The sequence below is a fragment of the Choristoneura fumiferana genome, chromosome Z, assembly GCF_025370935.1.
Source record: "Choristoneura fumiferana chromosome Z, NRCan_CFum_1, whole genome shotgun sequence".
NCBI classification, from domain to species: Eukaryota; Metazoa; Arthropoda; class Insecta; order Lepidoptera; family Tortricidae; genus Choristoneura; species Choristoneura fumiferana.
In genome coordinates this window covers 5,825,642-5,877,806 of record NC_133472.1, presented here as the reverse complement: position 1 = coordinate 5,877,806, position 52,165 = coordinate 5,825,642, and the positions used below count along the sequence as shown (strand labels likewise).

General features: G+C 39.7%; 2 protein-coding genes and 1 long non-coding RNA gene across 3 annotated transcripts; 2 read left to right on the top strand and 1 right to left on the bottom strand.

Annotated features, from left to right (window-relative positions):
• Positions 1-6,776: 6,776 nt before the first annotated feature.
• LOC141441173 (uncharacterized) lies at positions 6,777-14,197 on the top strand. Its single transcript, XR_012452781.1, has 3 exons — positions 6,777-6,948; positions 8,252-8,333; positions 14,007-14,197. It is a non-coding gene; the product is annotated as an uncharacterized lncRNA (long non-coding RNA).
• Positions 14,198-14,607: 410 nt separating this feature from the next.
• On the top strand, positions 14,608-51,022 carry LOC141441055 (uncharacterized). The gene is made up of 5 exons (XM_074105720.1): positions 14,608-14,682; positions 31,311-31,564; positions 34,822-34,903; positions 36,517-36,713; positions 50,953-51,022. The coding sequence occupies exons 2-5, from the start codon at positions 31,546-31,548 to the stop codon at positions 50,985-50,987; spliced, it is 333 nt and encodes a 110-aa protein (XP_073961821.1). The 5' UTR covers positions 14,608-14,682; positions 31,311-31,545; the 3' UTR covers positions 50,988-51,022.
• LOC141440976 (uncharacterized) lies at positions 44,424-45,820 on the bottom strand. The gene has a single exon (XM_074105607.1). The coding sequence runs from the start codon at positions 45,671-45,673 to the stop codon at positions 44,732-44,734; it is 942 nt and encodes a 313-aa protein (XP_073961708.1). The 5' UTR covers positions 45,674-45,820; the 3' UTR covers positions 44,424-44,731.
• Positions 51,023-52,165: the final 1,143 nt, after the last annotated feature.

The window sequence follows — 52,165 nt, the reverse complement described above, 5'->3', positions numbered from 1 at the left end:
TTTTACGCTGTATCCGGTATGTTGACATCGTTGATCTAGTGACTACTTTGTACGGCCCTTCCCAACTCGGTGATAATTTCGGGGACTTCCCTTTTTTTCGCATAGGGTTATGTAGCCACACCAACGATCCTTCCTCAAATCTCGTCTGGTTTAGACTTCCGGTCATATCTGGTCTTCATCTTTTCGCTGGCCTGCAGTCCGTGTCACGAACATGATTGTGAACACCATCAATCCGTTTCGCAGTTCACTTGCATATTCTGAAATCGTCTTTGGTGCATCTGGAGGTCGTTCTGTCAGTAGATCCGCAGGTAACGCAATTCTCTTCCAAAATTAGCACACGCAGGTGTCACGGCCGTGCTTTCGTGAACTGCGGTCCGATATGACATTAAAGAGTGGAATATGCCTGTCCCAATCTTTTTGATGGCTGTCAACTACTTTGGCCAAATGTCGTTCCAGAGTCTGATTGAATCTCTCGACCATCCCGTCTGACTGTGGATGATAGGACGTAGTCCGAGTTTTATGAATTCCCATGACTCGGCAAGTCTCCTGAAACACCAGAGATTCAAAATTTCTTCCCTGATCGCTGTGGATCTCAAGAGGTACTCCATACCGACAAAATACTTCCGCCACTACAGTTTCCGCTACGGTGACTGCCTCTTGATTTGGAATGGCAAACACTTCAGGCCATTTGGTGAAATAGTCCATGACCACAAGAATGTACTTGTTTCCGCGGTCAAGATCGGGAACGGGCCTGCGACGTCCAAAGCAATTCTTTCCCAAGGTGCCCCCACATTATAAACTTTAAGCGCACCTCTACTGCGTGTATGTGGCCCCTTGACCGACGAGCAGCTAGTACACTTCCTACACCAGTCTTCCACATCTTCCCGACAGTGTATCCAGTAAAAGCGTTGTCGAATCTTCATCAGAGTCCTTTTTACTCCTAGATGCCCGCCGGAAATGCCATCATGAAAGGATCTTAAAACATCGCTACTCTCTTTTGGTACGACCACTTGAAGGTGAGCATCCTTCCGTTCGCTGACTCCCATTTCCTACACAGTACGCCATTGTGCATAATCAGACTTTCCCATTGCGCCCAGTAGCTCTTGGTCACTGTACTCATCGGAGCTACTTCACACCACTTTTTGGGCATTCCACCGTTAATCCAGTCGTAAATGGTTTTATGTCACGATCTTCCTGTTGTGCTTCTTGCATGACAGCGTCACTCCACTCTTCGCAAAAGTGTCGGTCCTCAACATCTTCACGCAGTCCTTATCCTCTTGTCTTAAACAGTGTTTGCAGTCATCCGGACAAGGCCTTCGGGAGAGGGCATCTGCATTTCCATGTGACTTTCCACTTCGATGCTCGATGGAAAAGTCATATTCCTGCAGTTGTTCGATCCAGCGTGCCACCTGACCCTCGGGGTTCTTGAACTCTAACAACCACTTTAAAGCAGCATGGTCAGTCCTGATTCGGAACTTGCGTCCAAGCAAATATTTGCTGAAATGCTGCAAAGTTTTAACGACTGCCAGCAATTCTCTCCGAGTGACGCAGTAATTTCTCTCGGGTTTCGATAACGATTTACTGAAATAGGCTATCACAACTTCCTGATCTCCTTTGTTTTGTGACAAGACTCCTCCGATGCCAGTATTGCTTGCATCAGTGTCAACAACAAACTCGTTATCCGGGTCGGGATATTCCAAAATCGGTGTTTCACAAAGTCTCTGTTTGAGATCTGAGAAGGCTGCTGCACACTGATCATCCCAATTAAATGGTCGTTTCTCTTCCGTCAGCTGGTGCAAAGGCTTTGCTATATCCGAGAAGTTCTTCACAAATCGTCGATAGTACGAGCAAAGTCCTAAAAAGGCACGCACTGCTGTCTTGTCTTTCGGTGTTGGCCAGTCCTTAACTGCACTTATCTTCTCAGGGTCTGTCTGGATGCCTTCTGATGAAATTACATGTCCCAAGTAGTTAACCTTACGCTTGAAGAATGAGCATTTCTTCGGACTTAGTTTTAAGTTTGCGTCACGCAACTTGGACAAAACTTGCTCCAGTTTCTTAAGGTGGTCATCAAAATTTTACCTACAATTATGATGTCATCCAGATACACTAGGCAAGTATCACCAGGAGGCCGGCAAGTATTGCTCCATTAACCTCTCAAAAGTTGCCGGTGCATTGCACAACCCAAACGGCATAACATTAAACTGCCAAAGTCCTTTACCAGTTGAGAAGGCTGTTTTCTCTTTATCTTTGTCCTTGATTTCCACTTGCCAGTAGCCACTTTTCAAATCCAAGGTGGAAAACCATTTCATGCCGTTTAAAGTGTCCAAAGTGTCGTCTATCCTCGGCAATGGATAACTGTCCTTCTTAGTCACGTCGTTGAGTCTACGATAGTCAACGCAAAATCTCATAGTTCCATCCTTCTTTTTCACCAAGACTACTGGAGAACACCAAGGGCTGGTCGACGGTTCTATTACTTTGTCCCTCCTCATTTCCTTGATCATGTCTTCGACTTCTTTTTCTCGAGCTACTGGAACTCGCCGAGGTCGCTGTCGAATAGGCATGACATCTCCAGTGTCGATCTCGTGCTGCACTACTCCAGTCTCCCGATATCACTGTCATGTGCAGAGAAGACACTCCTATAGCGCTTTAGTAGATTACGCGCCTTTAGAAGTTCTTCCTCCGTGAGATCATTCGCAGTTTTCCAATAATTTTCCAATATCCACAACTTCTTCTTGCAACTTGTTCTCGCTTGGACCATGGCAACTCCGTATCCATGAGATTGCCTCGCATGTCCCCATAAGGGTTCCTTTACTTAGGTTAGAGTGAGTGTCACTTAAATTAAGAACCCTTATAAATCCTGCAATGACGTCATTACCACTGATATGAGCTGGTATTCACGGTACTTACAATGCATCGCTCAAGTTGTATTTTTCGTCGTTGGTAGAGATCTAATTTTTCCTCGCCCATATGGCTTCTTCGACGGAGACTTAAAGTGTTAACTTCGGTTTAAGATTTTTCTTTCTCGCAGTCATGTGAGAACTGCAGCCACTTCAAGGCACCACAGGTTTCATAATGCTGCCTGCAGATTTTAACAGACATTGAATTTTTCGTCGACTTTTATTTTTCTGTGAGCTAGTCATTCTTTCTTGACCAACATACCTCTGTAGTGTCCTTTTTATGGCAGTGTTTACAGACGACGACCTTCCTCTTCTGTTTAGCATAAAGTGCTTCGGACCTTGATGAGGTGTCATTCGGTTCTGTTTGCTTTCTGGCTTCGTTTTCTTCAACATTTTTATTTGTAATTCTTCTGGACCAGGCAGCACATCTCGTGACTCAATGGGATTTTTTAGTTTGCTCGTAGCTGTGAGCACATGATCTGAAAGCTCCGGGTCGATAGTAAGGTCCATGTCCTCCACCTTTCCGACGACATCCATAAAATTATTTAAATGGTCGCGGATATCCTCTTCAGAATTCATTTTCTTCAGCAGAGTTGTTTCAACAGTGTAGCTTTTCTCGCCGACCAGTGCTTTGATGTATGGATTTGAGTTTTTCCCATATCTCTTTTGATGTTTTACATCCTTTTATTTGTTTTAGTTCCGTCGGCGAGATGAGCAGAATAAGTTCCGATCTGGCTTGTATGTCCATTTTTTCGAACTTACATTTTTCTTCGGCGTTCGGTGTTGGCGATAATTTCTTTTCGCCGCTGACGTAATCCCATAGTTTGGTTTTAATTAGTACGGCCTGGGCTTGTAAAACACCAGGTGTCGTAATTATTTCTTTAACGTTTCTATAGAGCGGTATGTCGAAGACGCCATTTTTACGTTATTTTATTTCTTTTTGCATTTATGCAGGCAACCACGCTCTGCTACCAATTGTTGGGCGTGGATATAAATATATCATTTGCAATACAATGCCTTTTATTTAAAAAACATAAATTGTAATAACGTATTTCCTTTTATGTAAATTCGTGACAAGACAAGCTTGACAGAAGAACGTCATAGAGCTGTTACAACCATAGAGGTTGCGCCGCACAACACTATCCTTCAGTTGAGCTCTGTAGACGTGCTCCAGATGACTATCACCGAAGCGTGCTTCTAAAGCTTCAAGGAGACGGTCGTATGTCTTATTCTTTCCCAACGTTTCCAAGACACTGAGAGCTTCATCCCGTAGCGCCAAACTCAGTGCCGTTTTTGCATAATCCTTGCTCCAGCCATTCGTTTTCGGCAACTAACTCGAATTGGTGCTTGTATGCGGCCCTTGAAGAGGTACCATCAAATGGAGGTAATTTTAACTTTTCACCTACTGTGGCTGGTGCACCCGATAAACTAGTGGTGCCGTTGGCCACTTTAATCTCCAACTTCTGGAGGCGATTCTCGTGGCCTTCTACCTTTTCGTTGACACCGTTGAGGCGCTGTTCGTGATTTTCGACTTTATGTCAACTGCCACAATTTTATCCTGGACCTCAGCCATCTCCTTTTCCATTCTGCAGTTGCGTCGTGTACCTCACGGAGGAGTTCGAACTGGTTCTTTTGTTCCTCCTGTAGAATCCTAGCTTGTTCTTCCTGAGCTTCCTTCTGACCCCGTAGCTCTTGCTGCAGGATTCTAGCTTGTTCCTCCTGCTTTCTAGCATGTTCCTCCTGCCTTCTAGCTTGTTCCTCCTGCCTTCTAGTTTGTTCTTTCAGGAGGACCAGAATCGCACTGACGTCTATTTCCGACTTTGGGGAAACTGCCACCGCTGTATCTGACGCTGCGGCGGTGTCTGTAGGGTCCCCAGCTGCGGCGCGGCTTCGGGTCTGCATTCTCTCCTTCTCTTCTTCTCGCGGAGTAAGCGGCATTTTCAATCCCACTTCTGACACCAAATGTTACGTTCGTGGGGTGGGTTCGTGATTGAAAAGCACTTTTAACACCGATGAATAAGAGTAGGATTTATTTTCACACTGTTACTTAACTTTACAAAACACTTAAAAACAGTTCACAGTAATTTCGCACTCTAAAACTCACATACAAGTCGCTTTGATTCTCTTCAATGTTTATCGCTCGGTATCGCATTCGAAAAAACTGTCCTCCGCCGCAACCTCACCTGGCATATATACTCCCGGTGAATCGGTCCACAAAGTTCGAGAACAGTCCAGCTAGGACGTCATACCTACATCTCGAATGTTCCGGAAACGAGTAGAGTGTCAGTCTCTTTCATGTGCTATCTCTCTCACACAGTTACTAGAATATTCCGGAAACAGGATCATCACTCTGTTTCTCTCACACATATAGGCTATCCTTGTCACACACCTTCTCGAATGTTCTCAGTATAGCTGTCTCTTTCTAATCGTGCTATCTCTTTCACTCCTATTGAAAATTTCGCCATATACTGAAATGTACTTCAAAGGCCCATAAGGGGTCCTGAAAACGCCTGAAAACGGGTTTTCAGGTTATGGCGTCATCGGATAGAGGGTGGCCTGAAACGGACTGAAAACATGTTTCAGGCGCCTGAAAACGACGGTAACTTGGGTGAAATTTTGATAAACTAATATGTGATAGAGCGTCCTCTGAAACGGCCTGAAACAGTATTCCAGCCTGCTGAAAACGCCTCCAATGGGTCGAAAAACACGATCAAAGTTTAGCACCTAACCCACCGTCGTAACAGTATTTTCAATTTCTAGCGTTAAACCCATTTTCCCGTCAAACAACGTTTCATAAAATTCTAAAAAGCATTGTTTTGTAGTAAAATATATTTTTTCAAATATTTCACTATACAGACACCGACTTGTTACAAATTTATTATATGATAGATTTTGATATTTACCTACACAATACTCCATAGTCCATAGGAATGAAGTTAATGTCCCGCATCGCCCGTTTCCGTGGGATTTTCGATAAATCCCTTCAAACTACCTAGGACTAACCACTCCGCTGCTCGCGTCAAAAAAAAAACGGCCATGAGTGTATGTCTTGCAACCACAGTTGCCAGGAGCATTTTGCTAAAATATATTTGGCAACGGTAGTTGCTCAAAGCACGTGAGTGGCTAATTATAAACTGAAAAATCTGATCACCAAGTTTCACATCTATAATGCTCAAGGAATAAGATATTAAATCCTCCTTTACTATTTTCCTACATTGAGCGATCTTAGAGATTGCGTACGATGTCTTTGAAATCGCAACCCAGACTCGCGCTGGCTATAGAGCGCCATACTGAGTCTCTCACCGCGTTCTGCCTTCCTTTGCCAGAAACTTATCTCGGATATCTTCCATGTACAGACTTTCGACTCTCTTCAGCTTTATCTAACTATCTAATACCTTTAAACGAGCAATCCCGGCTGATAGAGACCTCAGGAGACCCCAGAGCTGGCGCTTACCTCTCCCAGCGAATTTCTCTGACTGTACAGAGAGGTAATGCCGCCAGTGTGTTGGGGTCTATGCCGCAGGAGGGCCTCTTAGATGGTGTTTTCTTTTTATAGTCAGGTATATTTATGTTGTTTTTATTAATTTTGTTTCCCAGCAATTCTTGTATATATGTATGTATTATGTATATATATAATATTTCCGGAATATCGGAAACGGCCCCAACGATTTCGATGAAATGTGGTACCTATATAGGGGTTTTCGAATCGATCTAGTTAGCTTGGTCTTATCTATGGGAAAACGCTTATTATCGAGTTTTAGCCCGAGCAAAGTTCGGTCGCCCAGGTACTTATATGTATAGAAAGATAGAAAATAGATAACTCATCCTGAAGACTGATAATATTATTAAATGATTTTCAGAGTAATCAATCGTGATAGTGAAACGAAAATAGAATGGTGGGGTACCGGCGACGACAAATGGTCCGAGTTACCAAATGGAACGTTATTTACCCCTTATGCAACAAAATATTTAACCAGCACTTTCTCGTGCGCCGGCACTAACTCTCATGGATCTGATGGATTTGGTATGGAAATGAAAATGGAGGTATTAGGTAAGTATTTTAAGATATTAAAATAAGAATGAAGTAATTCAAAGTTTGAAACACAGCAAAACTGTGCAAAATTTGGTCCCGCGTGACCTATGCATTTTTTCGGAATAAAAACTACCTATCCTGTGACCTACCAAGAATCCCTAGCTGCTTTCATACTAAATTTCATTTTAATCAGTTCAGCGGCTAAAACATAAAGAGGAAACAGACAGCCAGAGTTAGGTAAAGGATAAATATTCTTGGTTTGAGTCAAGTTGAGTTGCGTTATTTATTCATTTTTAGTGACAATGTAAGGTTTGGTTGCTACTATTTATGTATTTTTAACCGACTTCAAAAAAGGAGGAGGTTATCAATTCGGTTGTATTTTTATGTTTGTTACCTCAGGACTGCGTCATTTATGAACCTCTTGAAAAATACAGGAATAATTGGATCCTAAGAAAATCGAGGGAACTCTTCAAATATGTAGCGACACCTATGGTGATTTGAATTTATTTAGTAGTAACTCGTGCATTTGCTCTTGAAAATCATCATAATTTGGTCAGGCATATTTTAAGCTAATTAAATTGTAGCATAGTAAAAGCAGGGGGGTGTCACTAGGCCATTCCGCCGCTGAGCTACAAGTACATACCGGGCCTCCCCAACGTTGAGGCGATTCAGTGCGACTCAACGCGTGCGAGTGAACACGAGTTATGCGATAGACAGAGAAGCATAAAGCAGGCACGATTCTTATGCCTAAACGTCACTTTTGTACGGCAGTGAAACTTCTGTACTTGTACTATTACTTATTCTGTGGTAAAAGACAAACCAATAGATATTTGGTTTTAATTAGCTTGAATCCGACATACGATATTGAGAAAGATACGTGACAACTTGACAGTAGACATAAAAAGGCATCGACAATAATTTAGGCCAGCACTAGTAAGGAGGTTTATATATCAACGTGTTGCTTCCATGACCACTTGTGGTCCGTAACTATTACTTACCCACCTTCCCTACCTTAGAACTTTACTTTAACAGATGCACTTAAGTATAGTGAGTTTCATGTGTTCTTTTTCTATTTTGTCTATTAATTAAACTATTTAAATGTGATTTTATTCATTAATAATTTAAGATAAGTAATTGTTGTTTAGCCAGTTAGAAATGTAATATCATCATATTGTGCATTCCTATAGGCGTTTGGGATCACAACTGAGACATTCATTTCATCAGGATATAGCTACTGTGCACTGCATCTGCCACTGGGACAATAATTGTCCTATGAACCTTGTTTTTAATTTAAGTTAGAATAATTGTAACTCTTTTTCAGGTGCTCCTGGAAGCCCGGTATTAGATAAATCTACAAACCTTGTACTGGCAAAAAGAGGCCACCCATTTCCGTTAAGTTGCAAGTAAGTAACAAATACAACGACATTAAATTATAGTTTAAAATTCGCGAAATATTAGAATACTTACCTAATGATGCAGTCACCTGTGTGACTGATCCATCATCAAATCCTGGATACTATTCTTCATCAAAGTAGGTACAGCCTAAGTCTTTTCTAACAAGCTCAAACACGGCTAGGTTACGTTGTTCTACCTTCGATTCCCAGTGCTTACTTTACCTACTACCTACGAGCAGCGAGCTATGGGCTATACCACACAAAACTAACGATGCGAATTGCTGCGATACTATTTAGTGCAGCAAAGCGTCAGTGCTGGTCACCATACTTGATACATATGATATCGCAGAAATAAATTACTTTATGGCAAATGAAAATTCTAGAAAACGATACATTCGGGCATATGAAATTCGGGCAAAAAATAGAGAACCGAGTAGACCACTCGGTGATAGGGCTCCCACACAAAACTGCGAATTCGCATTGCATTGCAAAAATCTGCGAGCTCGCAGGACGCATCGCAAAAACTTCTATCGCATCGGTAAGGACGTGTGTTGGAGAGACAAATGAATAGACAGAACGTCATAGGTCAACTGCATTTATTATAAGTGAAACTTCTTATATACTAGGTTACACACATAAGTAAGTACGTACACTCAGACATCTATAGGTATATGTTATATATAATATTACACTACTACACCTCTCATTCAAAACGAAAAAAAAACTTTTACTTAGTTTTTTTTTTTACTGATTGTAGTATGATTGAAACAGTTTAGTTCGATTTTTATGAATTATATCTAACTTTCCATCTTTACTTATTTCTACATTAGGTGCTAAGTCTCTTATAACAGTATATGGTCCAGTATAAAGTAATTTTTCTTATAGGTTACAGGATTAACATTTTTGTCGTATTTGGACTTACGAATAATTTTACTTTTTATCAAATTATTTTTTGCTTCTTGTTGAGAAACTTGTAATCGGTATCGTAACTCACATGGGTAACTATCATAATTGTATAGAGGCTCGACTTTAGTTAATAAATTGCTTGGCAAAGTGCACTTTTTACCAAAGACTAATTCGTATGGAGTGTACCTTGTTTCGGAGTGGACTGAAGTGTTGTATGAAAATGACCAACAAGGTAGCCAGTCACTCCACGTTTCTGGATGGCAATCTGTCTGGATACGAAGAAAAGTTCCCAGATGTTTGTGGGAATTTTCCAAGGCACCAATATTCTCATGTCGGTAAGCTGTGGACTGTAATTTCTTGATTTTTAGTAAGTTACATACCTCTGTCAATGTGGTAGAGATGAACTCGCTGCCCCGATCAGTTGCTATCTCTTGTGGTATCCCATACCTAAGAAAAAACTTATTTACTAATTCCTTAGCTACTTCTGTTGCGGTTTTAGTTATCAATGGATACGCCTCAACATATTTTGTTAACTCGCATTGTATGGTTAGTATATAGGAATAACTATAATTATCCTTATCTAAGGGCCCTACTAAATCTAAATAGGTATATTTTTTCAAATGCCGAATTGGCAGTGGTCGTAATGACCATGGGTTCTTTAATATAAACGGAGTATTTTTGCTTTTGACAAATACTGCAACGTTCTACATAATTTTTTACATCGCTCTCTAATCCCGACCAAAAATATATTATTTATCATCCTCCTTATTATACCTGCGTGGCCACTTGTAGGTAATAAGTGGAAGTGGATTAAGGATCACTTTTTATCGTCTTTCTCATTTATTCTTATAACATCTTTTAATACATATAATTGTGGACCGGTCCATGTTTTAGTTTTATTTATCTCTTGCGCTAACTTTCCAATAAACACATAATTATTTTTATTTTTTACGAAATATATTTTTTCAATCCCACACATCTTACAAAAATCCTCCAACTCTCTCACAAATTCGGCTCGCGTGATTTGTGATGGAGTGCTTGAGGTTATATAAAGTGACATTTTATTAGGCGCGTAATATAGTGTTTTGCTTCTATTTTTAATGTCATTTTTACTTTTGAACTTATTTAACTCTTGAGTAGTAATAAATAATAATTCTACCGATTCTGATGGTATTTTGCTTAATTTCTACAACTCTTGGTTGATCAGACCTAGTTTTATTAGAATTAAGATTCGGCAAGTTAGATGAATGACTTTGCATTTTTTCTATATTTCGATCTAGTCATTACAATAATTACACTCGCATGCATCTCTTTTAGTTCCTCTGACGTCATCCGTATACGAGACAATGCGTCGGCCGCCGCGTTGTCTGTTCCTTTCACATACTCTACCGTGAAGTCGTACTCTTCTAATACTAATCGAAATTTTAATAATCTACTGGATGGATCTCTCATGCTAAATAAATAAATTAATGGTTTATGATCTGTTAAGATTTAAAATTTTCTCCCATACAGATACGGGCGAAAGTATTTAATGGCCCAAACTATTGCCAATAATTATTTTTCTATTGTAGGATAGTTGGTCTCTGCCTTATTGAGACCCCTACTCGTGTAAGCTACGGGTCTGCCGACACTATTCGATAATATCGCGCCTATAGCATATCCGCTTGCATCGGTTTGGACAGTAAACACATTTGACTCTGATAAGTTTGGATATTGGAGAACCGGTGGTGCGACTAATGATTGTTTAAGAATTTCGAAAGACTTTTGGCACTCTTTGTTCCATATGAATTCCACGTTTTTTCGGCATAGTTTATTTAATGGGTATGATTTTTCGGCAAAATTGTGTATAAACTTTCTATAATAATTGGCAAACGCCACGAACCGCTTAACTTCATCCGCGTTTTTAGGGATAGAGTATGTATTTAAAATTTTAATTTTATCTGGGTCCGGCAAAATACCGTCTTTAGATACCACTTGTCCGAGATAAAGAATTTCTTTTTTCAAAAATACACATTTTTCTGGATTTAGTTTTAGGTTAACTTTTCTTAGCCTCAAAAAAAACGTCCAAAAGATTTTTATTGTGATCCGTTAAATTTCTACCAAAGACTATGAGGTCGTCTAAGTAAACAAAACATTTCTTATAGTTTAACCCAGACATCGCGACAGTTATCATGCGGGAAAATGAACTGGGACTTATTTTTAAGCCCATTGGTAATCTGGTCATCTGGTATTGGCCAGAACAAAATGCTGTACAATTTCTACTTTGTTCATCTAACAAAACTTGATAATAGCCAGAGAATAAGTCAAGGTGAGAGAAGTAAATAGCGCCTGACAAGGAATCTAAGATTTCGGTGATATTGGGTAGTGGGAATTTATCATCTTGTATGCGATTATTAAGTTGCCTGTAATCTATAACTAATCGCCATTTTTTATGGTCTCCTCCCTTACTTTTTTTTGACACGAGTAGTACTGGGCTCGACCATTCACTCTGAGCTGGTTCAATAATACCATTTACTAATAATTTATTTATTTGTTTATTTAGTTCTTGTTTTTGTGAGTGAGGTATTCGGTATGGTTTAAAAAAACTGGTGTTGAATTTGGTTTTAGATGAATGTTTTGTTTACATAAAGAAAGAAGAAAGAAAGAAAGAAAATACATTTATTCACAACACAAGACAACAAAATTATTATGTACAAAAAAAACAACACAAAGGTATGTGTCATTGCGGTTGTGAATCGGACACTGGCTCAGCATAATGCTGAAGCGTTAAAAACACCCCAGCGCTGATTTTCAGCCAGCACCGTTGGCAACCCTCGGGCCGTTATAAAGACATACTACACACCATTAACTACATAAAACTACATAAATAAATAGATATTTTGTGAACTATAAAATTAATTTATTGTGTGACTTTAAAAACATAAAAATAAATGTATTAGGTACGTAGATATACATAATTAACTATTATTATTATGCACTCACTTGCCAAGTATACACCCTAACGCGGGCTAAAAAGAAAAATTAAATTAAAGAAAGAAATCGAAAAAACAAAAAAGCAGTTTTGTGAAATAGTGCTGGAAAGGAAAGGAATTAGGATTTTTGAAATGCCAACAAATAGCCTTTAAGCTTTCGCCCAAAGGTGTACCTGCTAGTCACTCCGAGGATGGGAGGGGGAATATCATTCCAGCACTTAGACGCTGCAAATCTGAAACTGCCCCGAAACGCCGCCGTCCTGTGCGGCGGCACAATAGCCTTAGATCTGCGCACACTTTTTGACCATGTGATTTTTTCAAAGAGGTACGAAGGCGTCTTGTGCCGCACTACACCAAACAAAAGGGTCGCAAGGTGCAAGCGCCTGCGAGCGTGCATTTTTAGCAGATCGGCAGCGTTCAAGTACGGGGTGACATGGGACCGAGGAGGGACTTTGAAACAAAAACGAGCACATGCGTTTTGAACTCGTTGAATCAATCTCCTAGAACTACCAAGTATGCAACTATCATAAACAACATCGCAATAGTTCAATCTAGACAATACTAGCGACTCACACAGTTGGACACGCAAATCCACACTGAGGTAGTCGCGAATATTGTAAAGAATCCGGAGGCGATAGAAGCAGCTGCTAACTAACTGAGCTATATGGCTCTCAAAACGCAACTCGCCATCCATAGTTAGCCCAAGATTTCTAGCTACATCTACCCTTTCTATTGGTTCTCCCATGATAGCAACATCCCTGGCAGCCAGATTTTTCAAAGTATTGCGAATCTGATGCTTAGATCCAAATATAAGATACTTAGATTTTTGGGGATTAAGAGCCAGACAGCTCCTCTGCGACCAAGAGAAAACGCGATCAAGGTCTGCATTAATGTTCTCCACGCCATTGGCCGCATCTGAAGGCATACTAGATGCATAAAGCTGCAAGTCATCGGCGTAAAGATGGTATTTACTGCTCCTTATACTAGAAACGATATCGGCGCTATAAAGTATAAAGAGCAGCGGACCCAAGACATACAGACATATGTTAGTTGTTGTTAGTTTTCGTTTTGTAGTTGGAAAATATCTGAAAATTTTGCACATAAACATTCAATTGAAACTTTTTCTTCCTTATTTAAATGATTTAACTGAACATATGAAAATAATTATTTTACCCGATCTGCGTTATTTTGAGTTTTATTAAATGTACACAAGTTATAATCCTTTAACCGCTAATTGTATTCTAAGGGGCTGTTTCACTTCCCATTGATTCGAACAAAACACAAAACAAACACAGACGTCATCACATTTATCCATCAAATAAATTTAATCAATGGATGGTGCAACATGGCGTAAATTTGAAGCTTCTATGCCTGCTAGAAGTACTAGAGTTTTGATGATCGGTCAGTCAGTTAGTGAGTGAGTGACAAATTTAAGAAACTTGGACTAGTTAAATTTCTTAATACTGGTTCAAGTCGAATGAAATTTGAAATATACCGTGTTTATGCAATGCCTGCTTGGTTGCTGAAAATTCAGGCTTCTAGTTTTATTCACAACGAAGTTATAGGGGGCCGAAAATGGCCTCAACTGCTTCACGAAAAGGATGATACGGCCAAACCGCTTTTTTGCTCGACTTGGCGGGGGCACTGCCGTGCCCCCAGATATTATGACAGGATCTGTGTAAGATGAACATTACATGTGCAGTGTAATAATTTATATGAATAAAGTTATTAAGTTTTCTTATTATTATTTATGTTTTTTAGTAGGGTTAAGTGTTTTTAAACAATTCTTTCGTGTGTTTTACAGTGTGATTAGAGGACAGTGGTACGGAACACAAATATTCTGGAAATACAGAATTAGTGATTCGGAATCTTACTCACTACTAAATGTGCAAGGAAATACTATAATGTTAAGACCCGAAACAAATGGGGACGGTTTATATATGTGCATCGCCAAAAACCGGGCAGGAACTGATGTAAATACTATAAGAGTGTATATGAAAGGTATTTTTTTTACAAGCTTTTATTTTACTTTCATGCGTCGAGATGTCTGTGTGTCATCAAATCTTGCAATTTGCTTGTAATATTTGATGGTACACAAATTTCAGTCATATAGCACCTAGTACATCCAATGTTGGACGTAGGCCTTCCTCATTCAATATAATACCTCCAGTTGCTTCGGTTGCCTATGTTGTATGTACCGGTGGGAGTAGTAACAAGTTTTATTTCAATTAGGTGTCAGATATTTTTTTATGATGTCATGCAGTATCAAATGTTTTTGCACGGCTGATCATAGTATTTATGCTGGTGACTGTACAGTGGCACATTCACTCTGGCACTAGGACAGTCAATCGTGCCCTCCATGAGTCGTTTTTATAATTTTAATACCTTTTATTTATTTCAGGTGATCAAAGTCCGATACTAAATAAAACTGTGAGAACCATACTAGCATCAAAGTACCAAGCAGCTACGCTAAATTGCAAGTACGTATTAATGTATAATTTTGTATAGCTTTTCTAAGCTTCCTGTGAATCCTAAAAATGGTCGAATTTCTGTGATTGTTGAGAAAGTTTTACAATGGTCAACTGCAGCTGTTCGCTTTGGATCAGTTTTTTCTTGTGTTTCCGATGATTTTTCTGAATGATGGAATTTTTGTTTCGGTTAAAATAGGTACAAACATTTTTCTTGGTAAATTTTTTTTTTATCTTATCAGATGAAATTTGTACTTGTTTTAACATCTAAATCAAGTATGAGCTTTTAAAAAAACCTTCGGATTTTAGAAGCAGGTTTCGGGAATAGACGATGACACGCGATTGTGATATGTGGTTCTGTTCTGTTATCAACTTCTTGAACCTTATTAAAATATTTAGGACCAACACTTTTCTTGAAACTTTTAGATTCTTTAGAAAATATTTATACTGGGTGTGGCCTGTAGTACGAGCAAAAAATTAAAACATAGATTCTCCTCGTCAAACTGAACAACATCAAGGAATTTGACGTCGACTCAATCGGGAGATTTTTCTCCATCTTCTTTAGTTTCTGAGATACTGTAAGCATTAAGGCCGTTAAATGCAAAATTTTTAGGATTTTCAGAAGCAAAAAAGCAGTTTAGAAACTATACTTAAATATAAAAACGTTAAAGCATTTTAAAGGCGACTGACGAATTTAAATCTGAAAATATTTTTGTTTTTATACTACACAAGAACGCGGCTAAATCATTTTGCTTACTATTACGGCGGCAAAAGTCTTTTAACTATTTTTATGCGTATTATTTTATCATTGTTAATTTGGTTTGTGCTACAAAAAAAGGCCGTGACGGCCTTTTATCTTAGGTATCCAATAAAATATTTACTTAAAAATCAAGCTTACATGCGGTTACTTCGCTATACTTCTTAAAAAGGCCGCTAAAGTGTATCTCGATCGTCAGTGTAAATCAATCGGGAGTTCGCGACGCGCGGCGGGGAGTTGCGGGGAACACGCTCGTACGATATTTCAACGGCTCGCAGCAGACAGAGCGCCGAAAGTTCATTTTGTGCCATCCCTTAGATGGTCAATTTAGATTTTATATTTAGATACATTAATTATGATCTTAATTTAATAACGTTTTGATCTCAATCTTCAAGTTTTTATTATTTTATACTTGAGTTGTAAGTATGTGGTGTTTGTATTAACTATCTGTGAATTTATGTAAGGACAATTTAAATCAATCAATCAATCAATATATTTATTTGAATAAACAAGTGTCTAAATATAGGGTATGAATATCCTCGCAGGACCTCGCAGGTTGGTGCTCAGCAGGGTGATCCGTTGGGGCCTTTAATATTTTGTTTGGCGGTTCAGAAGATTATTTCGGCTTTGGATTCACCTTTTAATGTTTGGTATTCAGATGACGGAACTGTTGGTGGGGCTCCAAACACAGTCATGGCGGATGTGAAAAAAGTTGATAACAGCGTTGGAAGCTATAGGTCTGAAAATAAATTCTAGTAAATGTGAAATTTACACATGCAGTACTGAAGCTGTGACATCTCTTGAACGGTTTCGATCCTTGCTGCCCGGGGTTAAGTTGTCGTTCAGTTTGCTTGGCGCGCCTGTGTTTCCTGACGGAGTCATTTCTACTCTTGAGGTTAAGCGAACAGCACTATTGTCGGCGCAGGAGCATTTGGCTCATTTATCTGCTCCTATTTCCCTTACATTGTTGCGGCATTGCTTTGGAATGCCTCAAATGACATATATGTTGCGAACGTCCCCAACTTGTTTATATCCACAAGATGTCGGAATGTTTGATGACAGTCTTAAGCTCCTGCTTGTGCTCAATGTTAGTTTGGTTAAGGAACAGTGGTGCCAGGCTTCCTTGCCCGTTCGGTATGGAGGTTTGGGGATGCGCCGGGTCCAGGAACTTAATCTTGTGGCTTTTTTGGCTTCTGCTCATGGCTCGAGGGATCTTGTCGCTCGCATTTTGAGTGTTAATGGTGACAATTTTCGCGTGCCATTTGAGTCGGAGGCGTTAGCCAGCTGGTCGGTTTTTTGTCCTGGTGGAGAGCGGCCGGATAATCTTGGGCTGCAAAGAGGTACGACATCCTTTCCAAACGGGTTTATGTGAGTTTATTGGATTGTTGCTTGGAACGTTGCTTGACAACGATTCTTTGAGAATTGCAGCTGCACTAAGGTTGAGGGCTAAGGTTTGTGAGGCGCACCGGTGTATCTGCGAGGTGATGGTAGAGGAAAACTGGCATTATGGACTGAGTTGTCAGAGCGCTGGAAGGTTTCCGAGGCACCATTTCACTAATGTGATAGTTCGTCGAGCCATGGTGTCGGCCAGCGTCCCCTGTGTTTTGGAGCCTCCTGGTCTTGTCGGACGGACGGAAAGAGGCCTGACGGGCTTACGTTAGTACCTTGGCGTAAGGGTCGTTGTCTTTTGTGGGATGCGACGTGTGTTAGTCCGCCTACGTGTACCTTTGCCGCATCGCACATGAGAGAAACCTCGAGGTTGGCGGGCTCGTCGGCTGAGTCTGCTGCACAGCATAAGCATTCCAAGTATTCTGAGCTGGAGTCGGCTTATGGTTTCTTTCCGGTTGCGGTTGAGACGGCTGGGCCGTCGGGCTTTGAGGTGTGATTCTCGTTCAGGGTCATGGGTTGTTCAGCAGGGCTCCATAGCCATTCAGAGGGGCAACGCTGCGGGCGTAATGGGGAAGTTTGGTTCCAGTTTGTCGCAGGGGGCGGGGGTTTTTTATTGAGGCTACTCGGGTTAAAAAAAACTATTTTTATTTAAATTGCATTTTTTTTTAAATTCTGGATACTGTTTTTATTCTATAATTTCTATAAACAATAAAAACTAAAAAAATTCATCTGTAATCATTTTGGGAGTAGGTAATAAGAATAATTAATTACTACTCAATAACACTAACTTAACTAATAAAAAAGGCAGTTTTATATTTTAGGTAAATACTTTAACCACCTTTTATGCTAGTTTTGCACGTAACGTCGCTACTATTCCATACTAATACTAACGTCAAAAGCGGTTAAGTTACTTAGCGGCTTGCTTTGTCCATTTAGTGTATTTACGTGTGTGTCATGTCTGATGCATAAAAGCGGTTAAGTTATTAAACTGCCATTTTTTGTAGCATTGCCTTCAAAATATAAATAGCAATAAATTTACTAAGAAATTCATAGGAGAGAAGGGGGTTAAGATATACAATACGTCCCTTATACCTAGTATTATTATATCTTGTGAAATTAATATGCTACGATAAAATAGCAATCTCAGTTTTTTTTTATATAAAATATTTAAATAAAACTTTTCCGTAGGTAGATCCTTAATAAAATTTGCTATCAGGGTCAATAAAATTATCATATTTACTCTAACTAGCACACAACTCTAGAAATTACATTCGAACGGTTTTTGCCGCTTTTCTCGAAAGTTTCATTTTTCACTTAACGGCCTTCTCTCATATCCGGGCAGATTAGTTCATCGACTTTTAAAAATAATGAAGTCTTTGAATTCCTTTAGGGGCATACATGTCCAAATGTCAGAAAGTCCAGGTGTCACATTGTCCATGGTCAAAAAGTCCGAAGGATGAAACGTCCTAGTGTCTAAAAGTCCTAGCGTCAAAAAGTCCATGGTCGAAAAGTCCGAAGGATGAAACGTCCTAGTGTCTGAAAGTCCTAGCGTCAATAAGTCTATGATCAAAAAGTTCGAAGGATGAAACATCCTAGTGTCTGAAAGTCCTAGCGTCAAAAAGTCCATGGTCAAAAAGTCGGAAGGATTAAACGACCTAGTTCTGAAGGCCTGAATCCCATAATGTCTAGTTGTATAAAAATATGACTAACACAACTAAATGATAAATATAACTGAAATAGATTAGAGAGCTAGATTGCTCATCTGCATTATTTCCAGTCTATTATCTAATACCCTGAGGCCCATTCTCGGTAAGATCCAGATGGATCTACGATGCTTCGTACATGTCGAGTCGAGTCGACAAGAATTGACCAGCTGATCCAGTCTTGCAGATGGACTGGGGCCTCATTCTACATTGTCTCTTTCCATATTGTTATCGTATTGTCTACGTGGTGGCAGCTCTTATTGACTTGACAGTAAAGGCGATCGAGTCGAAAACAATTCGATTAGGTGTAAATAAAACCAAAATGGAATGAGACCCCTGGACTCTCGGACATATGGACTATCCAACATTAGGGCATTATAACCTTCAAACTTTTTGACAATGGACAATGTGACACCTGGACTCTCGGACAAGGGCATAAATATATATACGTTCCCAAGGCGTCAAAAATACCTGCACAGTAGATTAGCCAGAAATATCTGTACCGTAATCCGGCCCAAAAATATGTGATCATTTAGTTAGTCAAAAAGATCTAAACATTTACATGGCCATAAATAAATGTACAATGTCAGTCAATATATGTAGACAAATAGGAGGCCATAAATATCTATACACGCAACTCTCACATATATAAGAACAAAACCCAAGCCAAAAATATCTATACAGTCAAGGGCAATAATATCTACACAGTCAAAAATATCTATACAACAAACAAACAAGATTTCTAATTTTGGATTATGACAATCACCGAAAAGAGCACCGTTCTGTCATGATCCTGTCCTTTGTCCTTTTCATTTTGATCGTGACGTTATTGACGTGTCATTTGTGTTTCCTTTCACCCTATTATTTTATATTCTGCTTTACAGCTATATGCCATACAAGATAGGCAAGAAAATAGGGCAAAAATATCTATACACTTTAGTACCTTGTAACTTTAACCACTGTCACAACAGTTCATATATGGCAGTTCAAATGTGACGAAAATAGACAAGGTACTAAAGGTTACACATATTTTTGCATAATTTTTGCACATACATTTAAAGTAGGTGTCGACCTAAGTACCTAATTTAGGTCACTTTTAGAAGCCTTTTTTAAAAATTAATTTATATTTGTAATGAATCGTTGACGTATAGCCGGGCATGTGCACACCGGAGTTTATTTTTGATTCCTCTATTTATGAAAAAATAAAACAAATTACTAAAACCTACATTTTTTTATTTGAAAAACTTAGGTAAATTACTTTCATCATAAAAAAAGGCTACACATTTTTTTATACTTAAATTACCTACGTTCATCATAAAAAATCCACATTTTCTTCATATTAACAACCTAATATTTTGTATACCCTCCATCTGCATCTTTCACCGCTTGCAAACGGTCTTTCAGGTCGTCCTTTGGATGCATGATCTCTTACATTTCCTTCTTCTCTATACTTTTTCACCCATAAATATACAGTACTCCTCTAAAACAAATAAAAGTAACAATAAGTCAATGAATACCAGTTTGCTACAAAAGGGGTATTAAAAAAACATTCGGATCACTCAAATGTATGATTCGGCGCACTCACCATTACACCTAATTCCTCAGCAATTTGTGATATGGAAATTCTGTCTTCCCACATCATTACGATGCGGTGTTTTATATGGTCTGAAACCCTGTACATTATTTTTGAATATTTTCGATAATATCAATGTGTAGAATGGCAATGTCCAGAATAGCATTAAATTACATTATTACACATAACATAAATCAAATTGACGCATATCAATGGCAAACTTGACATTCGAATACATTATTTTATCATTAAGTAGGTACGAGTACTAAAGTGGCCAGTATTTATAAACTTTTTTAAAATACTTTTAATGTGAATGATACTTCGAATTATGTGTACATATTAATGCCCTTAGATGAATGATTGGTCTCGCGCGCTCGCTCGACTAGATACCGCGCTAACTAAAAACAAAAGGTTCGTGAATGCGGCAACTCAATAGTGTAGTGTGCGTAAGAACGGTGTAAGACAATTTGCAAGGATGCTAGTGTGCGTGACAAATTGTGTTGCCAGCTGCTCCACTGTTACCCGAATTATTGGGAAAATAAATTATTCTGTGGTCTATTAAGTTACTGGTTACAAAATGTATCTTGGGAAATACTTAGAAATTAAGAAGTAATTAAGAGTATGTATTAATATGTTTGTGTATAGGTTAGGCGTAGGTTTCTTCTTTAAAAAAATGGTAGGTATGATGTAGGTATATCAGTGATCAGGCCTCACTTTTAATTAAAATATATATATATTTAAGGACATTCAATATTTACAAATTATTACTGAAAATTCATGGACTGAGTCACCAACTAAGAAGTTTTGCGTACTTAACACTTTGCGCCTATAGTTAAACCTAATATAATGTACAGGTTAATTAAGACTAAAATACAAATAATTGTTTACAAAATATACATACATAGGTACATGCATACATACATGCTTACATACATACGCTTGAAAAACATAACCCTCCTTCGGGCAGTCGGGTAAAAAGTTAACATTTCAGGAAAATAGCTAGAAATACGAAAAAAAAATTTTTTTCGTTTCCCGTAATACCTAAGTAAATCAGCTGATCGGGCTTTTGACTGGGAAGACGAAAAACATTTTTAATTTTAAGACACATTCACCCCTTAATTAAATAGTGTCGGGTAACAATTTATACACCTCCAGTGTATAATATCACAAAGATAAACATTAAATAATATAGAACTAGGTTATGTATATATAATAATTACGTTAGATACTTAAATAAAATAAGTTATTAAAATTTATAATCATTTAATGATGATAACAATAAAATTCAATTTATTAAAATCTCAACCACCAAACATTTTTTCGTTTCCCGTAATACCTAAGTAAATCAGCTGATCGGGCTTTTGACTGGGAAGACGAAAAACATTTTTAATTTTAAGACACATTCACCCCTTAATTAAATAGTGTCGGGTAACAATTTATACACCTCCAGTGTATAATATCACAAAGATAAACATTAAATAATATAGAACTAGGTTATGTATATATGATAATTACGTTAGATACTTAAATAAAATAAGTTATTAAAATTTATAATCATTTAATGATGATAACAATAAAATTCAATTTATTAAAATCTCAACCACGGGGAATTTGATTCTTGTGTACGCGGCAACACAGAATGGCGTTTAGGGTTCATGTTATTTTATTTTGTAATTTCGAAATTATACGATATTCACTGATGGTATGTGATCCCAGTGTCCTTCTTATTTCTTGTAGTATTACTTTTAAACAGTTTCACTGCGAAAATTGGCATTTTACTTCGGTTTATGACCAAAATTTAACAAAAATTCGGGACATGCACATTACGCACAGTTTGCAACGCGACTGACTCGCCTCGGGCTCAGGTACGCCGATTTCGGCGTACTATTTGTTGCCGCATTTGACAAGTACACCGGCGGTATCTAGTCGAGCGAGCGCGCGAGACCAATCATTCATCTAAGCCCTAAAGGTTTGAATTTTCCCTTTTTCATACAAATTAAATACTGCTCCTGCCTCTCGTACATGCCGGCTTCCGAAAAGGCTATAGTACCGTAGACCACATACATGCGTTACGACAGGTTATATAGAAGACCGAAAAGTATAATCTCCCCGGGCGATTCCAAAAAAAAGTGGCACCTTAACCTGTCATTTAGTTTTTGAATAAAAACTATGCTCAACATGTCGTTTTCAGAAAAAATAAAAATGTTCACAGGCAAAAACTAATCTAATACACAAAGGCCAGGCAAATTTCAATTTATTAGTTTAATAAAAAAAAATAGATAGTAACAGTTTTTACTGTCTTGTCCAAACGCGACACTCTTCGAGTTTTAGTTCTTTAGTTTAGTCGTATACGATTTTGTTAAAAAAATATAGCGCTATATGACAACAGGAATATATCTGTATTAAAAATATATTGCACGGATTTAATATATCATTTTTAAACAACAATATCCACGCCCTAAATTTGTCCAGCGATATTTTCACTGTGACCTGTGTGTTCACAGTACAGCGTCTCACTCACACCGAGATATCATTTGTAGACCATAAATCGCGGCAAAACATTCCGTCAGTATCCATCTAATAGCCAAACAGAGCGTTTGCGGCCGTACGAATGTAGTTTTGTGGCGACAAGTGATCGAAGGCGGAAATCCGGAGTTTGTAACATGTATGTTAACTTTAACTTGTCTTGATTATTTGACGATATTGGTATGAAACGTTTTTTACTTATCTAATTAAAATGTTCTATATACTCATATCTGATTGCACTGAGAGTGAGGCATTCATATTATTAATGGTTTTTAAGTAATTGTCTACTATAACTACTTTTCACTGTAACCTGTGTCAATTTAACTTGTAATCAATATACAGGTTAAAGTGACTCTTTACTTAATAAATGATTTTGAGTGGCATTTACGAATTCGCTATTCGGGTATCTTAGTACCTAAAGTTGTTGATATGCTGACTTATTCACTTGGCAATTTTTAACGGCCGCAATATGTTCCTTATCCCTCTCAGTTATTGTCCTTTTCGTCTGTCCGATACCTATAGGAACTACCGCAACTACAATCAGTCTTATAAACACCTGGTGTGTTTGGAAGGGATCGACATTCTTGGGTGTCCTAATATGCCTCGCGTCTTTGGACAAAGGTGTGTACACTACCTTGATGGAATACTTGCCTACAACGGCTTCAACTTGGTCCGTGACTCCTTGCATATAAGACATTATACGCAGGTTACCTAGCTACATAAGGATGTTTAGTTCTACGTTTCCTTCTTGGCTGCCATTTATTCACCACATATCCGTTTAGTATACTTTAGTACCTCCTGAACATGTCTCAACTCGTCCTCAACAAATTCAGAGTCACAGAAATCAAATGCCCTATTTTGCAATGAACTCGTAACGGCTGAGATGTCTCGGACGGTGGTGAGACGATGTGTTCAGATACCTATCTGTGTGCGTCGGCTTCCTATCGACGGTATATGTCAAACAACCATCCGCTCTTGCTTTTTCCTTTAAGTACATCAAGGAAAGCTAATGTATGCCCCTCTTCCAACTCATAAGTAAAAGTACCTAATCTTTGTATGAATGGAATTGAGATATGCCAGAAACTGTTCCACTTCAGGTTTACCACATTTCATAACGCACAAAACATCATCGACATACCGCTTCCACAATCTTACATTCCACGCATGTAGATCTATTCAAGTCTCAAAATGTGCCATCCAGATATTGGCTATCACCGATGCCACGCGACTATCCATAAAAACGCCATCAATCTGCAGATAGTGATGTCCATCAATCTGTAGCTAGGACTCTAACATAATATCATTCTTACATAACTTCCCCCGATTCATCTCATAGCATTCATTGAGGGGAACATTGGTGAAAAGCGACGCCACATCAAAACTCAACATAACGTCTTCCGGTTCCAACTGAATGCTGCTGAGAATTTCAAAAAATGGCGAGAACCTTTAACGTAAGATGACGTTTTCCCCACAAGCGGCCACAATATCGATGCTATGTGTTTCGCAAGGTCGTAAGTAGGAGAAGCAATTTGACTTACGATAGGTCTTTTAGGCATTTCTTTTTGTCTTGTGCACTTTCGGCAACCCATATAACTTCGGCAGCTGCACGATCTTCGGCTTGTAAAGGCGCTCAAAACCATCACCGTCGAACAGATCTTTGTAGTCTGACAACAGTCCTTATACTGCGCGTAATTCTGGCCGTAGGGTTGTACGACACTGGCTTATAGACCTGATCGTCATCCAACAAATTCCTTATTTAACTCTCGTAATCATTAGAGTCCATCACCACAGTGGTATTACCCTTGTCCGCTTTAAGTACAAAAACCTCTTGGTTCTTCCTAATATTCCTTAAGGCCAAACGCTCTTTCGCAGTGACATTCAGTGACGTTCTCGCCAACAAACTGTAATATCAGTTAGGCGAGTGAATATGTACAGTTAGTAAGTGTATGTAATACCTATGAGAAATAAATTAAAAAAAATGTTTTTCAGTAAACTGGTCCTTCTTAAAATAACCGCAACATCTTGCCTTAGGACATCGGCGTCACTCAAAGTCACTTTATTGCGCATTATCGCTTCTTCCACGCTACTGATAACGGTTCCATAAGGAATTCGTTTCGGTGTCAAAGCATAATTCAACCCCTTCGCCTCTTGATATCTACTCTTTTGTACATAATCTGTAAAATTTAACTTTAACTTGTAATGTTTTCTCTACTAACCTGCGCAATGCAACTTTAACCTATATCTCCAAAACTTCAACACGCTATAATTTTTATATTTGTATGAATTTTGCGGTGCCCTTTACAAATATGCCCCAATTGTATTATTTAAAAAATATTTTTCATACTTAGTTGGTAAAACTGGCATATTTTTTTTTTACAAAAAACTTTTTAACCTGCCGGTGCCACTTTTTTTGGAATTACCCCCCCCCCCTTTGCCTTTCATTAGTCGAACGAGAAAGCCTTCGATTCGATCGAGACTTGGACTGTGCTGCAGGCACTCCAGCGGTGCCAAGTTGACTACCGGTATATCGAAGTGTTGAAGTGTCTGTACGAAAACGCCCTATGTCCGTCTGACTACAGGAGCACGAAGCCTATTCCTCTGCAGCGGGGAGTCAGATAAGGAGATGCGATCTCTCCGAAACTGTTCACCGCTGTATTGGAGGATGCTTTTAAGGTTTTGGACTGGAAAGGACGAGGCATCAACATTAATGGCGAGTACTTCACTCACCATCGATTCGCCGACGATATTGTAGTCATGGCTGAGACCATGGAGGACCTCAGTGCTATGCTCGCTGACCTGAGCAGAGTTTTCGACCGAGTTGGCCTGAGAATGAACATGGACAAGACGAAAGTCATGTCTAATGTCCATGTTGTGCCAACTCCCGTAATAGTCGGAGGCTCTGCGCTCGAAGTTGTTGACGACTATGTTTACCTAGGACAAACGGTCCGGTTAGGTAGGTCCAACTTCGAGGAAGAGATCACTCGTCGAATCCGACTCGGCTGGGCAGCATTCGATAAGCTTCGCAGTGTCTTTTCATCCAAATTACCGCATTGTTTGAAGTCAAAAGTCTTTGACCAGTGTGTGTTGCCAGTAACGACATACGGATCTGAGACGTGGGTGCTAACGATGGGCCTCATGAGGAAGCTCAAAGTCACTCAAAGGGCTATGGAAAGGGCTAAATATGCTGGGGATTTCTCTGCGGGATAGAATCAGAAATGATGATATCCGCAGTAGAACTAAGGTTACCGACATAGCCCCAAGAATTGCAAAATTGAAGTGGCAGTGGGCGGGGCACATTGCTCGCAGAGCTGATGGCCGATGGGGTCAAAGAGTTCTCGGATGGCGTCCGCGGACCGGGAGACGAGCTGTTGGTAGGCCTCCAACAAGATAGAGCGACGACCTGGTTAAGATCGCGGGATCGCGGTGGATGCGAAAAGCACAAGACCGGTCTGAGTGGAGAGCCTTGGGGGAGGCCTATGTCCAGCAGTGGACGTCTTTCGGCTGACATGATGATGATGATGATGATCAATGTACGCTATCATAGAACACAGCTCACGTCGCCTGTCACGTTACAAACATCAAAGATTTTGCTTTACATTGTTTCTTCGAATAAACTTGAAAAAAAGTACAAAAAGATTCCAAAAAACCAATCTTAATTTGATTGCTTAGTAACGATATCTCTTGTCCGGGTGAGCGGTTAGTTCCAATGGAGTGCCGTAAAAGTTTCTCGATGAGGGCTATGGCATAGATGTCGCTAGCGTCGCTGCTTAAGTGACTAAGTAAGAAAGACAAGCTGAGATATGAGGTGCATAGGGAAATTCGTGTCGGTACCGTTGACCATCAGTGGTGTAGCGGTATAGCACGCGGTACGGATTACCGAGGACCTGGGTTCGATTCCCAATGATGGTCTTATTTTTCTGTTTTGTCTGTGTATCTATATTTCAGTTTGTATTTTCAATTTTGAAAATAAGTGTAATAAAATAAAAAACTAATTATTTTTAAAAGTCGCTTAACTAATGTTGTTCAGTTTGACGAGTAGGTATAATCTATGTTTTAATTATTTGCTCGTATTACAGGCTACACCCGGTATACATAACAATTTCCCGTGATTGGCTATTTACAGAAATACCCTGTTTAAGTTGATCAATTTCCGAAAAATAATAAATTAAATGAATATGTAAGTGGTGGATTTAACTGCTCTATATTAATCAATGACAACTCAACGAGTGCACTCTCCGCGTGTTGGATTGCTAATAAGTCAAAAAGACAATTGTCATTTTCGACTAACCAATCCTTCCGATTTCCCCCGAAACCCGAAGGTTTTTCTAAGAACTCACGGATTGTACTTGTTTTAACATCTAAATCAAGTCTTCAGTTTCTATTGAGCCTTCGGTTATATCTAAATTGCTTAGCAACTGTGTTAAAATACTTGAAGCTCAACCCGTTAAATACTTCTTATTGAGTAGCTCCGGTGGTCAACTAGGTTTTCATCATCAGTTCCAGTTCACCAAATGGTGACTTTCATGAGAAAATGCGCTAGTTACTAATAAAAACAGGGCGTAATCGTTAAGTGTAGCCAGGCCATTATTCTGTAAATATAACAGATATCAAAAAAAATATATAACAAAAAATTAAACCGACTACAAAAAACCATGAAAATAATTTTCTACCAGTCCGAAGTCGGTGCCTCAGCACGAGCCAGCAGAAGTGAACCTATAGTCGCCTACCTCACCTACGCACTACATATTGGGCTTCAATCACTCCTGCTGGCTCGTGCTGAGGCACCGACTTCGGACTGGCAGAAAATTATTTTCATGGTTTTTTGTAGTCGGTTAAATTTTTTGTAATAAAATATTTATTTTTCACGCTTTTTAGCGTAAATAATCTAAGATGCAATAGTTTAATGTTAACTGCTCGTCACCTTTTAGAAAAGATTGCTTTTTCCGATGCAGAGACGTTGTTTATTAAGGAGTCCTGGTGCTTCACCACCCATTCCATTTCACCATATGCATTACGAGGAGTGTCGAGGAGCATAAACTTAAGTTAAAGTAATTGAAATTCAACCCCTGAAATAGTTGTTATTGAGTAGTAACTCCGATGGTCAACTGTGGTCTTCATCATCAGTTCCACTTCACCAAATGATGATTTTCAAAAGAAAATGCACGAGTTACTACTAAATATATCAAAATTACCATAGGCGTCGCTACAACATTTAAAGCGTTCCCTCGAATTCCTTAGGATCCAATAATCAGATCCTGATTTGCCACTTATGGGCCCTGATTGAAAGCATTTCAATACGAATGCAAAAAAAAAACAAATCGGTTCATAAATGACGGAGTTCTGAGGTAACAAACATAAAAATACGACCGAATTGATAACCTCCTCCTTTTTGAAGTCTGTTAAAAGTGTAAACTGATATCGAAAGTAGTTACCCAATGAGTAAAAGCACATTATTCAATTTTTTCAATTAAATTGCACTGTTTCCCATTGTCATTTAATATTCTTTTTACGTTTTTTGTCCAATGCGAGGTCACCAGAGTAGGTGTGCCTCCTGAGGCTTCGAAGAGATTAAATGAAAAGGATTTTGAGGCACACGAACGTATAATAAAATATTTTCCAATATTGGCGATACTTTAGGCTGCGCTCTTGGCAGCGCCGCAATCCCCCTCCCCCTCCCTCAGCATGTGCCTGAGCCGCGTGTGCATGTGGTCCTGCTGCTACACCATGTGCACCAGCGCGCGCAGCACCATCTGTACAGGCATTTACTCATTTACCGACCTTGGGCTTCATGACAATAAAATTTGTATGCGCAATGACTCATTTACCGACCACGGGTTTCATGACAAACACATTAAGGTCGAGGGTTTAATTTGGGGGGTTGCAACAAAGGTAGCCTGCATGTTACGACACTGTTTACGACCAAGTGTGATGAAAAAGTAGTTTAAATGCTCGCATACATTTAGTACGACGTTCCTTGAGGCTTTTACCTACCGTCAAAGATAAAACTGTTTAAGATTAATTATTTACATGAATCAAGTGTAATAAAATAATAAAACTCTTTTATGAAATAATAAATCTACCTAACATTTATTTTTTAAGGAAGTACGCCCTTGATGTGCGATACAGCCTTCTTCAAAGTTTCTAAATGAACTTATCAAGTGAAAATTTTAAAGTGATAATATAATTATATGGATAAGTGGATAAAATAAAATAATTCATGAATCATAATTATAATGATAGCCGTGGTGGCCGAGTGGTTTGACTAAAGGACCTATGGTCTCTCAAGCAGAGGATCGTGGTTTCAATTCCCGGCTCCCACCTATAAGTTTTTCGAAATTCATGTGCGAAATTATATTTGAAATTCGCCACGAGCTTTACGATGAAGAAAACATCGTGAGGAAATCTGCACTTAATTCTTAATAAGATATGATGATCGACCTCTAACAGTGAATGAAGAAACTACACCCTCATATTTGGAAAAAATAACATTAAATAAAAAAGGGTAGGTCCGTGTGAGCGCGTCGTCAACACCCGGTATATGGTTGCGTTCAGATTTATCTGATGCAGGGTGTTGTGACGGCTTGTGTATTGTCGCATCAAAGCTCTATAGAGAGAGAAAGTGAGAGAAACAGAGAGTATCACAACACAACACGACAGATAAATGTAAATGCAGCTTTACCCGAGCGTCGGCGAAGCTCACCGAGCGTGAGCCGCCCATTTGTATCCGTGTTAGGTTTGCCCTGCCCTGGCGCCAGCGGAATGCGACGAGCGTGCTCCAGTCATTTAGTAGCAACAAGTCTGCCGGGCATGGCCGAGTACTGTAGGAGTGCGCACGGGCACGCCCGAGCGCCGACTCTGTGTACAATCGTGGGAGATCGGTTTTTCGTAGCAGTCGCTGTAAAACCTTTCTCGAAGTTGGACGCTGCCCTTGAGCCACTATCGTTTGCTAACGCAATATGCAATTGTTTACGCGATTCTTCTTGTTTTTAACCGACTTAAAAAAAAGGAGGTTATCTATTCAGTTTTTTTTTTAATGTTTGTTACCTCAGAAGTCCGTCATTTATGTATCGATTTGAAATCATTTTTTTTGCGTTCGTCTAGGAATACTTTCAATTAGGTCCCATAAAGACCAAATTAGGATCTGATGATTGGATCCTAAGGAAATCGAGGAATAGGGACACCTATGGTGCCATCCCAGCCTATATACGTCCCATTGCTGGGCACAGGCCTCCTCTCATAACAAGAGGGCTTGGGCCATAGTTCCCACGCGGGTCCAGTGCGGATTGGGAACTTCACACGCACCATTGAATTGCTTCGCTGGTTTGTGCAGGTTTCCTCACGATGTTTTCCTTCACCGCAAAGCTCGTGGTAAATTTTAAATGTAATTCCGCACATGAATTTCGAAAAACTCAGAGGTGCGAGCCGGGGTTTGAGCCCACGACCCTCTGCTTGAGAGGCGATAGGTCAAACCACTAGGCCACCACGGCACGGAAACCTATGGTAATTTTTAGTAGTAACTCGTGCATTTGCTCTTGAAAATCATCATTTTGTGAAGTGGAACTGATGATGAAGACCACAGTTGACCATCGGAGTTATTACTCAATAACAAGTATTTCACGGGTTGAATTCCAATTACTTTAACCAGTTGCTAAGCAATTTATGCTCCTCGTAATGCATATGGTGAATATGGAATAGGTGGTGAAGCACCATTACTCCTCAATGAAGAAAGTGTCTGCATCGGAAAAAGCAATCTTTTGTAAATGGTGACGAGCAGTTGACATGAAACTCTTAGATTTTTTACACTAAAAAGGGTGACAAAAAATTATATACCAAAAAATTGCACTGACTACAAAAAAAACAATAAAAATAATAATAATACGATTATATAAAAAACAAAAATACAAGTGGATGCCAAAATTCATAAGATTACATCTCATTCAAGACCTCATTTTTTGGGTTCCGGAGCCAAAATGTCAAAAACGGAACCCTTATAGTTTCGCCATGTCTGTCTGTTTGTCTATCTGTCCGTCCGTCCGCGGCTTTGCTCAGGGACTATCAATGCTAGAGAGCTGTAATTTTGCACGGACATGTTAACTATGCCGACAAAATGGTACATTATAAAGTTAATAAAAATTTTTTTTAGAGTACCTCCTATGGACGTAAAGTGGGGGTGATTTTTTTTACTCATCCAACCTTATAGTGTGGGCTACGGAACCCTATTTCAGGCTTGTCCGACACGCTCTTGGCCGGTTTTATCTCAATTTGAGTTGCTGATGTGGGATACTTACATTTTAATTATGACCAAGTACCTAGGTACTTCTAGGTATATCTAGATATCAAGTAATTGTTTCGACAACTGAGTTTATAGGGGACATCATTTCAAAGACATTATTTATTTATTAAAAGAAAGGAAGAAATAAGCTATTTTTTATATTCGGATAACTACAAATATAATTATAATTATTTATTTCAAGAACACATACAGTCATACGTTAATGAGTAGGTAAGTATATACAAGTAAATCAAAAACAATATAAAGACGAGGTTCATAACATAAATATTCATAGGTACTAAAAGTTATTGAAAACTAATAATAATGATATAGGTAGGTATTTAACATGTACCTACCTATGTTTTACTTTTTACAGTTGGCACGTAGGTATATTGGTCAAACAATTAATATTTTTTACAGTACAATTCTTCCCAGAGGCTCAACGAAAATACAATGGAGATACAAAAATAAATGTGATCCCTTTCCAAGAAATCTGATTGAACAATTTGATCCTTACAACTTCAATTCCGTAAGAAGACATCTTGGAAAAGAAATTGGAAGGGAAGATGAAATCACTATACAATCAGTAACAATTCACAATGTAGGTACTTATTCATGCGTCGCCACTAACGCTGCGGGATATGACTTCCATAGCATGTGTGTGTATCTACCAGGTAACTATTTATGTTTAAATATTAAATATTAACTTTTTCCGAATTTGAAAAGCGTTAAAATGCGATAGGTACTCGTATGATTCGTTTATAACTGCTGTCGCTACGCCTCGCCTATTATGTTAGTTATGAGTCGTTATCATAGTAATCTAAACTTCACATGGTTAGGGATATGCCTGGGTTGATCAAACATGAAACAAGGTGTAACGACAGCAAGTGAACTTAAAAGAACTCTGAATCTTACCTAGGTTATGTTGGGTAGTGTGTGTCTGCCTTAAATAACTCTATAATTGTCATTGACGAAAACGTCTATATTTATGGTTTTACGAGAGCTCTTTGCTCTTTTTCTCTTCCTCTGCTGCCGCCATTACGTACGGACATATAGAATTACAAAATGTGAGTTTCTTGTGTTGTAACAATGAATAAAGGATTATTCTATTCAGCAATGTGATGCCTATCAATAGAGCACAGCCGTGCCTCTCGCTCCGTTAGCATATAGCAATTTGATAACTTATTTTCCACTGTGTGTCGACTCGGCACCTGTCGTCATCCTATCAGGTTACAGGGCCCGGAGACAGATACTGGCTCTATCTGCTTCGCTATACCTACTGCTGCAAGGTTCTGCGTTCACCATCTATGCATAAAAATATATCAATGTCTTTGGTGCCACTTATAGGAGTTGCAGAGAATTATGACAGCGGTACTTACGTAGTATCTATCAGTCTTACAGGCTCAGTGGGAGGCAGTATGGAGTCGTTAGGTGACTAGTTAAGAGAACTGTAAGGGGGGATCAAGAATACCACCACCCCACCCCTTCCCGTGGGTGTCGTAAAAGGCGACTGAGGGATATATGTTTCAACTTCCGTAATGAATTGCTAAGTGTGCCTACTAAGTATATTAACATAAAAATGGCTGAAAGTCCGTTCAACTGAAGTAAAATGACGCAGCGCAGCCCGCCACCCACCTGCAGTGGCACCGACATCAGAGATCAGAAACTTTTTAACCCCCGACGCAAAAAGAGGGGTGTTATAAGTTTGACCGCTATACACTGTGTGTCTGTCTGTGGCACCGTAGCTCTTAAACGGGTGGACCGATTTGAATGCGGTTTTTTTATTTGAAAGCAGGTTTTCTAGCGATGGTTCTTAGACAATTTTTATCAAAATCGGTTCAGCCGTTTCCAGATCATCAGCTCTTTTATTCGCTGTGGTAGGAATCTTAGACGCGTTGCACTCTGTATAAAAGCAAAGGCGATCGCGGTGACTGTAATTGTTACCGCGGAATATCTCTACTTAGCATTACCAGTAAAGCCTTTGCAAGAGCCATCTTAGTAGGTAAGCTGCAGAGGCTTGCCGACCGCGTATAACCTGAGGCACAATGCGGATTTCGATTCCAACGGTTAACTGTCGATATGATTTTCTCTCGTTGACCAGAGGTATTGCAGATGCGTTGCCAACCTAGAGGCCTAAGATGGAATACCTCAAGTGCCAGTAATTTCACCGGCTGTCTTACTCTCCACGCTGAAACACAACAGTGCAAGCACTACTACTACTTACGACTTACTTACTTACGACTTGTGGCTCATATTAGTCCAGTCTACGTTTAGATTCAGGTACTTATTTACTTAATTAGCAACGCACCTGAGGTACCCCTCGTGTTCGCAAGTGTCAACGGGCGGCGGTGATTACTTCCCATCAACTGACCTACAAGCTCGTTTTCTCCCTGTTTAAAAAAAAACTTGGTAGTTCCTACTAAGTCAATGGGTCTTTCCTCAGTCAATACTTAGTTATCTCAATACTTGGGGTATTTCAATATGTAGGAGCTTAGACTAGTTACTGAGGATGCTTAGGATACTTAATAAACTTAGAACACCTAAGATACTTAGGACGCCTATGATACTTCTGATTGCGGCTCCACTGAGGCGGAGACGAGCGGAGCGGAGAGGATAAGTGTAGGATCGACCACTCATATTAGTAGAAATCCACTTGAAATCCACATTCGGAGACGAGATGTAATATGATTGGTCAATCCCTACATGTCTCCTCTCCGCACCGCTCGTAACACGTAAAATAATTTAATTAGAAACAGAACAAACATGATCAGCTATTATATTTAGGATGCTGTTTGGGCTGCTCCTTGTTCTGCTCAGCAGTGACACTGCTTTTTTGCGCAAAATTGTTGCAAACCTGTCCTGTAAAAGTCTAGGCAATCTAGAAGTTATTATTTTGAATACTAAGGTCATTGTTTGACTTTTGGGTATATCGGGCGCCAAAGCTGCTGGTGTAAACGGATGAACCACACGCCTTGAACAGTATTATCTTGACTTCGTTTGAAAACCTAGCAGACCTGCAAGTATGCATATTTGCCATCACACGCACAAGCTCTTCACTCTATTTTAATGTCAGCCATCGTCCTTCAGATCGTCACGTCAGTAACAATGTGCCCAAGATACTTGAAGCGAACTCAGTAACTCTTGTCAGGGCGATGCCGTTCAGTTAGACGAGAGGTACCACTGTGGGACAATTGTTCCCAGCCTAAAAATCATGAATTCACTCTTCTTCCCGTTATATGGAAAACCGTGTGAGGAGGCGTAGGATTCATTTATGGCTGCAGGTTTACGGAGCGCAGCAATGGAGGGAACAAGCAGCACCATGTCGTCCGCGTAACTGATTTTGTTAAGACAAACGTCATCGACATGGCAGCCGATATGTGTGCCGCCGAGCTGTTCAAGAATGCCGAGATGCTCGGTTCAATTTGAGCTTGCCTCTGCTATTTTGTCTGTACGTCAAAATAGCACAGGCAATCTCAAACCACCTCGCACTCCGGACTGTACGGTTCCGTAGCCTCCCCCGTTCTCCTGGTTTAAATACCAGTACCTGAGATGGGAAGATGGATTAACTTTGGCGGTAATCCAGATCCCTGCAACTTAGTCCATAGAACATAATAAGATATTCAAAAGCTTTCGTCAAGTTCAAAAAACGGTCATAAATAGGTGTTTTTCTGTCTGTGTAGTATTTGACAGTGTGTTTTAGATTAATAATGGCCGTCTCTGTTAACAACGCAGGCCGGAAGCCAAACTCAGCGTCATGCAGTTTAATGCGTGCATTGGGGTAGACGATAAGCACACTGTCAAATACCTCAGCTACAATAGTCGCTAATGATATAAGCGCACGGCACTCATTGGCACACTGTTTCTGGCACTGGGTCAATCTGTCGCACTAAGAAACGTGTTTATAATTCTAATTAGAATAATTATTTTTCAGATTTTATACTACGCCCATTAATAGATAAAACAATATACAAAGTTCGAGCAAGAGTAGGCAAATCAGCTACACTAGATTGCAAGTACGTAGCCAATTATCATTATCATCATCATCGTATCAACCGCAGAACGTCCATTTTTTTTTACAAATACTTCCAACATTATCGGTCCCTATTTTATTTTACCTTTTACGTTGTCGCTTTTTCTTCTGCTCGTCCTGTAATGCCACCAACACATAGTTTATCTTTCTCGCGTACTTCACCTTTCTATGTGTGGGTCGGGCCCATCTAGCTATTCTACACCTTTTTTCTACACATTTTATTATTGCTACCTTTATTATTATACCGTTCGTTCTGTTGTTCTCTTTGTCACTGTGATCAATTTTTCTAGCGGTCCTCTGTTTCATTCACTTCTCTGTTATTCTTTTTTTTCGCCATACATAGATGCTCCACCCTAATAAAATCTGCATGTTGATAACCAAAGCTCGATTCAACTGGTGAAATCTGGTTCTTTTAACAAAAGATCGAAACATATTGATGTTCGGTACCATTTTATTCATGAACACTTCGTGAATGGACTGATCAACATCAGCTACTGTCCGACGAAGATACAGCTAGCTGACATTATGACAAAGCCGTTGTCGAAGGTGAAGTTTGCCAGACACTGTGCAAGGCTGATGTGTGGATAGCGCCGAGCTTCAGCCACATGAGTCCACATCAGGAGAAGGTGTTGGAAGGTGTAATGCCGTCCTCATGTTTCTCTATGGACACAATTTGAATTTGGTGATGACACGTTCTACCAATTTCTTTCGATTGTAATGTTTTGCTAGATACCAATAAAACTAGTATTTTACTTCACAAAATGTTTTAATATAATAGCTATATGCTACAGTTCCATCTCTATCACATATCACTGAATCGAAAATTTGTCTTAGCAAACCCCTAATGGTTTTAAAAGACCTTTCCAACGATACACCATACTACAAGGTTGGATGATAAAAAAAAAACACCCCCACTTTACGTCTATGGGAGGTACTATAATTTTTTTTTTAATTTTTTTTTATTTATTTATGTATTTGGGCACAAACGGAATTCACGGCGGGCATTTTAATTGTACTATTTTGTCGGCATAGCTTACATATATATTTGTGCAAAATTACAGCTTTCTAGCATTGATAGTCCCTGAGCAAAGCCGCGGACGGACAGACAGACAGACAGACAGACATGGCGAAACTATAAGGGTTCCGTTTTTGCCAATTTGGCTACGGAACCCTAAAAATTACGTAGGCATATAAAATGGCGGCTTTCGTCAACATCAAAAGAGAGAACCTTCTGTACTTGTATGTATTACTTATTCTGTGCCCGTGGTAACACGTTTCTAACCCTTATACTTACCTCAGTACACTTTAATTAATGATACTTACTTTATTCTTACATCGCCATCGCTCGAAACGTACCTACTTACTCACGTCACGTCACTCGTCACCGAAAAGCGCGGCACGACGCGCGCGACGACCGAGGTTGCGGTGTGAGTGAAGCCGGTCGGGTAGACCAAGGACACTATACATTGTTTGTCTCTGTCTAGCAGGCGTAGATTTACTCAAAGCGCCGGTCCAATGATAGCAACCTTCACTTAAATTGTTATTCTTGGTAGAGATAGATAATAAATTAATAATATTATTGAATGTTTTTTACAGACTATTTGAAGGTGACGGAGAAATAATGTTTGTCTGGCTATTCTCGAGTAATTTTTATGGCCGATTCCATGAAATAGATACGGGAATATCTAGTTACGTGATACCTTCAGTAACCTTTGACCACGCCGGTTTTTACCGCTGCGTTGCCACGAGTTTGCTCGGAGAAGATTCTCATACTATGGAACTGATTGTACCAGGTAAATATTCGTAGATAATAAATAACATGGAACTTCATGCTCCCTGGCAACCCTAATGCCTGTTTTGTGATTTTTTTAAGATAAATATAAAGATGTACCCAATATGTACCGAATATGTATCTACTTAAAAAAAAATGTAGAGCATCTCTCCCAACATCTCCCAACTCCAGTCATATCTTCCAACATTCATAATACCTTCAGCTAACAATGACTACGGTAAGAGAGTGTGGACGCAAGCTTTGCCGCGCGCTTTGAATAGATTTCCATTATGATGATTCAATGCAAAACAAAACTGCTAAACAACTGGTAAATATTTAAAAAAAAATGCTGATATCCTTTCCGATCCTTTCCTCGATCCTTTCCGACTAACATATTGGGTACTATATGATACCAAACAACTTACTTATATCATTTACTCTAGTCATTGACTTATTAATGGGTGGTGAAACAGCCCTTTAAGTCATAAACTTTGTTTTTTATAATTTGATTTATAACTAGATTCGATAAAATGTTTAAATATTAAGATTAGAGTCTAAACGGAAGATTTTCTTTGTTAAGTATTGAAATAAACAGTTTTTTTTTTAATTTTAGCTACCCCATAATTAAATTTAAGAAATTCCACATGGTTACTTGCTTTTTCAGTAAAGAAAAGTTCAAAAATAATTGTACCTCAGTTATTACTGTTTAATAAGTTGGTTATTTCCATTGCAGCCGACTGCTGGTACTAACTTAAAAACAACGGGCCGGATTAATACGAAACTTTGTACATATAATGGGATTATACACATCTTGGTCTTAAGGTGGATTCTGGTGCCCGAAATCATACAAAAAAAAAACAGAGAGTTGAAATTTTATAACGGAAAACTAATACTGAAACTAATATTATATTTAACCTAATGCATCCCATTTGCCTAATCACCTTTGCGAAATAGGATAGATATAATAATTGCTTATTTGCAAATTACATTTTGGTCTTGGATTGCATGTACAGCCAGCCAATTTTATTCCTAGGCCACCACAGCACCATGTCGTAATGACAATGACATTTAACGTCATTCGATGAACATTATTATAGACTAGCTTTTGCCCGCGGCTTTGCCCGCGTGGAATTCGGTTATCGCGCGCTGTTCCCTCGGGAACTGTGCATGTTTTCGGGATAAAAAGTAGCCTAGGAAACTATCCTGGCCCGTAAACTATCTCTATGCCAAAAATAACGTCGATCTGTCGCTCCATTTCGACGTGAAAGATGGACAAACATACAAACAAACAACAAACATATTTTTTTCTGTAATCTTTTGTTTTCCTTTTGTACAATAAAGAGTATAAATAAACAAACAAACATACAAAACCACAAACACACTTTTGCATATATAATATATTAGTAAGGATTATGCTTGTAGGTACCTGTTTGCTACACCATATTGTTGAAATTGTATTGAGACTCATTTATATCTACAACATGCTTAGTACATGTATTTATGGCAAATAAAGAAACTGAACTGAACTTAAAATATAATGCGTGCATACAAAATTTGAGGGTGGCCCTCGATTTGCCTGAGATCCCGTCATCAGATCCTGATTTGGTGACAGTGGAATCACCTTGGGAGTATACTCTTTCGAATAAAAAAAGAATTTTTAAAATTGGTCCCCAATTGACCGACAAATTGGTGAACACACATAAAAAATATATATATAGTGGAATGCATGACCTTCTCCTTTTTTTGAAGTCGGTTGAAGAGCCTTTTGTGACCTACTTACAATAGAAACTTTTGAATTTTTTCATTTTAGCTTTCTACAACCAGTAAAACGCAAAATCCCGTTTTTTCCCGTTTCCGTAAGAATTTTCGGAAATGCTCTCTTAATGCTCCCTTACACTCCCCAAGCAACCCACGCGCCGAATTTCAGCTTTCCACGACCAGCAAAACGAAAAATCCCGTTTTTTCCGTTCCCGTGGGAATTTTGGAAAGTCCTCTCTCAATGCTCCTTTACACTCTCCAAGCCACCTACATGCCAAATTTCAGCTTTCTACGACCAGTATAACGAAAAATCGATCCCGTTGAACTGAATATAAATCCCGTTTTTCCTTATCCCGTGGGAATTTCCAAAAATCCTTAAAACTGATTGTAACTATTATAATCAACTACTTCTATGCCAAATTTGAAGCCTCTGATAGTTAAAGTTACGGAAATTGGGTCATTATTTGAAAAATATATATATGTATCCCATTTATTCACTATCCCGTGGGAATTTCGAAAAATCCTGAAAACTGTTTTTAGTTGTTAGTATTATCTATTTGCATTCCAAATTTGAAGTTTCTAATAATTATAGTTACGGAAATAGGGCCATTTTGAAGTGAAAATATAAATCCCATTTATTGCCTATTCCGTGGTAATTTCGAAAAATACTTTCTTAGTGCGCGTCTACACCTATCAAGCAATATATATTCCAAATTTCAAGTTTCTAGGCCCAGCGATTTGGGCTGTGCGTTGATCTATAAGTCAGTCAGTCAGTCAGTTTCTTCTTTTATATATATATAAAGATAGATATATAGATGGATATATAGATAAATAAAATTATTTACTATGATAAGTTTCCATAGTGGCTCAGAAATCAAATTGGGTGACTGTACCTATGTGACCTATACTATTTCGCAAAGATATTTCGGCATGGGATACATTAGGTATGATATTAGTTTCAGTATCAGTTTTCCGTTATAAAATTTTAACTCTATTTTTTTGTATGATTTTGGGCACAATATAATCCTAATCACATTAAATGTACTAAGTTTCGTATTAATCTGGCACGTTGATTTTAAGTAAGTACCAGCAGTCAGCTGCAATGATCAGCCTGTAAATTCAACACGACGAACATTGCAAATGTTCCACTAGAGGCGCTGTTCGTGTTTCCATACAAATTGAGATTTTTAACGCGAACGCGATCGAGACGTATTTTGTAACCGAAAACTTACACTACGACACTGGTATGCTGTGCCGATTCTCTCAACTACTCGTATTATAGTGCCTTCAGCAACCAGTTCTCTTACATAGAAGTGTCGTTTGCGGATGTGCTTGGTTCGCTTGTGAAACTCAGGGTTGTGGGCAAGCCGTACAGCTGCTTCGTTATCCACACTAAGTGTTGGTGTTTCTGTAAGCGTAGTCAAGTCTTGCATAATTCTTGTAAGCCACACGAGCTCTCTGGCTGCTACGAGTTCAGCTTCAGTTGTAGAAATAGCAACCGACGATTGTCGCTGGCTAAGCCAAGAAATTATACCACCAGAATAACGGCAGATAACTCCAGTAGTGGATCGTGCAGTTTCTCGGTCTCTACCATGGTCTGCATCGCTAAATCCTTCTAGCACACCGGGTAAACATCGTGCTTTATATTTTATTCCAAGAGAACATGTGCCTTTAATGTAACGTAGAATACGCTTCAATTTAAACCAATCCTCTTTGCACGGGGATTCTAGTTTTCTTGAGGCAACTCCCACATCATAGGCTATGTCAGGACGTGTTCCGGCCATGAGATATTCTAGAGCGCCAACAGCTTCTCGATATGGAAAAACTACCACTTCCTCGGTTTAAGCTTTCCCTGAACTTGAAGGTTCCTTTTCTATCGGTGTTGTAACAGGGTTACAGCTGGTCATTCCAAAGCGCACTTAAATTATCTTTGCATAAGTTTCTTGGTTTATTATAATTGAAGCGTCTTCTTTCAATCGTCGTCTTTCAATTTGCAAACCTAAGTAATAAGACGCAGGCTTCGTAGTAATCTGCAGTATTTGCTTCAAGTCACAAAGGAACGTATTGTCGAGGTCTTCATCTGTAGCAGCTACTAATCCGCCATCGACGTATAGCGTGATGAGTAGCTTATAGCCATTTACTTGCTTGGTATATAGACAGCAGTCGGCTTCACACTGCTTGAAGTCCTTATCTAATAAAATATTTTCAAAGCATGAATTCCAACACCTTGGCGCTTGCTTTAGACAGTATATAGGTATAGGCTTTGATTGAGCTTCCAGACTTTTGATGCTCCATCATAATATCCTTCAGGTTATTGTACGTAAATTTCTTCTTTTAAATTTCCATTCATGAACACAGTACGGACATCAAACAAAACAAGCTTTCTTGTGCACTGGCACTCAGTACAGCTCTGATTGTTGCTAGGTGGGCAACCGGACTAAAAGTTTGATCATAGTTCTGACCTATTCTTTGTTTGAACCCTGTTACGACTGAAAAATATGTCCTTGAGGGCCAGCTATAAGGATCTAAAGGAAACACGTCCGTATCGGATTGCATTTAATAAACGACAGGGCGTTAGGAAACTACCCTACAATTGCAACTTTAAAGACTACCCACATATATATATGTATATATATTACACCTCCACCCTTAACTATGAATACAATTGGAACTTAACCTACTTAAATGGTATTACATTTTATTTTTCAATGCGTTTAATTAACTTAGCCTAATCAAATTCAAAACCATATCTTCGTACGGGTTTCGGGTTGCGCTTGGGTCGGTTAATCGGGGGTGCGGGTGAATTGCTACCAGAATGAGCTGACGTCACTACGTCCCGTCTCTGAGGACTGCTCGCAGCCTCTACTACCTCGGGTTCCCCCAACGATTCCCGCTCCGGAGATCCTATAGTTACGCTAGCCTTTGCTTCACTATTTTCTGCCGCGTAAAATCACGTCCCGTAGGTACCTCGCTTGCGTTCGCCTCTACTGGGTCCGACAGGGACACGTCGTAACTACTACGTCTTTTCTTAACCTGGTCAACATGTCTTTTAATACGTGAACCACTCTCCCTACCGATAATAAAGTTACGCGATCCTACTTTTTCCTCAATCCGACCTTCTTGCCATTTCCCTCCTGCGTAATCTCGTGCCCACACGTTATCACCCACCTTGAAGTTCCGGGATGTGCCTCCTGCGTTATGCCCTTGTCTACGTTGGGCCTCGAGTACCCTAGTTTCCACCTGCCTGTCTGCCTTCAGAAGGTCTAATCTGGATCTGAGCTGTCTACGTTGTAACAGCATAGCTGGTGATGACCCAGTGGAACTGTGTTCTACATTACGGTACATCATGAGGTAAGCTTGGAGTGCTACTTCTACGTCGCAGCCATCGCGTAAAGCCTTCTTCATTGCTCTTTTGCAGAGCTTGACCGCGTTTTCTGCGGCACCGTTTGATGCAGGATGATAAATTGCCGTATGGGTCACTTTAATGCCATTCGTTGTCATGAAATTAGCATATTCTGCACTCGAAAAGGGTGGGCCATTATCAGAAACTACTTCTTTCGGTAGTCCAAATCGAGCAAAGGTTTCTCTCTAAGTATACTTATAACCGCCCGTGCTGTAGTTTTTTGTATTTTGAAAGCTTCCAACCACTTCGTGGTAGAATCTATAATCACCATGAACGTTTCACCATGAAATGGTCCTAAAAAGTCAATGTGTAGTCGCGACCATGGTTCTGGGATATATGGCCACGACTGTGGTGGCGCGCGTGGTGGTGCGGGGGCCTCTAACGCGCATGTCGCGCACTGCTTACATAGGCCTTCAATATCGCTGTCTATTCCTGGCCACCACATAACGCTTCGCGCTAGACATTTCATTTTCACTATTCCTAAATGACCTACCTACATGCAGTTCTTCTAGTAAATTATTCCTCAATATTTTCGGTATTACCATACGGTAGCCCCAAATAATACAGCCCATATCCAGCTCATTTCACCGTACATAATATGGTTTCAGTTCCTCCTCTGTACAACCATTTGGCCACCCGGATTGTAAAAAATAATAAACCTTTTTTAGCACTTCATCTTTTGGAATATTTTCCTGGACCACCTTCCTGGTAACTGGAAGAAATTTTTGTATAAAATTGCGGTAAGTTATTTCCTGACCTTGACTTTTCTCTTTTCCGACTGGCAAGCGTGATAGGGCATCGGCCGTATTGCTCTCGCTACGCACATACTCGATCTTATAATCGTAACCAGCTAGAATGACGGCCCACCTCTGCATCCTACTCGCTGCCATGACGGGTATACCCGTCTTACTCGAAAATAGTCACCAACGGCTTATGATCCGTTCTAAGTATAAATTTTCTTCCATACAAGTACTGGTGGAATTTCCGTATTCCAAAAATTATCGCTAGTGCCTCCCGATCTATCTGGGAATATGATTTCTCCGTTGAGTTAAGAACCCGCGACGCGTAAGCGATGGGGCGCTCCCCGCCGTCCGGGCCGGGCATCAGGTGCGATATCACGGCGCCCACGCCGACGCTGCTGGCGTCCGTCGTCAGCACGAGCGGCAGCGAGGGCGAGTAGTGCGCTAATATTTCACTCGAAATTAACATCTTCTTAACCTCATTGAAAGCGCGTTTACATTGTTCACTCCATTCATACTTCACGTCTTTTCGTAATAAATTATAAAGCGGGGCTAATATGGTGCTAATATTAGGTACGAACTTCGCGTAATACATGACCATTCCCAGAAATGATCGTAACTGGGATACATTGGCCGGTGCCGTTACCTGTTTTATCGCTATGATCTTATCGGGGCGCGTGTGAACACCTTGTTTATTAATTGTAAATCCCAAGTACGTCACAGAGTCTGCAAAAAATGTGCACTTCTCTTTTTTTATTCGTAGCCCATATTTTTTTAATCTCTCAAAAACCTCATGCAGCGTAGCAATGTGCGATTTATCGTCCGTTCCAGTTATAATTAGGTCATCTAAAAATACCCCTACTCGTGGCATATCCGTGAAAAGTTGTTCCAATTTTCTTTGAAAAATACCTGGACTCGATGCTAATCCATAAACAAGTCTATTATACACAAAAAGGTCCTTATGGGTATTGATCACTGTGTATTCTTAGATTCGTCAAGTTCAAATTGCGCGTACGCTTGGGATAAATCTAATTTAGTGAATTTATCTCCCCCGTATAACTTGGTAAGTAGGTCTTCGACCTTCGGTAAGGGGTAGTGGTCCATTTCCAGACATTTATTCAAAGTTAACTTAAAATCAGCACATACCCGGATGGTGCCATCTTTTTTTACGACCGGCACAATCGGCGTGGCCCAATCGGACGTATCGACGGGCGTGATGACCCCGTCGCGCACCAGCTGTTCCAGCGCGCGCTCCACCGGCTCGCGCAGCGCGTACGCCAGCGGGCGCGCGCGCAGGAACACCGGCCGGGCGCCCGCACGCAGGTGGAACCCTACCGTGCCTCCGGTGAACCGGCCCAAGCCCTCCGCGAACACCTCACAGTATCTGGAACTGAATTCCACCTCATTGAATACACTATTCACATTGTCTATTTTATATGTAAACGCTTGCAAATCAATCTTTAATTCATTAATCCAATTTCTACCCAACAAACTAGTTTTCCCACTTTGAATTACATACAAGTCTAATTTTTTACATGTTTTTTTATGTTGCACTTTCGGCGTTATCTTACCTACCGGTTTAATCTTTTCCCCCGTATAATAACGCAACACTAAATTAAATTACTGTCTTGTAACGGACAATGTGTAAACAACTTTTTATAACATTCCTGACTAATGCAAGAGATCGAACTTACCTGTATCAACTTCCATATTCAATAACGTTCCATCTACGTAAACATCTATGGTGTATGGTGCAAATAAAATCGACTTAATGAAAAATCGAATTTAATGAAAAATTGTATACCTCGTCACTTGAATACGGTATTTGACAACTCCTGATTTTGCCATATCTTAATATTATTATGAAAATATAGATAAACTGATAGTGTTTAGCGAAGAAAAAATTTAAATCGGTTGAAAATTTGATTTACAGTGATTTTTTGAAAAATTTATACACCTGTCTCTTTCTCAAACGCTTTTCTCTATGCAGCAAGTATGGCGGTACTGGCGTGTGACGTCAAATACCAGTATGTCTTTCTCTGTCTAATCTTGAATTTCAAACCTTTATAACTTTGTTGTTTGTAAAGGTAGCTTAAAAATTGTTTTTCTATTCGATAACAGGCATTGTGTAGTTTTAATTTATAAAACATATACAAAATAGTCAAATACCGTATTATCGTCCGAATCTTCCAACACTGATACCTTTTCTTCTATCACATTGTATAACGTAGAATCTCCCCGTAACTTAGGACACATTTTTTTTAGGTGCCCTTCCTTGTTACATATCCTGCACACATATATTTTATATTTGCTTGTACTTCCATCATGTTTGCTGCCGCAAACCTTGCATTCGATCCTAGAAGTAGTGTTGTAATTCTTGTTGTGTCCTCGCATTTTTCCGCTTCCCGCTCCGCTCGATGCACTTGGACCACCGCTGCGGTCCGCCGCGCGTCCACTGCCGCCTGCCGGCCGTGACCGGGCTGTTGCTCTCAGCTGATGCACCACCGCCGCCGCCGCGCTGGTCGGGACACTGTCACCGGTTCGATTCCGTGCACAGTCATCCACCAGTGCTGCGTTCGTCTCGGCTGCCTCCATGGCTACAGCGAGCCTGTACGCCTTGTCAAAAGTGATCGAGTCGTCTTCCGTAAACAATTTCTGTCTGATGTCATCGTTTACTAATCCGCACACAAACTGATCTCTCAAGTTTTCCTTTAGACTGTCCCCTTTGAAACTGCAATCCTTGCTTAGTTTTTTAAGGTCCGTTACGAAATTAGCAATGCTTTCGTTATTTTGCTGTACTCGTTTGCGAAACTTAAAACGTTCGGCGAGCAAACTCGGTTTCGGGTTCAAATGTCCTTGCATGAGTGCCACTAGCTCCGTGCAGGTCATCGAGGCGGGCTTGGCGGGCGTACACAGACTAACCATCAGTTCGTAGGCTTCACTTTCGATCACTGTGATTAACGTTGCCACCTTAAGTTCACTTTTCACCGAATTTGCCACGAAATATTGTTCTAAGCGGTCAATGTACATTTCCCAGTTGTCCTTTGCAAGGTCAAACAGCCCCACTTTTCCAACGGACATAATTGTAACTGTAAGTTTTTAACACTTCACTGTTAGGTAAGTATACACGCGTGAAATCAGTTCGTCGCCACTGAAAAATATGTCCTTGATGGCCAGCTATAAGGATTTAAAGGAAACACGTCCGTATCGGATTGCATTTAATAAACGACAGGGCGTTAGGAAACTACCCTACAATTGCAACTTTAAAGACTACCCACATATATATATATATTACAACGACAAGCCGGGCTGTTGTCAACGGAGCCATCTGGGTTCTTTTTAATACGCAGCACCCACTTGCAGGGGAGGGCTTTTCTACCTTCTGGTAACGTGCAAGGCGTAAAAATTTTGAGTTCTTTCAGTGATTTTATTTCGCTGTTCATGGTTTTAAGCCATTTTTCACTATCGTCTCGCTTCATTGCATCTGAAAAATTTGATGGATACATTTCTGTAACAATAACAAAATCATTAAATCTTTCAGGTCGCTTAATTTCGCTACGGTCGCGAAAATTATAACGCGGCAGCGGTGGCGTCATTAATGACTGAGGCAATTGGTCGGCATCATGAAATTCTGCCTCTTCAGGATCGTCGCGATCATCTATATGTTCGCGATCTTCCAGCGGACTATGAACAATGTCTCCTGTTAGAACTTGTTCTTTTAATTCTCCCTCGAGACTTTGTACGCGATCGTTGGAATATCTGTCGTAACTTGCATATTCAGTCGTGATGGGTTTTTCGCATATTTCTGATGGCTGGCTTGTTATTTTCAATTTCATTTTGCAACGGCATTTGCATAATGTGCTCCCTCGTGTCTGTGGCGATTTCTTCTGATGCAGGGACATTATCACTGACGGCAAGTGGCTCCTCATCAAAAATTACATCACGGGAGCGGACAAGCGTTTTTTTCTTTCCGTCAGTAATCCAAATGCGATAGCAATCTTCGGCATAACCAACGAGTCTGCCTTTGATAGCTTTTTTATCAAGCTTCTTCCGCTTTTGCTTCGGTACATGTACGTACGCAGTACAACCTATAATTCGGACATGCTTTATTATCGGTTTCTTTCCATACAAAAGTTCATACGGAGTTTTATCGGTGTTTGTTGGACCGGTTCTATTAAGGATGTTTGCCGCTATATTTATAAGTTCAGGCCATATTTCTTGAGGCATAGCTTCGTTTGCATACATCATAGATCTCGCTGTCTCTACTAGAGTTCTATTTTCTCTCTCACTTAAGCCATTTTGTTCCTGTGTATACGGGGCGACAAATCTTTGCTCAATTCCATGCGAGTTTAGAACTGATTTATTGTCAAATTCGCCACCGTTGTCACTGAGCAGGCATTTTACAATGTATCCCGCTGCTTTTGTTCGAGCAATCATCAAAGCGAGTTTATCTTTGACTTCGGACTTGGGTCGCAGGAAGTACACCATACGATATCCCGTGTAATCATCTTTGAACAAAACGTACGTACGTACGTGGTATTGGAGTTTCGAATAACTAGGTTTGAATGGTCCACAAATGTCTGTGTATACGAGTTCTCCTGGTGCTGAGGCTCGAGATCGCGTGTCAAATTTTAGTCTGTGGGCTTTCCCGTAAATGCAGCTATCACATGTACTCAGTCTCAAGCGGAGTGTCTAGGCCCAGTTCGCGTTTAACTATAGCTTTAACTTGCCTCTTGTTATGGTGAGCGAGTCTTTTGTAGTAACGCTGCATAGTTTCTAACGAGTAGGCGTTTCTCACCGTTGACAAAGACTGTGCATTCTTTTGTGGTTGACGAGAACTTGCAATTTGGAATTTTATCATGCAGCGCAAGAACCGAGACCAAATTCTTGTTAATGGTCGGTACATACCAAACGTCTAGCAGGATAAAGAGTTGCCGTTTCCCTTCCACATTGGCTTCGATTATAACTGAACCTTTGCCTTTAGCACGGATCGCATTGCCATTAGCAGTTGTTACAGTTCGGTTTTCGTCAATGTGTTCAAAGTTCTGGTATAAATCGGCCTGGTTAGTAACGTGGCTTGTCGCGCCATTATCCACATACCAACTCTCGGTGTCTTGTTCGAGCGTAAAACCTTCACTGCTTTCGATTGACATTATTCCATTGATACCATGTTCGCTGCCTTTGAAGTAGAAGGCGTTGCATTGCTGCTTTTCGGGGGCTTGCCATCTCGGATCCATTTCTGACAATTTCTCACGCGGTGGGTAAAGCCTGACAGTAATTGCATTTTATCTTTCTATCCTTTTTCTTCTCGTAAGACGTTGAACTTGAATTCGTCACTAGAGCTTCTTGTTGCTGTTGTACGACTTCATTACTCAGCAGTACCCGCTCAAAGGCACATAGGTGACTGTTAAGTTTTCTATTGTTCTCTCGTTTTGGGTCAGTAACAGCCAGCTTGACTTAAAAGCAAAATATCGTTCGTCTAAAGTATCCAGGATTTTGCAAATTAGGAATAGGTCAGAAAGTTTTGTGGTTTTATCTTTCTTCGTGAGTTCGATATTCAAGTCATTCCCGGGCCACGGGGCCCCCGACGTGCGTAAGCAAAAATTAATAAAAACTTTCCAAATTTCTTTTTATCTCAGAAATGACAAAAGTTAAAAAAAGCAAATTCAATTCAATTATGATAAAAAAAAATATTTTAATTTTAATGCAAATATATATTTTTTTCTTTTGCGAGAAAATCTTTACCCTTTATAAGGGCATAAGCCCCCAAACAAATTTTTATACAGGGCCCCGCCAAGGCACGCTACGCCACTGCTCTCATTTCACATTTATTAAATAAAAAAGTGTGTTTTTTTTTATTTATTCCCCCGGTTACCTATAGTAATGGGCTCTTGACGTAATAAAGTTTAACTTCTTGCTCTAAGTATTAGTACCTAAAAATTTAAGGATAATAATTTTATTAGGGTCGTGGATTCAAACCGCGGCTCGCACCTCTGAGTTTTTCGAAATTCATGTGCGGAATTACATTTGAAATTTACCACGAGCTTTGCGGTGAAGGAAAACATCGTGAGCAAACCTGCACGAACCTGCGAAGCGATTCAATGGTGCGTGCGAAGTTCCCAATCCGCACTGGGCCCGCGCCCCGCGTGGGAACTATGGATCAAGCCCTCTTGTTCTGAGAGAAGGCCTGTGCCCAGCAGTGGGACGTATATAGACTGAGATGATGATTTTATTGATCAACTAAAAAATGCGTTTTCAGCGACCTATAAATAATATTTGTTCCTAAAATAGTAGCTATCTGTCACCTAAATATTAAAACGGTTACCTAAATATTATTAAAAAATTACTCGGAAATAATACTGATCATCAAATAATTATATTGGGTTCCAAAATAATAGACGTGTCACTAAACCTGAATCACCAAACAATATAAATGGCTTCCTAATAATTAATTATAATCACTGTAAAATAATATTGATCATCAAATAATTGAAGTGAAATTTGACGATAAGGATATTATACAATGAATGAAATAATAATAATAATATCTTCTCACAAATTACACCAATTGTCCCAGCCCCAAACTAAGCAAAGTTTGTTCTATGGGTGCTAAACAACGGGTAGACGTACATACAATTATATACATAAATACATAGCAACATCCAAAACTCAAGTACCTAACTACTAGAAACATTTGTATTCATCATTTATTTTTATTTATTTATTTATTTCATTGTAAAGTCATGTACATATTTGTGAAAGGTGTTACATTAGGTGTTATTATTAGTTAGTCCATGACGCCCTGCAAGGGCACACAATAGTTACAATTATGAAGTTAATGGTATTAAATCAATTATTACAATGTCGAAATTTATAGTGAAATGTTAATGTCAAGTTTCTGTTCATGCGTTGTAGGTTTTATTTTAATTTCTACCCATAACATAAAATATATAAAACTATAGTACATTGTCAAATAACTAAAAATATTTAAGTACTAACTTTATTTCATGTGGACGAGCTATTGAGATAAGATTTTAGAATATGTTTAAATAAAAATATGCCACTTTGTATCTTAGTCTAAGTGGAAAATTTAATTATTATTTATTTATTATTAAATTTACTTTAAGTCCAATTATTTTAATGTTTCGTTGTTCAAGAACTCGTCAACCGAATAATAACATTTATTTAATCATTATTTTTTTAGTTTATTTTTAAAATTATAGTGAGGTTCCTGTCTGATACATTCTGGAATTTTATTCGCTACTTGTATGCATTTATATTGGGGACCATTTCTGAACATTGCTAAATTTCACTTTGGCAACAACAGTTTATTTTTATACTTTGCTCTATTTCTGCGTGTGTCCTGTTTTGCCTTAAATAAGTCAGGATGTTTACGTACAAACAATGCGGAGCAAAAAATGTTCGGTTCTGGCACTTTGCCGGTCGCTCCCGCGGCACGCTCGCACACTGAGGGTCGCAGTTCTACCTAACACTCCTCCTCGCTTCGCTCGTCGCCTTACCTAACCAGACCTGCCTTAGCAGAATAGGTAGAAACATCGAAATAAGCAACTGATCTATTGATTAGGTAACAGTCTATTATCGAAAATACAAACTGAGACATGGATGCACAGAAAAACCAGAAAAAGAGACCAGCGCTGGGAATCGAACCCAGGTCCTCAGCAATCCGTGCTGCGTGCTATAACCCCTACACCACCGCTGGACCTGTGAATTTTTCCTATGCACACATCTCAGGTTGCTTTTTTTCTACTACGCTACTTAAGCAGCAGCACTAGCGACATCTATTTGTTACCCGTAAAAGTAACAAATTTGGAGTTGAAATAAAAAATACAAAAATACTCCAAAAAACCAATCATAACAGATCTATTATTTTGGTGATCGAATTTTAATGATCAAGCTAGGTTTATATTAATCTGATGAATCTGACGATTAAGAGACAGTTTGATTAATTTGATGAACAATATATTTCTTAGGGATAGAATAATAATTAGGATATCGCAGTTTAATGACAAATCTAAATTTAAGTGACAGAAAAATATATAAGTAGTTCCCAATATTTTATAAAGTTACAAGGACGGTTAAACGTAGTCGCTTCTAGAAAAGAAATACGGCCGTAGGTACGAACTTGCCGTGATCGACTTGGCGAGGCCATGGTTTCTTGGAAAAAGTTGTCGAGTTGAAAAACATAAAGACATAGTTAGAATCTCATATTATGAAGTACAAGTAGAATATTCAAGCGTTTTCGGTGTAAATCTAATAGGCATTAACATAGGTCTAGAAATATCAAATCAATGCATGGCTACTTTTAGCTGTACTAATATATAAAAAATATCTCGTTTCAGTTCAGCATGTGTTAAAGCAGGGACATCGATCATAATGGCAGACAGAAAGCCAAGGTCTCCTGAATTTCGTGATTTAAACTTCAAAATGTGTTTTTATCAAATTAAAGATGTTTTAGCATGACTTCAGGTGTTTCCTTTGAGTATCTATTTATGGTCTATTCCTGAAATGAAGATACTAAAATGACAGTCTAAAATGTCAAAAGTAAAAATAATGTGGCCAGCATGAAAGGTACAGTGCTGCTCCATGAATTCGGTTTCGTAAATAACCGATAAAATGTATATTTTACGATAGCAAAATAGTACATTACTGCAGAGGCCATGAAGTAAGGGATTGATGGACGAGTTCGGGGTAGACGGCCGAGTCGTAGACGAGGCCGGATAAAACGAGTCCAGCAATCCTTATTCTGGCCGAGGCTTGTATAGTGCTTTTCTCAAACAATGTGAGGAAATATTTCATCCATCCATTCATCCATCCATCCGTCCGTCCGTCCGTCCGTCCGTCCATCCATCCTTCCTTCCATCCGTCCATCCATCCATCCATCCAACCATCCGTCCGTCCGTCCGTCCGTCCTTCCGTCCATCCGTCCATCCATCAATCCTTCCGTCCTTCCGTCCATCCATCCGTCCGTCCATCAGTCCGTCCGTCCGTCCGTCCATCCATCCGTCCATCCATCCATCCATCCGTCCGTTCATCCATCAGTCCGTCCATCCGTCCGTTCGTCCATCAGTCCGTCCATCCATCCGTCCTTCCATCCGTCCAGCCATCCATCCATCCATCCATCCGTCCGTTCGTCCATCAGTCCGTCCATCCATCCGTCCTTCCATCCGTCCATCCATCCGTCCATCCATCCATCCATCCATCCATCCATCCATCCGTCCGTCCGTCCGTCCGTCCTTCCGTCCATCTGTCCATCAGTCCATCCGTCCGTCCGTCCATCCATCCATCCATCCATCCATCCATCCGTCCGTCCGTCCGTCCGTCCTTCCGTCCATCCGTCCGTCCATCCATCCATCCATCCGTCCTTCCGTCCATCTGTCCATCAGTCCGTCCGTCCGTCCGTCCATCCATCCGTCCTTCCATCCGTCCATCCATCCATCCATCCATCCGTCCGTCCGTCCGCCCATCAGTCCGTCCATCCTTCCGTCCGTCTATCCATCCGGCCTTCCATCCGTCCATCCATCCGTCCATCCATTCATCCATCCATCCATCCGT

Excerpts from the sequence above, each read along its gene's own strand:
- LOC141441055 (XM_074105720.1), top strand. Across the intron at positions 34,904-36,516 it reads TCAGCTACACTAGATTGCAA|ACTATTTGAAGGTGACGGAG; the intron begins GTACGTAGCCAA and ends TGTTTTTTACAG. Across the intron at positions 36,714-50,952 it reads TATGGAACTGATTGTACCAG|TTCAGCATGTGTTAAAGCAG; the intron begins GTAAATATTCGT and ends ATCTCGTTTCAG.
- LOC141440976 (XM_074105607.1), bottom strand. The coding sequence starts at position 45,673 with ATGTCCGTTGGAAAAGTGGGGCTGTTTGACCTTGCAAAGGACAACTGG.